The sequence below is a fragment of the Oncorhynchus nerka genome, linkage group LG2, assembly GCF_034236695.1.
Source record: "Oncorhynchus nerka isolate Pitt River linkage group LG2, Oner_Uvic_2.0, whole genome shotgun sequence".
NCBI classification, from domain to species: domain Eukaryota; kingdom Metazoa; phylum Chordata; class Actinopteri; order Salmoniformes; family Salmonidae; genus Oncorhynchus; species Oncorhynchus nerka.
In genome coordinates this window covers 79,847,274-79,908,443 of record NC_088397.1, presented here as the reverse complement: position 1 = coordinate 79,908,443, position 61,170 = coordinate 79,847,274, and the positions used below count along the sequence as shown (strand labels likewise).

The 61,170-nt window shown below is 42.7% G+C and overlaps 3 protein-coding genes, 1 long non-coding RNA gene and 2 pseudogenes across 12 annotated transcripts; 3 read left to right on the top strand and 3 right to left on the bottom strand.

The window, feature by feature from the left end:
- Positions 1-8,671: 8,671 nt before the first annotated feature.
- LOC135561493 (uncharacterized) lies at positions 8,672-11,209 on the bottom strand. Its single transcript, XR_010459516.1, has 2 exons — positions 11,144-11,209; positions 8,672-10,856 (listed from the first exon to the last, which is right to left on the bottom strand). It is a non-coding gene; the product is annotated as an uncharacterized LOC135561493 (long non-coding RNA).
- An 810-nt stretch (positions 11,210-12,019) lies between these two features.
- nudt2 (nudix (nucleoside diphosphate linked moiety X)-type motif 2) lies at positions 12,020-16,379 on the top strand. Of its 6 annotated transcripts, none has more exons than XM_029683504.2 (3): positions 12,020-12,099; positions 14,954-15,083; positions 15,606-16,379. In XM_029683504.2, exons 1-3 carry the CDS (start codon positions 12,091-12,093, stop codon positions 15,926-15,928), a joined length of 462 nt encoding a protein of 153 aa, XP_029539364.1. In that variant the 5' UTR covers positions 12,020-12,090; the 3' UTR covers positions 15,929-16,379. The 6 variants fall into 6 exon arrangements, with proteins under 6 accessions (XP_029539364.1, XP_029539354.1, XP_029539345.1 ...); XM_029683494.2 differs by having other exon boundaries at positions 12,076-12,099; positions 14,951-15,083; XM_029683485.2 differs by lacking the exon at positions 12,020-12,099 and adding an exon at positions 12,681-12,849.
- Positions 16,380-18,569: 2,190 nt separating this feature from the next.
- Positions 18,570-19,651, top strand: LOC115143287 (endonuclease domain-containing 1 protein-like; annotated as a pseudogene).
- Positions 19,652-19,955: 304 nt separating this feature from the next.
- On the bottom strand, positions 19,956-33,838 carry LOC115143248 (ubiquitin-conjugating enzyme E2 R2-like). 3 transcript variants are annotated; one of them, XM_029683455.2, is made up of 6 exons: positions 33,205-33,838; positions 32,352-32,541; positions 30,853-30,939; positions 30,655-30,752; positions 29,617-29,751; positions 19,956-23,158 (listed from the first exon to the last, which is right to left on the bottom strand). In XM_029683455.2, exons 2-6 carry the CDS (start codon positions 32,526-32,528, stop codon positions 22,867-22,869), a joined length of 789 nt encoding a protein of 262 aa, XP_029539315.1. In that variant the 5' UTR covers positions 32,529-32,541; positions 33,205-33,838; the 3' UTR covers positions 19,956-22,866. The 3 variants fall into 3 exon arrangements, with proteins under 3 accessions (XP_029539315.1, XP_029539307.1, XP_029539321.1); XM_029683447.2 differs by having other exon boundaries at positions 33,507-33,838; XM_029683461.2 differs by lacking the exon at positions 33,205-33,838 and adding an exon at positions 32,755-33,194.
- On the bottom strand, positions 22,251-22,404 carry LOC115146507 (U2 spliceosomal RNA; annotated as a pseudogene).
- An 8,910-nt stretch (positions 33,839-42,748) lies between the features above and the next one.
- Positions 42,749-60,177, top strand: LOC115143243 (ubiquitin-associated protein 1-like). Of its 2 annotated transcripts, none has more exons than XM_029683422.2 (7): positions 42,749-42,918; positions 49,705-49,745; positions 49,868-49,992; positions 50,233-51,009; positions 51,179-51,325; positions 52,253-52,354; positions 57,996-60,177. In XM_029683422.2, exons 2-7 carry the CDS (start codon positions 49,712-49,714, stop codon positions 58,134-58,136), a joined length of 1,326 nt encoding a protein of 441 aa, XP_029539282.2. In that variant the 5' UTR covers positions 42,749-42,918; positions 49,705-49,711; the 3' UTR covers positions 58,137-60,177. The 2 variants fall into 2 exon arrangements, with proteins under 2 accessions (XP_029539282.2, XP_029539292.2); XM_029683432.2 differs by lacking the exon at positions 42,749-42,918 and adding an exon at positions 43,747-43,771.
- Positions 60,178-61,170: the final 993 nt, after the last annotated feature.

Genomic DNA, 61,170 nt, shown 5'->3' with positions numbered 1-61,170 from the left:
ATTGTGTGAGGGTACAGGTTAGTCGAGGTAATTTGTACATGTAGATGGGGGTAAAGTAACTATGCATAGATAATAAACAGCAAGTAGCAGCAGTGTAATGTAAATAGTCTGGGTGGCCATTTGATTAATTGCTCAGCAGTCTAATGGATTGGGGGTAGCCATTCAGCCTATATGTAGCAGGGGTTGTTCGGTGAACCACACTCATGTGAAGAGTATCTTGCTTAAGTGAGACCTGAAGATTTGCCCTTGCACCTTAGCTCAGCGGGCTAACACTGTCCGAACCCTCGGTCACATTGGTGTTCTGACTTGGATGGATCTCTGCAAGGAACAAGAGGTCAACGCGGGGGGTGAAGTGTAATGCAAGTGTTTCAGCTTGCGCGATGAGTAGCCTTTAGCTTAGTAGGCTAACACAGTCTTCTGCATAGAAGAACAGGGTTCAAACAGAGTTAGTGAACTCAGACCTGCACTATGACTGACAAATCATGTTTTCTATTTTATATTCATGACTTCAAAAGAAACAGTCGCAAACTTTGCACTGGAATGCTTACCAAATGTGCCCTTGTCTGGAACCAAATAAAGCCTAAGAGCCTATTAACCTACCTTTCCATGACATGACTCTCCTAAAAAATAACATCTATAATTCAACATTGTTTGATTGTGCATGCCTACGTTTGTGAATTGCATTACCATATTATAATATTTAATTTCTTAGTTATTATTGTGCTCAGCTTTATGTTACCTTGGGCATTTGTCATGTCTTGATGCAATGCAATGCGTCACATAAGGGCTTGTGGCTCTATTCGCGTGCATCAGAGGTTACTGCAGATCAGCAGAAGAAAACAGGATCATTCACGCACGAGAGCATATTAATATGCCCCCCACACAAATTCCCGGACCACTGACTTCTGCTATTCAAAGGCCGATAGAGTACAACTAGGCTGATCACTCTCAACTCCAAGCATAATAATGCTCCTTTGTGGTGAGAAATTGGCTGGTAATATGTGGATTCGATTTTCAAAGGAACTATTTCCTTTTCTTTTAAATAGTACCAGATAGGGGTTCTTTGTCTTGTAACCATAGCGGAACTTCTTTGGGTGCTACAGTATATAGAACCCTTTTTTTAAGGTTCAATAAAGAACCATGCTCCCAAGGTTCTAAATGGAAACTGTATGGTGCTATTATAAATAACCCTTTCATAAGGTTCTAGAAAGAAACATTAAAAAAGGTTCTATGTAGCACCATAACAGGCTTTCACTATGGTTACAAACGTTTTGGGGATATACAGAACCCTTTCTTATGGTACTTTATATAACCTTTATGGAGAAGGGTTCTATAAATAACCTTTCTCAATCTCAAAGGTTCTTTGTAGATCCTTTTGAAGAACCATACAGGGTTTTTTATTCTGGACAGTCATATTATATTGTTAAAATTCCATAGGTGGTATTATTGTGTTAAGGTGAATGAAGTTAGCTACCTCTGGAACAGCTGGGGGTCCCTGAGGAGGTAATTGAGAACCACTGACTGATTTAGTCAACCGTTCACAATTGACACAATTCCATTCACTGGTCATAGTCATATATAATATGTCATGGCATAACACAACAGATTAGATCAACCGGAATGAGCTATGAGTAAACCACGCTCCAACACATTCTAATGAGCCACCTACCCTACATTTTAATTATCATAAAAAGTTTTTAAAACGCTTTGGTGAACTGCAAAGCACCATTGAAGAGCTCAGAGGGTTATTTGAGGCATTATGGTTCCACATTGAACCATCACCCTTCCCAAAGAAACCCAGATTTTTTTGTGTGTACTGTCACCTCTTTAGTTTGAATTTGAAATGGCATTGCATTATTCTATAGACTATAGCTTGGCATTGCACTATTCTATAGGCTATAGCCTGGCAGGGATATGGAACCCTGGTGTCTTAATCACATCATAGGGCCATTTATTTGGGCTTGAAACTACACTGAACTAAAATATACAGTACCAGTCAAAAGTTTGGACACACTTACTCATTCAAGGGTTTTTCTTTATCTTTACTATTTTCTACATTGTAGAATAATAGTGAATACATCAAAACTATGAAATAACACATATGGAATCATGTACTAACCAAAAAAGTATTAAACAAATCTAAATATATTCTTCAAAGTAGCCACCCTTTGCCTTGATGACAGCATTCTCTCAACCAGCTTCATAAGGTAGTCACCTGGAATGCATTTCAATTACCAGGTGTGCCTTGTTAAAAGTTATTGTGTGGAATTTCTTTCCTTATTAATGTGTTTCAGCCAATCAGTTATGTTTTGACAAGGTAGGGGCAATGAACATAAGACCTGTGGAGATCTGTCCTTTGCTCTGATGAGTCCAAATTTGAGATTTTTGGTTCCAACCGCCGTGTCTTTGTGTGACGCAGAGTAGGTGAACAGATGATCTCCACATGGCAGCATTTGCGCAAACTGAAAGCGTGAACCACTGCATTTAACAATGGAAAGGTGACTGGGAATATGGCCGAATACAAACAGTGTACTTATTCCCTCCGCTGTCCCCACATGTTTCAAGATGGTCACCATTGTTCCTGTACCCAAGAAGGCAAAGGTAACTGAACTAAATTACTATCGCCCTGTAGCACTCACTTCTGTCATCATGAAGTGCTTTGAGAGACTAGTCAAGGATCATATCACCTCCACCTTACCTTTCACCAGAGACCCACTTCAATTTGCTTACCGCCCCAATAGGTCCACAGACGATGCAATCGCCATCACACTGCACACTGCCCTATCCCATCTGGACAAGAGGAATACCTATGTAAGAATGCTGTTCATTGACCATAGCTCAGCATTCAACACCCTCCATGCTCATCATTAAGCTTGAGGCCCTGGGTCTCAACCCGCTCTGTGCGAGTGGGTCCTGGACTTCCTGACGGGCCGACCCCAGGTGATGAAGGTAGGAAACAACATCTCCACTTCACTGATCCTCAACACTGGGGCCCCACAAGGGTGCGTGCTCAGCCCCCTCCTGTACTCCCTGTTCCCCCATGACTGCGTGGCCATGCACTCCTCCAACTCAATCATCAAGTTTGCAGACGGCACAACAGTAGTAGGCTTGGGGGTGCTGGTGAGCAGCAACATGTGAAGGGCGAACAATATACTATTAATACTTGACCAACATCTCCCTCACCATGTTCATTTTGTAACATTTCATTTGGAATCGAACCCAATTTACTAATCTGGCTTTTTTTCTGACATTTTTGGCCTTTTAATCGTAAAATGTCGAGACAACAACGGCTGCTAGCCACAAAGGAGCAGGTCTCTGTTGAAGTCTCGGGCTCACCTGACACGGACTCTGATCCCCCCGACCTAGCCATGGTAATGGCGGCTATCATTAAATCTGAACAGACTGCTGACTAAGGTGGAGTCACTATTCACTGACATATCCACACAAATAGCTATTCTCGCCACCGAGGTCTACATAAAGATCGACTCTGTTAAGGAAGCGAGACGTGACATCCGTCTGAATAGCCTGAAAGATGGCGCAGGAACGTCTCGGCCTCGATTACACCCCCACCCTTGACCATACGCACAGAAGCATACAGTCCGCACTGAAGAATGGGGAGCTGTCCAGACCCATAGTAGTTAAATGCCACTATCTTCAGGAGAAGGAGGATGTCTTCCGTAAGCAGCGCAAGCGGCTCCATCACCCACGACGGTAATCAAGGCCAAAAAGATCATCAAGGACAACAACCACCCAAGCCACTGCCTGTTTACCCAGCTATTATTCAGAAATCAAGGTCAGTACAGGTGCAGAAAAGCTTGGACCGAGAGACTGAAAAACAGCTTCTATCTCGAAGCCATCAGACTGTTAAACAGCCATCACTAACACGGAGAAGCTGCTGCCTACATACAGACTTGAAATCATTGGCCACTTCATTTAATGGATCACTAGTCACTTCAATAATGCCACTTTAATAATGTTTACATATCTTGCATTACTCATCTCATATGTACACTACCATTCAAAAGTTTGGGGTCACTTAGAAATGTTATTTTTTATTGAAAGAAAAGCACATTAAGAAAAGATTAAGATGGGCAAAAGAACACAGACACTGGGCAGAGGAACTCTGTGTTCTTTTGCCCATCTCAATCTTTTATTTTTATTGAGAGATGGCTTTTTCTTTGCAACTCTGCCTAGAAGGCCAGCATCCCGGAGTCGCCTCTTCACTGTTGACGTCGAGACTGGTGTTTTGCGGGTACTATTTAATGAAGCTGCCAGTTGAGGACGTGTGAGGCGTCTGTTTCTCAAACCAGACACTCTAATGTACTTGACCTCTTGCTCAGTTGCAGGAATGTCCAACAGAGCTGTTGCCAGATAATTGAGGGGGGGGTTGAGGAGTATTTCTGTCTGTAATAAAGCCCTTTTGTGGTGAAAAACCTCATTCTGAATGGCTGGGCCTGACTCCGCAAGGGTTAGGCCTGGCTTCCCAGTGGGTGGGCCTATGCCCTCCCGGGCCCACCCACAGCTGCGCCCCTGCCCAGTCATGTGAAATCCATAGATTTCAATTGACTGATTTCCCTCTATGAACTGTAATTCAGTAAAATCTTTGAAATAGTTGCGTTTCTATTTTTGTTCAGTGTAGATTGCCAAAAAACATCCTTTATTTAAGCATGTAGCTGCCAGGAGGGCTGCAACAGCAGTTTACTAGCCCCAGGCACAAACATTCAGTAGCCTACCATGGACAGTGCCTTGATCAGTGCAAACTAAAATAACATCTCCATGACCATGCAACCATGGGTGGGGCTAGGGCTGTAGGAAGCTTGGCCTGCTGACAGACTCTGCCACGGATTTGCTATTGTTCCTATTCCCCTGACAAATTAAATTGTGAAATAAATAGGCTAAAAATCTATTGCAATACTGCTATTGGACTTTTTTTGGTAGACTCATCCCACTACTAAACATGAGTAGACCTACACATTGCGTAGGTCCACTAAGCTTACTGTCCACTATGACATCTAGATAGACATCATCTCTTTATATTATATGAGTTGTTTTTCTTCTTTTGGTGTTGAACACCCGGGACACACTCTAGACCGTAGGCGGAATGCGGCCTAGCCTGTCCATAGGAGGAAAACAAGCCATCAGCACTCATTTTACTATCTGAACCACAGGAGTCTTGTGCTAATCAGGCAGTGGAAGCCGCTGAGGGGAGGATGGCTCATAACATAGGCACATGCACACGCACACACGATAACATATGCACTATACACACACGTACACGTGGATTTTGTATTGTAGATATGTGGTAGTGGTAGAGTAGGGGCCTGAGGGCACACAGTGTGTTGTGAAATCTGTGAATGTATTGTAATGTTTTTAAAATTGTATAACTGCCTTCATTTTGCTGGACCCCAGGAAGAGTAGTGCTGCCTTGGCAGGAACTAATAGAGATCCTTAATACATATAAATAATAATGGACATTTGATAATGAAATACAAATAATAATTCACATTTGACTTGAAGCTCCTTCTCAAGTTGGATGAGTTAAGTCTACCCGGAAACACAGGAAGTTGGTGGCACCTTAATTGGGGAGGGCAGGCTCGTGAAATTGGCTGGAATTACATGCACTCAAACATATTCAGTTGGCCTTGCTGTTATGATTTATGTAGTCCTTGATGTCTTTATAGTTTTTTTGCATTGTTTTTTGTTTTCCTTTGTCTTTGTCTTTTATTGCATTTTGTTCATTTTGTTGGTTGTTGGTGCATTTGGGGGGGGTCTTGGGGGTGGGGAATGGAAAAATTGTTTAAAAATATATTTGGGGGGCTCGAAGGTTGAGAGGCAGCTCTTGAGGAACTGTATGGGGGATCTTGGAGGGCTGGCGGTTGGGAGCTTGGGCCGGTGGCTGATGGATCGCTGGTTCAGGTCCCCGTTTTTTGACCTTGTGGGAGATCTGTCGACGTGCCCTTGAGCAGGTCGTTGACCCTGGTTGTTTCGGTGTGTCACTCTGGATGGGAGTCTGTTAGATGACTAATGTGATGTAGTTGTTGAGCTGCTTCACTGCAAGTACATTATGTATATATATATGTTTTAAACATTCAATAAGAAATATTAAAATGTAAATAAGAAGATAATCCAATCACTATCTGACCACGGTTTGTTGAGTCTACACATGGTATTAAAATGAGTCTCTTATCCGTCCACTGTGTCCAGATTTCCTAGTCCATCCCTGTATGCAAACTATTTGACAGATATTCTCTCATAATAATATGAATATATTTATTTTAAAACAATGATTGATGCTGTCATGTATTGTCATATTATGTCTTGTTCCTGTTCTTTCTCTTCACTCCGTCTCCCCCTGCTGGTCGTATTAGGTTACCTTCTCTTCCTCTCCTTCCCCCAGCTGTTCCTCATCTTCTCTAACTACCTCGTTCACCCTTTTCCCACCTGTTCCCTTTTTCCCTCTGATTAGGTCTCTATTTCTCTCTCTGTTCCTGCTTCTGTCTTTGTCAGATTCTCGTTTGAGTTTCTCATGCCAGATCCAAACCATCGTCTCGTTTGCTTCACCCTTGTCCTGTCGGAATCTGCCTGTTCTTCTGATGCTACGTGTGATCAGGTACCTCTGTCCTCTACAACCCGCGCCTACCCAGAGAGACCAGCAGTCTGTCGCCGCTAACCCTGCTATTCTCCTCTGCTGCTAAGAAGGGGACTCTAACCCAGCTATTCTCCTCTGCTGCTAAGAAGGGGACTCTTCTGTAAATATCAGAAGGACTTTTTGTTTCATTTGTCGCCCTCTCTGCGGGTTGTCTATTTTGCCATTATTCTACATCTGAAGAGGATCTATGTCTTCCCTGTGTTTTGACATTAAAGGACTCTGTTTTTGTTAAACCGCTTTTGGGTCCTCACAAGTTCATAACAGATGCCATAAGTCAACGGTCACACCTGTTAATGATTTTCCATGGCGGTATAATGATGATTTAAATTATTTGACCATCTACAGTGGGGCAAAAAAGTATTTAGTCAGCCATCAATTGTGCAAGTTCTCCCACTTAAAAAGATGAGAGAGGCCTGTAAGTTTCATCATAGGTACACTTCAACTATGACAGACAAAATGAGGGAAAAAATCCAGAAAATCACATTGTAGGATTTTTTATGAATTTATTTGCAAATTATGGTGGAAAATAAGTGTTTGGTCACCTACAAACAAGCAAGATTTCTGGCTCTCACAGACCTGTAACTTCTTCTTTAAGAGGCTCCTCTGTCCTCCACTCGTTACCTGTATTAATAGTACCTGTTTGAACTTGTTATCAGTATAAAAGACACATGTCCACAACCTTAAACAGTCACATTCCAAACTCCACTATGGCCAAGACCAAAGAGCTGTCAAAGGACACCAGAAACAAAATTGTAGACCTGCACCAGGCTGGGAAGACTGAATCTGCAATAGGTAAGCAGCTTGGTTTGAAGAAATCAACTGTGGGAGCAATTATTAGGAAATGGAAGACATACAAAACCACTGATAATCTCCCTTGATCTGGGGCTCCACGCAAAATTTCACCCCGTGGGCTCAAAATGATCACAAGAACGGTGAGCAAAAATCCCAGAACCACACGGGGGGACCTAGTGAATGACCTGCAGAGAGCTGGGACCAAAGTAACAAAGCCTACCATCAGTAACACACTACGCCGCCAGGGACTCAAATCCTGCAGTGCCAGACGTGTCCCCCTGCTTAAGCCAGTACATGTCCAGGCCCGTCTGAAGTTTGCTAGAGAGCATTTGGATGATCCAGAAGAAGATTGGGAGAATGTCATATGGTCAGATGAAACCAAAATATAACTTTTTGGTGAAAACTCAACTCGTCGTGTTTGGAGGACAAAGAATGCTGAGTTGCAACCAAAGAACACCATACCTACTGTGAAGCACGGGGGTGGAAACATCATGCTTTGGGGCTGTTTTTCTGCAATGGGACCAGGACGACTGATCCGTGTAAAGGAAAGAATGAATGGGGCCATGTATCTTGAGATTTTGAGTGAAAATCTCCTTCCATCAGCAAGGGCATTGAAGATGAAACGTGGCTGGGTCTTTCAGCATGACAATGATCCCAAACACACCGCCCGGGCAACGAAGGAGTGGCTTCGTAAGAAGCATTTCAAGGTCCTGGAGTGGCCTAGCCAGTCTCCAAATCTCAACCCCATAGAAAATCTTTGGAGGGAGTTGAAAGTCCGTGTTGCCCAGCAACAGCCCCAAAACATCACTGCTCTAGAGATCTGCATGGAGGAATGGGCCAAAATACCAGCAACAGTGTGTGAAAACCTTGTGAAGACTTACAGAAAACGTTTGACCTCTGTCATTGCCAACAAAGGGTATATAACAAAGTATTGAGATAAACTTTTGTTATTGACCAAATACTTATTTTCCACCATAATTTGCAAATAAATTAATTAAAAATCCAACATTGTGATTTTCTGGATTTTTTTCTTCTCATTTTGTCTGTCATAGTTGAAGTGTACCTATGATGAAAATTACAGGCCTCTCTCATCTTTTTAAGTGGGAGAACTTGCACAATTAGTGGCTGACTAAATACTTTTTTGCCCCACTGTATATCTTTTTACACTTGTAAAATATCCAGATACAATGAGTCCCTGACTACCTCCAGAGGTAGACTGGAAGATCACAATTAGATCATTATGCGTCTTTTAATCGTCTACACGTCTGAAAATGTAAGCACAATCATAATGGGGACAAGATGAGGACAAAGGATGTATGTTAGCCCATGTATAGGGGGTTAATGACAAAGGAGTTGGTAATGGCAAGACGCACAAACAGATCTGGTACTCAGGCACATGTTACTCTACGGTAGCAGTGGAAGTCCAGAGCGTAGAATGTCTCTTGGTGACAGAGCACAAGTATGTCCCGCTTGGCTTTTATCAGGTCCTCCTTCTTGCCCACAAAGTGCAAACCTGTTGCAGGCTCTTGTCTTTCTTCCCTCTCCTCCATGGATATGCTGATATTCCAAACACTGCTTACATATTGTAGAATAACATGGGAGATTTTTAGCATAGCTTTCAACTGTCCTAACAGAGTTTAAACAAAGTTCAATATTTCATGGTGAGTATATAAACACTAACAAAATGCTTTGGCCTAAAAGGCAGATGCAATACATAAAGTATTTGATTTCTCACATCTTCAAAACATGAATTACAAAGTGATGACTTTGTGACTAATATGTTGTGTCTGTGAGTATGTCCATATAATTTAAGTGACAGTGTAGAAAATCTCTCATGGATACTTGATGGAATCTGACCCTTAAGTATTTGATGTATTACAGAGCGGAATAATGAGTATATTCAAGTTCAAGTTGAGTAATTTCTGAGAGTACATAAATAGTAAGAGCAGCAGGAGTCTGTGCCACATGTCCAACACCCTCTGGCAAAACCATGCCATGTAGTAAGCTGCATATTTCATGTTGCAAAAATATGAATCGCCTAATGCATTCTAAATAATATAGGCCTATTTATAGTGTCTTCAGAATGTATTAACACCCCTTGACTTTTTCCACATTTTGTTGTGAATTTAAAATGTATTAAATTGAGATTTTGTGTCACTGATCTACACACAATACCGCATAATGTCAAAGTGGAATTATGTTTTTAGAAGTGTTTACAAATTAATTAAAAATTAAAAGCTGAATAAGTATTCTACTTAATAGAATAAGTATTCTACCCTTATGTTATGGTAAGTCTTGATAAGTTCAGAAGTAAAAACGTGCTTAACAAGTCACATAATAGGTTGTATGGACTCACTCTGTGTGCACTAATAGTGTTTAACATGATTTTAAAATGACTTCCCCATCTCTGTAGTCCACACATACAATTATCTGTAAGGTCCCTCAGTTGAGCAATGAATTTCAAGCACAGATTCCACTACAAAGACCAGTGAGGTTTTCAATGGTTCGCAAAGAAGGGCACCTATTTGTAGATGCTTAAAAAAAACAGACATTGAATATCCTTTTGAGCATGGTGCAGTTATTAATTACACTTTGGATGGTGTATCAGTACACCCTGTCACTACAAAGATACAGGCATCCTTCCTAACTCAGTTGCCGGAGAGGAAGGAAACCCCTCAGGGATTTCACCGTGAGGCCAATGGTGATTGGTATGCTTGTCATCGGCAAGGACTAGGGAGTTTTTTAGGATAAAAAGAAACAGAATAGAGCTAAGCACAGGCAAAATCCTTCCTTACAAAAAAGTCCTACAGAAATCTTGCAGGATTGTATTCCTGAAGGACTACCGGCATGATTCCTACAGGATCCTGCAGGGATTGTCCAATAGGAAAGTGGCTCCAAAAATCCTGTGCGATATCCTGCAGGACTTCTTATTCTTGCAGTATATATATTCTGCAGGATTCCTGTAGGACTTTTTTGTAAGGGCTAGAGGAAAACTTGGTTCAGTCCTTACAAAAATACTGTGCGATATCAAATCAAATCGATTTATATAGCCCTTCGTACATCAGCTGATATCTCAAAGTGCTGTACAGAAACCCAGCCTAAAACCCCAAACAGCAAGCAATGCAGGTGTAGAAGCACAGTGGCTAGGAAAAACTCCCTAGAAAGGCCAAAACCTAGGAAGAAACCTAGAGAGGAACCAGGCTATGTGGGGTGGCCAGTCCTCTTCTGGCTGTGCCGGGTGGAGATTATAACAGAACATGGCCAAGATGTTCAAATGTTCATAAATTACTAGCATGGTCCAATAATAATAAGGCAGAACAGTTGAAACTGGAGCAGCAGCACGGCCAGGTGGACTGGGGACAGCAAGGAGTCATCATGTCAGGTTGTCCTGAGGCATGGTCCTAGGGCTCAGGTCCTCCGAGAGAGAGAAAGAAAGAATTAGAGAGAGCACACTTAAATTCACACAGGACACCAAATAGGACAGGAGAAGTACTCCAGATATAACAAACTGACCCTAGCCCCCCGACACATAAACTACTGCAGCATAAATACTGGAGGCTGAGACAGGAGGGGTCAGGAGACACTGTGGCCCCATCCAAGGACACCCCCGGACAGGGCCAAACAGGAAGGATATAACCCCACCCACTTTGCCAAAGCACAGCCCCCACACCACTAGAGGGATATCTTCAACCACCAACTTACCATCCTGAGACGAGACAAGGCTGAGTATAGCCCACAAAGATCTCTGCCACGGCACAACCCGGGGGGTGCCAACCCAGACAGGATGACCACATCAGTGAATCAACCCACTCAGGTGACACACCCCCTCCAGGGACAGTATGAGAGAGCCCCAGTAAGCCAGTGACTCAGCCCCTGTAATAGGAGAAGAGATGAGAAGAGATGAGAAGAGATGAGTCTTCAGTAAAGACTTAAAGGCCTAGTTACAGTTTTGACTTAAATCAGCTTTACAATGTATGGCCAGGCTTGAAAATGGCTGTCTAGCAATGATCAACAATGAACTTGACAGAGATGGAATCATTTTGTTAAAAACAATGGACAAATATTGTACAATCTAGGTTACCCAGAAAGACTCACAGCTGTAATCGCTGCCAAAGGTGATTCTATTTTACATAAATAAAAAATGTAATATATATATTTATTCCACTTTGACTACAGAGTATTTTGTGATTGCTGACAACAAAAAATGCTATTAAATCCAAGTTAAGGGGTGTGAATACTTTCTGAAGTATTCAGGCCCATAATCATTTGACCCATAGAAGATGCATTTTATTTTTAAAACAAGATTGTTTAAATTTAAAAAACGACCCCTCCTCCTCTCCCCCCTTACTCTCTACTCCATTTTCTCTTTAATAAAGTAAAAACACATTTCCATTTTTTAAAATTTTATTATGTCATATAGTGTTTTCTTTTTACCTTGGTAGCAGCTTGTTCTCCTCTCTTACTGAAGTTGTAATGAACTCATTTTAGATGCACCCAGTGGCCTGGTCTAATAAGGAGGTACCCTGTCGTTATCTTGTCCCACCAGCCCATTTCCGTTGGTCATATCTACCCATCTCACTCTCCCAAGTGGGCACGTTGTTTTAAAAAAATCTCTAACACAAGGTGGATATTCGCACAGAGAGACTAGAATGTTTGATGTAAGACCATTTTTTGAATACATCGAATGTTATCACTATTATTTAGTACATTGATTAATTGTTATCAGTCATTGCATGAATTCCGTGATAGCCTGCTAAATATTTCATAATACAAATAACATCTTAGCTATCACAATGTTATCTTTGAGATATGCGCTGTCATTTTTGTTGTTGTTAATTAAGTTTATTTATTATTTTTTTATCCAACGAAATGATAACATGCCCTTTTTCCTCGAAAATACTGTAATGAAACAGACAGGGAGCAGGTCTCGAACCCTCGACTTTCTAGCCCGAGGTCCGGCACGCTATCGACTGTGCCACAAAAGCATGCTCGAGCGGCAGCGTCGATTTCCGCGCTTATAAACCCAGGGTCGTTACAATACGTAATGTCACGATTCCAAAGCTATGCGATATTACAACGAACAAGTTGATCATCTCACATCTCTGAAAATATTTGTAATGTTGTGCTTCTTGTTCACAAAATGAATGCTAATGTTTGGTTTTTGAGCTAGCGCCCAATAGACTACCATTCACGCCTTGAAGGAATGCTCCCCTTGTCCCCAAATCGCCCAAAATGCAACGCGCGGCCCATTGTGTACGCTGCCCATGCGTCGTCAATGTGCGTTTAATAGTAATCAATGCAGTTTTCCATTTCCTCAAAAGTATCTTTGGACATTCAGCCTATTTCCACGCTATCCTCGAGTTGGGACATCCCTGCCCCCTTTGAAGTTCCCATTTAATTTGGTTAAGGTAAGAGGTGTAGAGGTAGGAGCGTCCCAGGAATAGCACGACCTATTCAGCCAATGGGAACGCGAAATTAGAATAAGGAAAGCTACGTTCAAGAGTGTCTGAAATCGAGAAATGTTCATCAACACCCGCGCTTCTTACAAGTATTTCTGATGTAACTTGAGTAATCTCACAGTAAGTTAGTGTAGTGAATGATATAACTTATTTCAGAAACATGGTAGACTAATGTGAGACCAAGCTAGCGAGCAATAGGCTAAATTCAATTTTCCCAGCGACAAGAGAACATGTCATGCTAACGCTAGTTTTCCGCATTCAGTGTTAACAGATTACGGTTATGGCGAGACGATGTGGAATTATTGTCTTGCGTTGTCTGTTTATTTGGGGGCATTTCTAAAATCCTGTAAATTTAGTTATATAGCTTGCTGCATTTTAGAGAGGCTACTGTATGTACAGTAACCACGAACTCATAGGCTAGTTTCAGTAGCCAATGATTCAACAACACAGTCTTTCAAATCAATGTGCGCTCTACTAGGCCTAGTACAGCCTGCCTTAATTGTTAAATAACAATCATTGGAGTGTCATGAAGTAAGTCATCATGGAGTTAATGTTTGAGTGATCATAAATGCATTTGTGAATGTACAGTGCATTCGGAAAGTATTCAGACCCCTTCACTTTTTCCTCATTTTGTTACGTTACAGCCATATTCTAAAATGCATTTAATTATTGTTTTTCCTCATCAATCTACACACAATACCCAATAATAACAGGTTTTTAGAAATTTTAGCAAATGTATTAAAAATAACAAAATAAATACCTTATTTACATAAGTATTCAGACCCTTTGCTATGAGACTCTAAATTGAGCTCAGGTGCATCCTGTTTCCAATGATCATCCTTGATATTTCTACAACTTGATTGTAGTCCACCTGTGGCAAGGCACACACCTGTCTATATAAGGTCCCACAGTTGACAGTGCATGTCAAAGCGAAAACCAAGCCATGAGGTCGAAGGAATTGCCCGTAGAGCACTGAGACAGGATTGTGTCCAGGCACAGATCTGGGGTAGGGTACCAAAAAAATGTCTGCAGTGGCCTCCACCAAGACTCTTCCGAGAGCTGGCCACCCGGCCAAACTGAGCAATCAGGGGAGAAGGGCTTTGGTCAGGGAGGTGACCAAGAACCCGATGGTCACTCTGACAGAGCTCCAGAGTCTCTGTGGAGATGGGAGAACCTTCCAGAAGGACAACCATCTCTGCAGCACTTCACCAATCAGGCCTTTATGGTAGTGTGGCCAGACAGAAGCCACTCCTCAGTAAAAAGCACATGACTTCCCACTTGGAGTTTGCCAACAGGCACCGAAAGGACTCAGACCATGAGAAACAAGATTCTCTGGTCTGACAAAACCAATATTGAACTCTTTGGCCTGAATGCCAAGCATCACATCTGGAGAAAACCAGGCACTGCTCGTCACCTGGGCAATACAATCCCTACGGTGAAGCATGGTGGTGGTGGTCTCCCAGGGACTAGTCAGGATCGAGGGAAAGATGAACGGAGCAAAGTACAGCGAGGTCCTTGATGAAAACCTGTTCTATGAGTGTTCAGGACCTCAGACTGGGGTGAAGGTTCTCCTTCCAACAGGACAACGACCCTAAGCACACAGCCAAGACAATGTAGGAGCGGCTTCGGGCCAAGTCTCGGAATGACCTTGAGTGGCCAAGCCAGAGCCCGGACTTGAACTTGATGGAACATCTCTGGAGAGACCTGAAAATAGCTGTGCAGCGACGCTCCCCATCCAACCTGACCGCTTGAGAGGATCTGCAGAGAAAAATGGGACGACCTTCCCAACTACAGGTGTGCCAAGCTTGTAGCGTCATACCCAAGAAGACTTGAGGCTGTAATCGCTGCCAAAGGTGCTTCAACAAAGTACTGAAAGACAAAAGTATTTTTTTTTATACATTTGCAAACATTTCTAAAAACCTGTTTTTTCTTTGTCATTAGGGGTATTGTGTGTAGATTAATGAGGGGGGAAAAAACAATTTAATCCATTTTAGAATAGGGCTGTAAAAATGTGGGAAAAGTGAAGGTCTTCACTATTTCTGTGCTTCAGCAGGTGATGGCCTTGCGTGCGTGTGGATTCATTGTGTTTCGTCGGCTGGCACAGTCTTCACCTCCCCCTGACAACATTGAGTACCTCCTCCTACAGACTTCATATGGCAAGCACCACTGGACCCCACCCAAAGGTATGGTGCATATCAGTGGCATATTAGTGTTCATACCCTTTCGGCCTGTTATAAATAACAGGCATAATATCACTCTTATGGGGGTCATAAGGGTCTATTGACAGCAGGCTACATATTTTAGTAGCTAACACTTTACTTGAGGTGTAGCCTACTGTCAATCGTCCCCTTGTGGGTTTTATAAGTATGACATTACATTACGCCTGTTAAAACAGACCTGGAGTATGAAAATCAACATGCCATTCATGGCATCTGACCCATGTCATGTTTTGTGACACATGTTCTCTAATGTGCAGAATAAGGTGTAGAATACATGCTCTATTCTAGCTTGCACTATCTTTGGTCCCATACCAAATCGTGAAACACACAAATACCTTTTGTTATGTCATTAGGGCACACTGTAGCAAAACATTTTGCAACAGAAAACAAAAAGGTTCTGATTGATCAAGGCCAGGAAGTCCCTCCCTGTTTGTCTGTTTTCTTTTGTTTGGTGCATAATGAACACAACCCTGTGCTGTTCTCTAGGCCACGTGGACCCTGGGGAGGATGATCTCACCACCGCTCTGAGGGAGACGCAGGAAGAAGCAGGGCTGCGTGAGGAGCATCTGCAGGTGGTGGATGGCTTTCTCCAGGAGCTGCGCTACGAGGTGAGAGGGCGGCCCAAGACGGTTCTGTACTGGCTCGCGGAGCTGAGGGACCCCAAGATGGCTGTCACGTTGTCGAAGGAGCACCAGGACTACCGCTGGGCCAAGCTGGAGGAGGCCTGCTCCCTGGCCCAGCATAAAGACCTACAGGACAGCCTGAGGGCAGCACAGCAACACCTAGACACAGAGCAAGGGAAACATTAAGACACTACTACACACAATGTTGTGCTAGGAATTGTGAAGAGCAAGCTGCAAAAGCAAGTATCTAGCTTTAAAAAACGTGTTTGTAACCTCGTCCCCAGGCTATTGGGCACAGATGCGTGAGACTAGTGTCTGTGGGACTGCACAGCCTTGATAATTAATGGAACAGAAAGTGTGAATCTAAAGTGAGTTATAATTCCTAATTCTATGGTGGTAATTTGGTCCGAGCAAGTCATTGAACCCCTGTGTCACATACTTATACCCCCAAGGAACTGCCACCAAACTAAGGGTCAGAAAAGGATAACCTCTGTACTTTATTGACTACCCCTGTGCTTGGGAATCAGTGGCCAAATCATTCAATAGACACAATAAGTGTTTTATGTGTTAACATTGTGTGATGACCAATAACCTTTTTGTCTTGCACTTTAAACAAGATTAAAAACCATCCCTTAAATATGGACCTTTCAATATGCAACTTCAGAATTGACTAACCGATCTTTCACCTTTACTCCTGAGATATTTATGGAAAATATACAGTACTATGATTTATGATCACAATGAGTGGGCAAATCTATACACAACTATGTGATAGTTAATTGGACAAGGCAACTACTGCTGAGAATTGCACACTCACCTATAATGTACTGCGATCCTGCAACACATCACCACCAGGGGGAGACAAAAACAAGTTGAATTTCACAGGAGGTGCACCAATTCATTCTCCGGTCAGCCAGGGCACAATTCCACCAGTGGCTCATTTCATGCTTGAGAAACCAGATGGGAGGTACTTTTGACAATAATGAATTTAGATCAATATTTCAGGTCAAATGAGCAGCCCAACATCCAATGGGAACTCATTCAGGAAAAGCCCCAGAGCATTCACCCAATTCAAGTCCTCAGACCTACCAGTTCCAATGGCGTCCTAAACAAGTTCCCGTGAATGCAAAAGGATATGGTTAAATTCACCTGAAGTAAATTCTGTTAAACTGTGTGTCCTTTTAAAGTTGCAGTAAACTCATTGTGGCATTTGATCTTTTCCAACACCAGAACCTTCATTCTTCTTTACATAATCGCATAGCCTAGCAGCTCATTAAAATTTCATTAGGAGAAGGAAACAGAGAGAGAGAGAGCTTGAGACCGGGACTGGCTATGTGTCCAACTAATGTTGCCTAACAATGATTGAACCAGGAATGAAAATAATTCTTAATTTCCCCCTTTTCCAAGTCCAAAGATTGAAACCTGAACACATTTTTTCACTTTCACATTTTTTTTTTTTCAGTGCAAGGGAAACAAAGAAACATCTGATCCTCAGGTGAGAGAGAATATGATTTTGGCTAATGAAAGGAGAAAGGATGTCCAAGTGAACAAAAAATAACTACTGTAGAAAAAATGTTTTGTCCACTGACTTTGCTGATTGAGCTTTAAATTAAGATTTTAGTTACAGAAAAATGCTTTGACGGATTACCATGTGAGGGGAGGGTTAAATTTCGACTCAGGAATCCGTTTTTTGCCAACCCATCCTACTTCAGGGTTCATGCAGCGTCAGGTCAGGATACCCTTCAACCCTCTGTGAAGAACTAAGTAATATCCTGACTGCATAATCGTAGAAAAGGGCTACATACTCTGAACTATGCAGATGTAAGAGTGCATTTTGTGCTGCCTGAACAGGGATCGAACTAGTAACCTATACAACACCACTTGTAAAATCAAAGCCAACCATTTTAGGCAACAGAGCAAGAGATAATCCGGTCACTTTCGATCTCATGGTGAAGGTCACTGATTTACTCCAGCCAACATGCTACTGGTGAGTTCAAATCAAATCCACTTTCACATCCACTACACAGACTGTTTTGTTCTAACCAATATTATTCTTATAAAGTTCATGTTTAACTCAGGTTGGCAGAAATCCACATCCAAGGAACTGCAATGAGGTAGGAGTGAAGACAGCCTGTCTCATAGATTAGACATAACAAAGTAAATGTAAATCCAGGAAACTCAAATTACTATATGTTTGGTATGGTTACACAATACAGATGGTTGGGGCAAAAACTTAAGGAGCTACTTTGTGACTACTTAGCATGTTAACTAACCCTTCCCCTAAACCTACCCTTAGCCTAGATAACATTAGCCATCTAGCCAGAATTCATAACATATTGTACGTTTTGCAAATTTGTAACATAAAAAGGAATGTGTGATGGAGATCCACAAATTAATACACGCCATTCAAAGCATAACATATACTCAATGGAGTGTCTCTGCTTTACATACAGAAAATAAAATTCTTTGAGACCAGGTTGGTGAAGAATATTTATCGCATGGGGCTTTCCCTTATTCACCTGATGCAAATTAATCAAAACTTCCTCCAGCCTTGCAATCTCAAGGATCCTGTTGAAAACCTATTTAATGCAGCCAGTCAAGACTCGTCTCTAGTCTACTCCACAAACTGGTATCAGCATCTTAACTTTTATCTCAGTGGAATAGTCTTCATGCAGGTGATGAGGGTGTTTATGCCAACGCATCTCTCTGCTCTTCTCTCTCCTCCCTCCTGTGATCTCATGTGGTGGAGAGGTTGTGACGTTTCAGAGTGCCAAGGATTCTTCATGGAGGAGACTTCAAAAATCTCAGGTATTTTGGTTGATGGGAACGTCCAGGACCAGAACCGCTTCATGCCTCTACGACACAAAAAAACACCCCTGTGTTCTCAGCCTACACCTTCACTGGTGCTACAAAAGGCAGACCAAATGTAACATGGATGATAGAACCTCAGCTTGAAGGGGGAAACGAGACAATGAGTCTGGAGTCAAAATGTGTAAATTACACACATCAGGCTGTGAACAAGGACTATAGGAACTCACTGAACACAACAGGGGTGAACAGAGGTCACCTGTTCCCAAATTTGCACGCGTCTGGCAATGATACCAATATTTCCACCTTCACCCTGACCAACAGTGTTCCTCAGGTAGAGTCCAACAGTGGGAGCTGGTGTCGTATGGAGTGCAAAGTCAAAGGCTTTTGGATAACTGCAATGATAACACAATAAGACAAAAGGCTTTGTGGTGACTGGAGTGGTACCCAGTAATGGCACTGTGAACTACACTCTGAACAGAGTGAACATCCCATCTCTCCTGTGGACAGCCTGTTGTTTCAACAGCAAGGTGGGACAGACTGGACAGTGGATGGCCGAAGTACACGAGTCTGAACGAAAGGGAGGAACCCCCAAAAAAACTTGCACCCGAAAACCCTGGTAGAGCTGCATGACATGATGAACTCATTCTATCCAGGAGGTGTCCGGCTGTTTCCAGAGCACTGTCCGAGAGACTTTACGTCTGAGGACAGGGGACTTAAAAACCTTGAAGATTGTATCTCTCCGCCTCCCTCTCCTCCCACCACTACCAGCATTGTTACTACTGCTCACTCTTGCGGAGATCTGTGGTTCAAAGGGCCTGCCCTTTGTGGGTCCTGGTGATGTGGTGTGCATTGTAAGCATGGGGACCACATTTGACCTGTGCTTGAGTTAAGTTGATCAACCTCATTCAGAAAATATTTCAATATGGGGGGGGGTCTAAATGTATATTCCGATACACCAACACCAGTGAAATGTTTCTTGGGATTGAATAGTTAATATGCTTGGACTCACCTGATCTATCATGGCAATGGCATTTTTTAAATGCCACAAATTGTATCACTACATTATGAATATCATTAAAGTAATGAATCTACATTTAAGTGTGCAGTTTTGTGGTAAATCCAGTGAGAAACGTGGGCATTTGGATACTTCCAACCTGTTCATCTCAGATCATTGTTTACCATGTAGTGGAACCCCTGCGTTCACCTATACAATTGTGTTGGACCAGATATTATAGTTCAAGGAAGAAATATGCACTTACACTCTTTAAACTTCCTGCTTTTCAAAATGATTTGTTCTTTCATTTCTTAAAGTATGTCAAAGTACAGCAGCTGCTTTCTAAGAAACAGAAATGAGTTCAATACCAACTGGTACCATTGACAACACTGCAGACAATTCTGTCAATTCAACATTTTTAGAATATAAATTTAATAGGTGACATTTGCATCCTCACAACACGATAGGAAGAGATAATTAAATGAAAAACTACAAAACAAAGGAGGACTGCATCATCCATATCACTGGCTGTGGAAACAGTGAAGTAGTTTGTCCAAACGTGACCGTTTTCAGCCACAGGGGGAAAAGCTCCTCAAACACTGGTACACACACTTCGCAATAGTGAGATTTTGACAGCCTAGCATGTGGTCCTTCTAAACGAGTGTCATTTTGATCTAGGATTCAGGACCAGGTAAACGCTGTTCCAACTGCCTGCTCCACGTCAACACAGAAGGCAAAAGTCAGTGAGAATAAGAACGCTGGGTCTCAATACTCAATGGCTTCCTTCCTAGTGGAAATGTATCCATTCCTTTCACCTATCAGTGATCATGAAGAAAAAGGGGGCGAAGAGAGGAAGCCATTTAAAGAGTATTGAGACATGGTTCGTCCCGGTCGTTGACATCATATCCCTGAAAGTCCAGTGGCTGAGGAGAAGAACAATCTATTTGTGATCCATCAGTCAACTATTTTTTTGACATGAAGCCAGCCCCAGTGAGGGCATAAGTTCAACAGAGCAAAGGAGGAGAAAAGTTTATTTTGATTCTGTTAGTCTTCCTCAGACTGATTTGTCAAGTCTCTCCCTTATAGTTGTTCAAAACAGGACATATTTCACACATATCCGTAACTGACTGATGGTTGTGGCGTTACTGGAAGTGGTCATGAAACATTTCCTTGGCATAGAATCCAGGCCAGCACCTCCTTGTGAATGCGAGGTGTAACAGGTTCTGTGTTCCATTGAATGGGGTCATGGTAAAACACACACGCACAGAAACGTGAAAACTGCAGGCCTAATGAGCACAGATGATAGGTTGACTTGTCTGTGATGTCACCTCACTTACACAACCCAAGTATTTGCAGCAGAGTTCCAAGAAGCATCATTTTTTTCCACCCAAAAAATGCAATTGTGCTCCATGTGTAACTCTGAATCACCAATGCAGCATGTGCTCAGTCACGAATTAGCAAAATCTACTTTCCTGGCTGATACATGTTGTTGATGACTAAATGTGCTCTTTCAGCTATATACGTGCTAACTAACATAAACAATGGCTAATGCCTTTTGGCATGTGTAAATAGTTGATTAAAATACAGAATACCACTTATTCAATTTCACTTTCCATTTTGACCACCTGACTGGCTCGCATAGAATTCCAGGAGTTTGCGCCAATTCCAAGAAAGCATATCAAGAACGACAAAGAACCTGGTCTGGTTTAGTTTTGTGAAGCATGGCCAACGGAACAGGGCAACACAGAAATAACAAAGAGAAGGAAACCCTGAATGGAGGTGAAAAATGTAGGAGACATGGGGATCGATAGTGCTGTTGGAGATTTGAAGTTCCCTCTGTAAACACAACCACAAAAAAGAAAAAAATAATCTAAACAATACCAAGCTCAAGCTGAGGAGCAGTTTGAGTGAGCCCTCTCCAGGGATGTAGTAGTAAAGACATAAGGTGGGTAAACGCTGAATGAGTGCCAACAACACTTTTCACAACATATAGAGGTGCGTAGATGGCGTTAAGGTGCGTTTATTCTCCACTACATCCCTGGTTCTCTCCCAGTGAGAGTCTATGGAGGCCCTGCGGCAGGGAAAGGATGGATGGAAAGAGTGAAGGAGGATGTAACTCTCCTGTGGTTCTGTGCCCGAGACGGCATATCCTCTCAGTATCTTATAAAGGCTCAGTCATAACGTTTTGCTACAGAAAACAAAAATTAGCATTTCTTACTGGACAATTGAAGATGGTAGTCCATCCCTGTTTCCGTCCATTTTGGTACCTAATGAAGACCCCCCCCAGTTCTACAGGGATCAGAGTTCAGAGGTGAAACAGGAAGTGTGGGTTGAAGGTGGAGTCGGTCAGGGCAGAGTTTGTGTTGTGTTGCTGGCTGACAAAGCAGTGAGGGTGATGAGACAGAAAGAGGGAAACATTGACAGAGCAAGACAGCATGCCACACAAAACCGAGATTCAGCCAGTAAGACAGACTGAGAGAAAGCGCCAGACAGCCAGACGTACAACACAAAATGAAAGATTAACATGGTATGAAGGGGCCAAGAGTGGACCCCAAAAAATTAAGATTTAAGCCCAGAACATTCTTCTAGCAAATACATCTAGTGACATGACAAAAAGCACAGTTGTTGGACATAAACAAAAGCAACCGCACCCAATGCTGTAAAGCAACACAAACACCACATTTCATTTAGCAGCATCTTTCTTGTGTGTGCTCCGTTACCAGAGAAACTGCAATACCGGGTGGTTCCGTAGAGCAGACAGATTAAGCCCATTTTCCAGTTCTAAAATTTTGTTCAGATTTTAAATTGACAATAACAGATACTACAATTGATCTTAGCCTAAAGGCAGAGATTATCTGCACATTTTGCAACAAACTAGCTCCCCTGGGGTTTGGATGTTTGTTTTTGTTTATGTTCAACAACTATCTTCTTTCCATCAAGCTATCAGACCAGGGAGGCAGGCTTTGACTATATGACCATTGAGTAAGGAAACCAAAAGCATGCGTTAAAGTCACATTTCAAAAGGAGAAATTAAAACATTTCTGACTCCATCTGTGCTAAAAATATAATTTTAACTACACAAATTATATTTCGCTGAGATATTCAATATTTGTCATTGTTGTACGCGCCTTTAATTGGAATCCACTCAAATTGAGGTGTCCTATTTGTCCAGTTATTACTTGACTATCAATGTACCAGACGAAGTACATGTGTTATTCTTAGGGGATGTTCTAAGCTTAACAGGATCAGAAGGGAGGCTAGGATTGGACGTAGCAGGGTGTAAGGCGTCAATTTAGGGCGTCCATCATCATCATCATCATCAAGAGTCCTCGTTCCCAGAATCCTCCTGGTCGTCGTCATAGCAGCGAGTAGAGACGCCTCCTCCTTCACTTGTCCCACCTGCCTCTCCTCCTGACTCCATGTCATTATCTTCATCCTCTTCATCCTCTTCTTCCTCCTCCTCCATGTCATCGTCGTAGAGGTCGTCGTAGAGTAGGTCTGAGCTGCTGTCCTGGGAGGGAACCCGGGTCTGGACGCAGTACTCTGCCAGCGTGGTGGGTACCTTGACACCATCGCGCTCCGCCTCCGCCACTGTGGACACCACCTGCTTCCTGTGGGAGGGGAAGAGAAGTCATAAAGGTCTCACTCACTGTGTGTGTGTGTGTGTAGGGCTGTCCCCGGCAAAAAAAAAAATTGGTCAACCGAGAGTCATCCTGTTCTTTCGACCAATCGTTTGGTCAAAACATTTAAACTTATTGACAGACACCCTGTGTTTGAATAAAACCAACTATACACACTGAGCTTGTCTGATGCTTTAAGCACACTGTTTGATTAAATAATTAAGACACAAATGGCTCAAGAAAGAGTCCAATGGTCACACTGTGTTAAAAAAATGTTTTACAGTGAGAACCTGTGTGACTGACACAAGTTGTCGCGCTCTCCTCCCTAATGCAGCAAAAAGGCAGCACAGCAAGTGTGCATTGCGCAGTCCGTGCTGAAACTGCAACATCATTACAGCCATTTAGTTGATTACTTTAACTGAAAAAAAGTTATTACCGAAATCCCTAATTTGTTTATAAACAACATTCCCTAAACGCTTGCTCTCTTTACATGCAACATGTAAGCATTGCATGCATGTGACCAATAGGGCCTGACCCTATAGCCTATCATGATCACATTAATCAATTGTTTATAAAAAAACTCAGAACAGTAATACGTGAAAATGTAAAGGATGTGAAAAAGAACACCGAAACAGGCAAATGTTTACTGGTTGCTCAGGAGGGAAAGGGGAAATCAGATCGGTGGAAAATATTCAGTATTGTTGTAATTGTCATTTACAAATAGGTTAAAAAAAATAATAATAATTTTTTTTTAAATTAAAAAATCTGCCGATTAATCGGTATCGGTGTTGAGAAATCATAAAATCGGTCAACCTCGATTATGATTTTTCAACACCGATAACCAATTATTGGTGGACCAAAAAAAGCCGATTACATATTTAAACCAAATTGAACATGTTCAACAATACTGAATGAACACTTATTTTAACTTAATATAATACAGCAATAAAAATCCATTTAGCCTCAAATAAATAATGAAACATCTTCAATTTGGTTTAAATAATGCAAAAACAAAGTGTTGGAGAAGAAAGTAAAAGTGCAATATGTGAAATGTAAAAAGCTAACGCTCAGAACATGGGAACATATGAAAGCTGGTGGTTCCTTTTAACATGAGACTTCAATATTCCAAGGTAAGAGGTTTTAGGTTGTAGTTAATATAGTATTTATAGGACTATTTCTCTCTATACCATTTGTATTTCATATACCTTTGTCTATTGGATGTTCTTATTAGGCACTTTAGTATTGCCAGTGTAACAGTATAGCTTCCGTACCTCTCCTCGCTCCTACCTGGGCTCGAACCAGGAACACATCGACAGCCGCCACCCTCGAAGCAGGGTTACCCATGCAGAGCAAGGGGAACAACTCCTCCCAGTCTCAGAGCGAGTGACGTTTGAAACGCTATTAGCGCGCACCCCGCTAACTAGCTAGCCATTTCACATTGGTTACACCAACCTAATCTCGGGAGTTGATAGGCTTGAAGTCATAAACAGCTCAATGCTTGAAGCACAGCAAAGAGCTGCTGGCAAAACGCACAAAAGTGCTCTTTGAATGAATGCTTACGAGCCTGCTGGTGCCTACCATCGCTCAGTCAGATTGCTCTATCAAATCATTGACTTAATTATAACATAATAACAAACAGAAATACGAGCCTTTGGTCATTAATATGGTCGAATCCGGAAACTATCATTTCGAAAACAAAATGTTTATTATTTCAGTGAAATACGGAACCGTTTCGTATTTTATCTAACGGGTGGCATCCCTAAGTCTAAATATTGCTGTTACATTGTACAACCTTCAGTGTTGTCATAATTACATTTACATTACATTTAAGTCATTTAGCAGACGCTCTTATCCAGAGCGACTTACAAATTGGTGCGTTCACCTTATGACATCCAGTGGAACAGCCACTTTACAATAGTGCATCTAAATCTTTTAAGGGGGGGGGGGGGTGAGAAGGATTACTTTATCCTATCCTAGGTATTCCTTAAAGAGGTGGGGTTTCAGGTGTCTCCGGAAGGTGGTGATTGACTCCGCTGTCCTGGCGTCGTGAGGGAGTTTGTTCCACCATTGGGGGGCCAGAGCAGCGAACAGTTTTGACTGGGCTGAGCGGGAACTGTACTTCCTCAGTGGTAGGGAGGCGAGCAGGCCAGAGGTGGATGAACGCAGTGCCCTTGTTTGGGTGTAGGGCCTGATCAGAGCCTGGAGGTACTGAGGTGCCGTTCCCCTCACAGCTCCGTAGGCAAGCACCATGGTCTTGTAGCGGATGCGAGCTTCAACTGGAAGCCAGTGGAGAGAGCGGAGGAGCGGGGTGACGTGAGAGAACTTGGGAAGGTTGAACACCAGACGGGCTGCGTAAAATTACGTAAAAGTATGTCATATTAGTTCGCAACGAGCCAGGCGGCCCAAACTGTTGCATATACCCTGACTCTGCGTGCAATGAACGCAAGAGAAGTGACAATTTCACCTGGTTAATATTGCCTGCTAACCTGGATTTCTTTTAGCTAAATATGCAGGTTTAAATATATATACTTGTGTATTGATTTTAAGAAAGGCATTGGTGTTTATGGTTAGGTACAGTCGTGCAAAGATTTTGCGAAAAAAGCACATGCACTTTTGTTAAATCATCCCCCGTTTGGCGAAGTTGGCTGTCTTTGTTAGGAAGAAATAGTCTTCACACAGTTCGCAACGAGCCAGGCCGCCCAAACTGCTGCATATACCCTGACCCTGTTGCAAGAGAAGTGACACAATTTACCTAGTTAAAAGAAATTCATGTTAGCAGGCAATATTAACTAAATATGCAGGTTTAAAAATATATACTTGTGTATTGATTTTAAGAAAGGCATTGATGTTTATGGTTAGATACACGTTGGAGCAATGACAGTCCTTTTTCACGAATGCGCACCGCATTGATTATATGCAACGCAGGACACGCTAGATATACTAGTAATATCATCAACCATGTGTAGTTAACTAGTGATTATGATTGATTGTTTTTTATAAGATAAGTTTAATGCTAGCTAGCAACCTCCCTTGGCTTCTTACTGGATTCGCGTAACAGGCAGGCTCCTCGTGGAGTGCAATGAGAGGCAGGTGGTTAGAGCGTTGGACTAGTTAATTAACTGTAAGGTTGCAAGATTGAATCCCCGAGCTGACAAGGTAAAAATCTGTCGTTCTGCCCCTGAACAAGGCAGTTAAACCCACCGTTCCTAGGCTGTCATTGAAAATAAGAATGTGTTCTTAACTGACTTGCCTAGTTAAATAACGGTGTAAACATTTTTTTTTTAAACAATCTGCCAAATTAAAAAATCTTTTTAAAAAATCTGCCAAATCGGTGTCCAAAAATACCAATATGCGATTGTAATGAAAACGGCCCTAATTAATCAGCCATTCCGATTACTCGGTCAACCTCATGCATGTATGTATGTATATATTGCTCAAAAAAATAAAGGGAACACTAAAATAACACATCCTAGATCTGAATGAATGAAATATTCTTATTAAATACTTTTTTCTTGACATAGTTGAATGTGCTGACAACAAAATCACACAAATCAAAAATAAAATTTATCAACCCATGGAGGTCTGGATTTGGAGTCACTCAAAATTAAAGTGAAAAACCACACTACAGGCTGATCCAACTTTGATGTAATGTCCTTAAAACAAGTCAAAAATTAGGCTCAGTAGTGTGTGTGGCCTCCACGTGCCTGTATGACCTCCCTACAACGCCTGGGCATGCTCCTGATGAGGTGGCGGATGGTCTCCTGAGGGATCTCCTCCCAAACCCGGACTAAAGCATCCGCCAACTCCTGGACAGTCTGTGGTGCAACGTGGCGTTGGTGGATGGAGCGAGACATGATGTCCCAGATGTGCTCAATTGGATTCAGGTCTGGGGAACGGGCGGGCCAGTCCATAGCATCAATGCCTTCCTCTTGCAGGAACTGCTGACACACTCCAGCCACATGAGGTCTAGCATTGTCTTGCATTAGGAACCCAGGGCCTACCTCACCAGCATATGGTCTCACAAGGGGTCTGAAGATCTCATCTTGGTACCTAATGGCAGTCAGGCTACCTCTGGCGAGCACATGGAGGGCTGTGCGGGCCCCCCAAAGAAATGCCACCCCACACCATGACTGACCCACCACCAAACCAGTCATGCTGGAGGATGTTGCAGGCAGCAGAACGTTCTCCACGGCGTCTCCAGACTCTCACGTCTGTCATATGTGCTCAGTGTGAACCTGCTTTCATCTGTAAAGAGCACAGGGTGCCAGTGGCGAATTTGCCAATCTTGGTGTTCTCTGGCAAATGCCAAAACGTCCTGCACGGTGTTGGGCTGTAAGCACAACCCCCACCTGTGGACGTCGGGCCTTCATACCACCCTCATGGAGTCTGTTTCTGACCGTTTGAGCAGACACATGCACATTTGTGGCCTGCTGGAGGTCATTTTGCAGGGCTCTGGCAGTGCTCCTCCTGCTCCTCCTTGCACAAAGGCGGAGGTAGCGGTCCTGCTGCTGGGTTGTTGCCCTCCTACGGCCTCCTCCACGTCTCCTGGTGTACTGGCCTGTCTCCTGGTAGCGCCTCCATGCTCTGGACACTACGCTGACAGACACAGCAAACCTTCTTCCCACAGCTCGCATTGATGTACCATCCTGGATGAGCTGCACTACCTGAGCCACGTGTGTGGGTTGTAGACTCCGTCTCATGCTACAACTAGAGTGAAAGCACCGCCAGCATTCAAAAGTGACCAAAACATCAGCCAGGAAGCATAGGAACTGAGAAGTGGTCTGTGGTCACCACCTGCAGAACCACTCCTTTATTGGGCGTGTCTTGCTAATTGCCTATAATTTCCACCTGTTGTCTATTCCATTTGCACAACAGCATGTGAAATGTATTGTCAATCAGTGTTGCTTCCTAAGTGGATAGTTTAATTTCACAGAAGTGTGATTGACTTGGAATTACATTGTGTTGTTTAAGTGTTCCCTTTATTTCTTTGAGCAGTGTATATAGCCTTTATTACAGCATACTAATTATTCAAAGCTCCCTTTATTTGATTTCAAAACTAAAATGATTGATTGCATTTCAAAACATGAATGTCTCGTATGCTGTGTGATGACATGAACAAATTAATAATTGATTCGCCGATACAGTAGCCTATATTTTGAATTATAGGCCTAAGTAAATTACAGTATTAAGACTAAACAGGATGCGTTCTTAGGCCTAAGGCTCGATGGTGGTTATACAAGGCTGCTATACTACGCCTACTAATGATAATGACATTACTTATTATTATAATGATGATCATAATAATTGTAATAATAACAATAAGGAGATCAAGAAAAAGGAGAGTATAGGAGCGAGACCTGGGTGCATATTATGTGTGACAAATAGGTGCTGTTAAATTACAATATTATTGTTCTGCCTGTTTGGAACAGTATAAACAGTAAATAAATAAGTAATACCTGTCTGTTCTAACAAAAACTAATTGTAAAGCCTTTATTACAGCATAGCAAGGATTAAAAACAGCCGAATCTGTGAAATTGCTTCATGGAATATTTTGCATGAGGCTTGGTGCTCACGGAATAAGTAGGCTACTAAACGGGGCGGCAGGTAGCCTAGTGGTTCGAGTGTTGGACTAGTAACCGAAAGGTTGCAAGCTCGAATCCCCGAGCTGACAAGGTGAAAATCTGTGGTTCTGCCCCTGAACAAGGCAGTTAACCCACTGTGCCCATCATTGTAATTAAGAATTTGTTCTTAACTGACTTGCCTAGTTAAATAAAGGTTTTTAAAAATGTATGAAATAAATAACACTCAAACAGGCAACAGAAGCAGGATCTGTCTTACTTATCTAGACATACATATGGATGATTTATAAAGCCAGGCTATTGATTATAGACCTAATTAAGTTGGGGTTTCTTCTTCTCTCCTCAATTTTCTTAGACATTTAGGATGAGGAAAAGGCTGTTTACTTGTCCCTGCTGCGGCAGCTGCCTCCGCTGCATTGTTCTCAATCCCAATATGATGGTTAACTTTGTTATTATGCACGTTGCAACATAGGGAAAGGCTCCAATTCTACAGGGAACTGAAGATTATGTTTCAGAACAGCAGACAGCGACCGTATCCAACGCGGGAGAAAGGGCATTTGTTATAAAATAATATTTGATTTATTAGTGTTTCACCAACATTTTTACATAATATAGCCATATACAATTTCCACTCTAAGACGTGATATGATGGACTGTGCCATCCCCACAGCCTCCACAATGGGTTAATCCACTGAGACAGGCGTCTTGTGCACCATGAAAGAAAATGAAATATTGGTCGACCAACAGCCTATCGATCAAACAATCAACCAGTAGACTAAATGAGGTCAGCCCTAGTGTATGGGTAAGCCAACTTGATTGTTGTGAAAAAGGTACTCAATGGTTGGGTTAGTGTGCATATGTTCTTCCTACCTGATAATCTCTGCGTACTCCTTGTCCTTGCCCTTGCTGTCTCTCCACTTGCGGAACATAACTGAGGCATCCACGTTGGCCGGGGAGAAGGTGTTGGGCTCATTCAGCAGAGAGATCACACTCAGCAAGATGGTCCTGTACACACACACACACGTCACTAATATGACTATGTCCTCTAAAACATACCCATTACCTGAACATTACCTTAAAGTACACAGTTTACCTTAGCTTACCTTTAAGTAATGTGGCCTTCATTTTCCTTGAGTAGGTGAGTTATCTGACCTGACTTCCTCTGTGAGAGCAGTGTTACCTCACCATCCCCCAGTGTTGCTCCATTTGATGCTACTTCCTCTGGGTGGTTGGTTTTAACACACACTCAGAACTTTCAACCTGCCCTGGGGGTTGAGGAATTGTCCCACGAAGGGTAATGTGGTCTCTGACACTTTTACTGCTGTTAGGGACTGTGTCTATTCCTATGCTCTGCATTTTAAACATTTGACACATATTTGAGCAGTTATGATGACACACCATATTGCATTTTTGTCTCCCCCAAGTAGCCAGTAAGTTGTGAAGTCAATGGCTCTTTCTGCCGATGTAATCCAGTGTCACTTGTATCAACTTATATTGTAAATGTTGATTGTCTTTTTGTGGAAAACTGCTAAAAATTGGTAAAAGTCTAATCAAATATTATTTGTCACATGCGCCGAATACAACTGGTATAGACTTTAGCGTGAAATGCTTGCTTATGAGTTCTTCCCAATGATGCAGAGTTTAAAAATAAAATAGTAACACAAAAACACAAGAATGGAACTATACACAGGGAGCACCAATGAAGTGACCAACCTAGATCAAATACATCTAATAAATAAATTCAAATAGATAAACACACTTTGGTTTTATAGCTTGACCCGCATGCAAGGTGGGGGGGACTTTTTACTTTTAAGACTATTCCATTGGTTCAGTTGTTCCATTGAGCTAAATTAAGCAAACCTCAAGTATTTATACATGTTGAACCAGGTTTGGAGCTAGGTGAGGTACCTGACATTCTGAGTGGGGTTCCACCTCTCTGAGGGGAGCTCCCCGCTCTGGGGGTCGTCGACGGGAGGGTGAAGGATGGAGATACACACGTCGCCGTTCTGTTGGAACACGACCTGTCAACTTCTGGATGGAGAAAATTCTTCAAATATGTTTGAATTCATATACATTGGGAATACATTAACTGGGCTTAACTCTTACCTCATAGATGTTGGGATGCCACATCTTTGTTAAAAAACGGAAGGTCGGAGGAGAGTAGGGGTAGTCAATGGGGAACTTGATGTGAGACTGATAGAGAGACACAGAAATTGCCATCAGCTTCAAACATTTAATTGACAGCCAAATAACCCTGACAATTACAGTTAGATTTTAGAATTCGGCATGAGAATGATCCTGGTTTGTAGGTCATTTTAGTGTGTATTGGATGCCACGTGTGTGTGTCTGCATGTGTACATGTACAGGAGTATGTGCATGCACGTGTGTGACTAAATGTACTTCTCTATCGCTACCTCCCACGATATGAATTGTGCCAATTCAGCAAAATCCAATCACACAGTGCTTGTTATATATGCAACATTCCAGGCCTGTGCCATCAACACGCTACCATACCCATTAAATTTGACACAAATATACTGCCTCTCTCCACTGTGTGTAATCCACTATATAAATGAATCCACTATCAAAATGAAACCAAAGAGAAGTGTGAGAACATTATGTCCAGCAGCCCCAGCCCTTTGGGGAGCACTGCTCTGCTTCCAGATAGCATTAGCACCATTTCAAAACATGCCCTGTGTAGACATGTTGAGGTCAGTGTGAACTTCACCTTTGACACTCTTCACTACACTCCCCTTTTGGATCAGTTCCCTCTACGGCACCTATATTTTAAAATTCTAAACCTATAACAGGTGCAAACAGTAGCTTACTTGTTATAGGCATACCTCTGCCTCAACCACTAGCTGAAAACCTAGTCTACAAATCCAGAAAAAGTTGGAATGTGATAATGACATTTGATGATTCTGATTCTAACTGGATTTATGGTGGAGAAGGCATCATATAAAAGCATATTTTTGTTATCTGTAAGACAGTTTATCTGGTCCGATAGCCAGACGAAAACATATGTGGTTGCCAAAAAAACATTTACACAACCAGTATACAACCTGACCATGAGATCACTCACAAAATTTGTTATAATGATCATTGCATCTCTGTCAATGCAATCAGTTTTGCCTTCTTGGAAGAGTTTGCATGCCCTGGGCTGGATGTGAACTCTCACACCAAACTGATATGCTAATGTGGAGGACTAGCCACACTGAATAAGTTATACAGGGAAAAATGAGAAGAGCCTCATCATGCCCTTCTCTCTCTACCTCTATGCTGAGATGCCATTTATATCCGTCCACAGCTAAAAATAGGAGTCTGGAGCATAACGATAACACTGCAAGGGGGAAAGAGGACGGGTGGGTAGGGGGGGTGAGGATGAGCCCGGGGAGGAAGGGGGTGAGAGGCCGGGTAGGAAGGGGGTGAGAGGCTGGATAGGAAAGGAGAGAGTGGGAGAATGGAAGACTGAAATTGTGACAGGGAGTGAGAAAGGAGGGAGAAACACCTGAACACGTCATACACGCACAAACATGCTACACAACTATGTGTTGTGCATCCAATGAATGACCCCTCCCTTCCCCATCCCTCCACAGTTGCCTCACCTTAAAGTAGCCTCCCTCATACAGTGTGTTAGGGGGGCCAAAGATGGCCACCTCCCAGTTGTAAAGGTCTGACTCCTCCACCAGGCCGATGCGGAAGCCCTCCACCGGCTGATCCTGCAGGGACTTGAGTTCCATCATCAGGGCCTTCTGGGAGCTGGGCGTCGAATGGTGGGCCATGGCTATCCCACTTCTGACACAAAGAGAGGGAGAGTGGTAAATTAGGTGAAAGGAGAGAGGCGAAAGGGATGTTCAGGTAACTTTAAGTGTACAACACTCAAATGTCAGAATTTCCTCCTTGTGGGTTGGCTAATTGAATTACGTTTTAATAATGCCACAACCAAATCAAACAATGCCAAGTTCACGTGTTAGTCGGAACTAGGAAAATCGTAAATGTCAGACTTACTGAGTGGTTCTAGTTATACACGTGCTGCGTTCAACCAGTTAGCAAGTCAGAAATGTTCCTAGTTCAGACAAGAAAATCAACACGGCACAATAACTGGGCCTTGTTGGCTTACTGGCTACAATAAATACATAGGCCTGTAACAATATTATACATGCATATACGGGAGGGGGTTAAGCTGGAAACTCCCGGGACCTAATGAGCAATATAAACAAACAATAGTTTAACTTCGAAAAGATTTATGAGTTAGGCTATTAAGGAAAAGTTGCATGCGTTTGAGTACAGAGGGGGCAAAGACGAGACTAGCAAACGGCAACATCATATGTAATCATTAGTTACGAACTCAAAGCAGGACAAGCTCTGTCTGTATTCGTGTAGCAAAGCCTGGCGTTGACTGCAACGATTAGGCCTTTGACAACTCATACGGATTCAAGTTAATGACACACGAATTACCTCTATCCACTCAGCGTTTGTACTATATTGTACCGTTTCAATGGGATAAAGCAATACGTTTCTTTTGTTGCTAACTGCTGAAGCAAGCACAGTCAAATCAATGGCACATATCAAGTTGTTGACAGTGTTCTATCAAGCTAGGCGACAGGAACACAGTGAAATAATGTTGTCCTCGCGTGGTATTTTTCTTCTTTGTGCCACTCTTTGAACTTGGCGTGTGGGTAAACACCAACGTTAGAACACTATTTTAGCCATTAATGGATCAAAAACTCTAGCGACGATTTGATCTCGCTGACATTTACCCAGTCTCGCCTGGTTAACGTTAGCCCCCGTTTGGACAGGCAGGCGCTCAGCTGACTCCCTGCTTGTTTGTTTATCTGCTCTTTTCTGGCAGCTCGAACTTCTCCACACGTCAGCTCAACCCCCACCAAGTAACTTGAAAAAAGAAACGGCCTTCTCTCTCCACAACATTTCCTCCACCGCCACGTCAAGAGGTCTGTAATTTATCGCGCTAACTTTTCGTGGAAAAGGCAAGTCCGTCGAAGCTTTGCACTTACGAACTACACTGAATTTGATCGATTTCTATTTTCACCCTATCGATGCTTCCGGCTATCATTGCGCGTGTCTGTCTCTCCACTACGTACTTGCGTAGATAGACTCACGTCGGACATGCGCGGTCCTCTCAGATGTGCAATTTTTTTATTGTCTGATAGGTTTTGTAATGCAATGACAGTTTACATAATTTAACGTAGTTTAGGCCTATAATTTTTGTATGTATAATTTACAGATAGAGTTGAGACTATGGACTGTCAATAGTGACATCAAAATATGGTGAATTGGAACCCATGCACAGATTCTAATCTAGGGCATGGTTACCCACACTTGGTCCTGGGGCCTCCACTGGGTGTACGTTTTGTTTTTTTGCCCTAGCACTACACAGCTGATTCAAATAACCAACTCATCATCAAGCTTTGATTATTTAAATCAGCTGTGTAGTGCCTGGGCCAACACCCAAACTTGCACCCAGGGGGCCCCAGGACCAAGTTTGGGAAACCCTGATCTAGGGTATATAACCCTCAATGATAATTGGTCTGTGTAAGCCTACTCATTGTCAAACTCGGAGTGTGGTGTCAGGAAAATAACCTCACACTCAACGTCAACAAAACTAAGGAGATGATTGTGGACTTCAGGAAACAGCAGAGGGAACACCCCCCTATCCACATCGATGGAACGGTAGTGGAGGGGGTAGCAAGTTTTAAGTTCCTCGGCATACACATCACAGACATTTACATCATTTACATTTAAGTCATTTAGCAGACGCTCTTATCCAGAGCGACTTACAAATTGGTGCGTTCACCTTAAGACATCCAGTGGAACAGCCACTTTACAATAGTGCATCTAAATCTTTTAAGGGGGGTGAGAAGGATTACTTTATCCTATCCTAGGTATTCCTGAAAGAGGTGGGGTTTCAGGTGTCCCTGGAAGGTGGTGATTGACTCCGCTGTCCTGGCGTCGTGAGGAGTTTGTTCCACCATTGGGGGCCAGAGCAGCGAACAGTTTTGACTGGGCTGAGCGGGAACTGTACTTCCTCAGTGGTAGGGAGGCGAGCAGGCCAGAGGTGGATGAACGCAGTGCCCTTGTTTGGGTGTAGGGCCTGATCAGAGCCTGGAGGTACTGAGGTGCCGTTCCCCTCACAGCTCCGTAGGCAAGCACCATGGTCTTGTAGCGGATGCGAGCTTCAACTGGAAGCCAGTGGAGAGAGCGGAGGAGCGGGGTGACGTGAGAGAACTTGGGAAGGTTGAACACCAGACGGGCTGCGGCGTTCTGGATGAGTTGTAGGAGTTTAATGGCACAGGCAGGGAGCCCAGCCAACAGCGAGTTGCAGTAATCCAGACGGGAGATGACAAGTGCCTGGATTAGGACCTGCGCTGCTTCCTGTGTGAGGCAGGGTCGTACTCTGCGGATGTTGTAGAGCATGAACCTACAAGAACGGGCCACCGCCTTGATGTTAGTTGAGAACGACAGGGTGTTGTCCAGGATCACGCCAAGGTTCTTAGCGCTCTGGGAGGAGGACACAATGGAGTTGTCAACCGTGATGGCGAGATCATGGAACGGGCAGTCCTTCCCCGGGAGGAAGAGCAGCTCCGTCTTGCCGAGGTTCAGCTTGAGGTGGTGATCCGTCATCCACACTGATATGTCTGCCAGACATGCAGAGATGCGATTCGCCACCTGGTCATCAGAAGGGGAAAGGAGAAGATTAATTGTGTGTCGTCTGCATAGCAATGATAGGAGAGACCATGTGAGGTTATGACAGAGCCAAGTGACTTGGTGTATAGCGAGAATAGGAGAGGGCCTAGAACAGAGCCCTGGGGGACGCCAGTGGTGAGAGCGCGTGGTGAGGAGACAGATTCTCGCCACGCCACCTGGTAGGAGCGACCTGTCAGGTAGGACGCAATCCAAGCGTGGGCCGCGCCGGAGATGCCCAACTCGGAGAGGGTGGAGAGGAGGATCTGATGGTTCACAGTATCGAAGGCAGCCGATAGGTCTAGAAGGATGAGAGCAGAGGAGAGAGAGTTAGCTTTAGCAGTGCGGAGGGCCTCCGTGATACAGAGAAGAGCAGTCTCAGTTGAATGACTAGTCTTGAAACCTGACTGATTTGGATCAATAAGGTCATTCTGAGAGAGATAGCGGGAGAGCTGGCCAAGGACGGCACGTTCAAGAGTTTTGGAGAGAAAAGAAAGAAGGGATACTGGTCTGTAGTTGTTGACATCGGAGGGATCGAGTGTAGGTTTTTTCAGAAGGGGTGCAACTCTCGCTCTCTTGAAGACAGAAGGGACGTAGCCAGCGGTCAGGGATGAGTTGATGAGCGAGGTGAGGTAAGGGAGAAGGTCTCCGGAAATGGTCTGGAGAAGAGAGGAGGGGATAGGGTCAAGCGGGCAGGTTGTTGGGCGGCCGGCCGTCACAAGACGCGAGATTTCATCTGGAGAGAGAGGGAGAAAGAGGTCAGAGCACAGGGTAGGGCAGTGTGAGCAGAACCAGCGGTGTCGTTTGACTTAGCAAACGAGGATCGGATGTCGTCGACCTTCTTTTCAAAATGGTTGACGAAGTCATCTGCAGAGAGGAGGAGGGGGGAGGGGGAGGAGGATTCAGGAGGGAGGAGAAGGTGGCAAAGAGCTTCCTAGGGTTAGAGGCAGATGCTTGGAATTTAGAGTGGTAGAAAGTGGCTTTAGCAGCAGAGACAGAAGAGGAAAATGTAGAGAGGAGGGAGTGAAAGGATGCCAGGTCCGCAGGGAGGCGAGTTTTCCTCCATTTCCGCTCGGCTGCCCGGAGCCCTGTTCTGTGAGCTCGCAATGAGTCGTCGAGCCACGGAGCAGGAGGGGAGGACCGAGCCGGCCTGGAGGATAGGGGACATAGAGAGTCAAGGGATGCAGAAAGGGAGGAGAGGAAGGTTGAGGAGGCAGAATCAGGAGATAGGTTGGAGAAGGTTTGAGCAGAGGGAAGAGATGATAGGATGGAAGAGGAGAGAGTAGCGGGGGAGAGAGAGCGAAGATTGGGACGGCGCGATACCATCCGAGTAGGGGCAGTGTGGGAAGTGTTGGATGAGAGCAAGAGGGAAAAGGATACAAGGTAGTGGTCGGAGACTTGGAGGGGAGTTGCAGTGAGGTTAGTGGAAGAACAGCATCTAGTAAAGATGAGGTCGAGCGTATTGCCTGCCTTGTGAGTAGAGGGGGAAGGTGAGAGGGTGAGGTCAAAAGAGGAGAGGAGTGGAAAGAAGGAGGCAGAGAGGAATGAGTCAAAGGTAGACGTGGGGAGGTTAAAGTCGCCCAGAACTGTGATTCAGACAAATGAACAGACAAACTGAATTGGTCCACCCACACAGACAGCATCGTGAAGAAGGCGCAGCAGCGCCTCTTCAACCTCAGGAGGATGAAGAAATTCGGCTTGTCACCAAAAGCACTCACAAACTTCTACAGATGCACAATCGAGAGCATCCTGGCAGGCTGTATCACCGCCTGGTACGGCAACTGCTCCGCCCACAACCGTAAGGCTCAGGGTAGTGGGTAGTGAGGTCTGCACAACGCATCACCGGGGGCAAACTACCTGCCCTCCAGGACACCTACACCACCCGATGTTACAGGAAGACCATAAAGATCACCAAGGACAACAACCACCCGAGCAACTGCCTGTTCACCCCGCTATCATCCAGAAGGCGAGGTCAGTACAGGTGCATCAAAGCTGGGACAGAGAGACTGAAAAACAGCTTTTATCTCAAGGCCATCAGACTGTTAAACAGCCACCACTAACATTGAGTGGCTGCTGCCAGCACACTGACTCAACTCCAGCCACTTTAATAATGGGAATTGATGGGAAATGATGTAAAATATATCACTAGCCACTTTAAACAATGCTACCTAATATAATGTTTACATACCCTACATTATTCATCTCATATGTATACGTATATACTGTACTCTATATCATCTACTGCATCTTTATGTAATACATGTATCACTAGCCACTTTAACTATGCCACTTTGTTTACATACTCATCTCATATGTATACACTGTACTCGATACCATCTACTGTATCTTGCCTATGCCGCTCTTTACCATCACTCATTCATATATCTTTATGTACATATTCTTTATCCCCTTACACTTGTGTGTATAAGACAGTAGTTTTGGAATTGTTAGTTAGATTACTTGTTGGTTACTACTGCATTGTCGGAACTAGAAGCACAAGCATTTCGCTACACTTGCATTAACATCTGCTAACCATGTGTATGTGACAAATATAATTTGATTTGATTTGATTTGAAAACATGTTTTTAGAAATGTTTGCAAATTTATGGAAAAATTAAATACAGGAATATTGAATTTACATAAGTATTAATGTCCCTGAGTCAATACTTTGTAGAAGCACCTTTAGGTAGCAATTACATCTGTGAGTCTTTCTGAGTCTGTAAGAGCTTTCCACACCTGGATTGTGCAACATTTCCTTTGTTATTTTCAACATTCAAATTGGTTGTTGATCATTGCTAGACAAGCATTTTCAGGTCTTCCCATAGATTTTCAAGTAGATTTAAGTCAAATCTCGGCCACTCAGGAACATTCACTGTCTTTTTGGTAGGCAACTCCAGTGAAGATTTGGCCTTGTGTTTTAGGTTATTGTCCTGCTGAAAAGTTTTTATCTCCCAGTGTCTTGTGGAAAGCAGACTGAACCAGGTTTTCCTCCAGGATTTTGCCTGTGCTTAGCTCCCTTCTGTTTATTTTTTATCCTGAACAATTCCTCAGTCCTTAACGATTACAAGCATACCCATAACATGATGCAGCCTCCACTATGCTTGAAAATATGGAGAGTGGTACTCAGTAATGTGTTGGATTGGATTTGCCCCAAACATAACACTTTGTATTCAGGACAAAAAGTTAATTGCTTTGTGACAATTTTTGCAATATTACTTCAGTGCCTTGTTTCAAACAGGATGCATGTTTTGAAATATTCGTATTATGTACAAGCTTCCTTCTTTTCACTCTGTCAATTAGGTTAGTATTGTGGAGTAACTACAATGCTGTTCATCCATCCTCAGTTTTCCCCTATCACAGCCATTAAAGTGTGTATCAGTTTTAGTCACCATTGGTCTTATGATGAAATCCTCGCCGTCAACTGAGTTAGGAAGGACACATGTATCTTTGTAGTGACTGGGTGTATTGATACACCATCCAAAGTGTAATTAATAACTTCACTATGCGCAAAGGGATATTCAATGTCTGCTTTATTGTTCTTTTTTTTACCCATCTACCAATAGGTGCCCTTCTTTACGAAGCATTGGAAAACCTTACTGGTGTTTGTGGTTGAGTTTGTGTTTGAAATTCACAGCTCGACTGAGGGACCATACAGATAATAGTGTTTTTTGACAAATCAAATCAAATGTTATTTGTCACATGCGCCAAATACAACAGGTGTAGTAGACCTTACAGTGAAATGCTTACTTACAAGCCATTAACCAACAATGCAAGAAAAATACATCTTGAATAAAAAATAAAGATTTATTTAAAGAGCAGCAGTAAAATAACAGTACAGGGGGTACCGGTACATAGTCAGTGTGTGGTGGCACAGGTTAGTTGAGGTGATTGAGGTAATATGTACATATAAGTAGAGTTAAAGTGACTATGCATAGATAATAAACAGAGAGTATTGGCGCTCCGGTACCGCTTGCCGTGCGGTAGCAGAGAGAACAGTCTATGACTTGGGTGGCTGGAGTCTTTGATGATTTTTAGGGCCTTCCTCTGACACCGCCTGGTATACAGGTCCTGGATGGCAGGAAGCTTGGCCCCGGTGATGTACTGGGTCGGACGCACTACCCTCTGTAGTGCCTTACAGTCGAAGGCCAAGCAGTTGCCATACCAGGCAGTGATGGTAGTGATGCAACCACAGACACATCAATGAGAATGGGGGCATCATTTAAAAATCATGTTAAACACCATAAATGCACACGGAGTGAGTCCATGCAACTTATTATACAACTTATTATGTGACTTGTTAATCACCTTTTTAATCGTGATCATATTTAGGCTCACCATAACAAAGGGTTTGAATACTTATTGACTCAAGACATGTCAGCTTTTCATGTTTAATTAATTAATTAAAAAACATAAATCAACTTTGATACAATGGGGTGTGTAGGCCATTGAATTAAAAAAAACATTTAATCTATTTCAAATTCAAGCTGTAACACAACAAAATGTGAAAAAAGTAAAGAGGTGTGAACACTTTCTGAAGTACATTCATAAAGTATTCAGACCCCTTCACTATTTCCACATTTTGTTATTTTACAGCCTTATTCTAAAATGTATTTAAAAAAAATCCTCATCAATCTACAAACAATACCACATAATAACAAAGTGAAAACATTTTAAAAAAAGTTTTACATAAGTATTTAGATCCTTCGCTATGAGACTCTAAATTGAGCTCAGGTGCATCCTTTTTTCCATTGATCATCCTTGAAATGTTTCTACAACGTCATTGGGGTCCACCTGTCGTAAATTCAATTGATTGGACATGATTTGGAAAGGCACACACCTGCTTATATAAGGTCCCACAGTTGACAGTGCATGTCAAAGCAAAAACCAAACCATGATGTTGAAGGGATTGTCCGTAGAGCTCCGAGACAGGATTGTGTCGAGGCACAGATCTGGGAAAGGGTGCCAAAAAATATCTGCAGCATTGAAGGTCCCCAAGAACACAATTGCCTCCATCATTCTTAAATGGAAGAAGTTTGGAACCACCTAGACTCTTCCTAGAGCTGGCTACCCCACCAATCTGAGCAATTGGGGGAGAAGGGCCTTGGTCAGGGAGGTGACCAAGAACCCGATGGTCACTCTGACAGAGCACCAGATATTCCACTGTAGAGATAGGAGAACCTTCCAGAAGGACAACCATCTCTGCAGCACTCCACCAATCAGACCTTTATGGTAGAATGGCCAGATGGAAGCCACTCCTCAGTAAAAGTCACATGACATCCCGCTTGGAGTTTGCCAAAAGGCACCTCATGACTCTCAGACCATGAGAAACAAGATTCTCTGGTCTGATGAAACCAGGATTGAAGTCTTTGGACTGAATGCCAAGCGTCACGTCTGAAACATGGCATGATCACTAGAGTGAATCATGGTGGCGGCAGCATAATGCAGTGGGGATGTTTTTCAGCAGCAGGGAGACTAGTCACGATTGAGGGAAAGATGAACGGAGCAAAGTACAGAGAGATCCTTGATGAAAACCTGCTCCAGCCAAGACAACGTAGGAGTGTATTTGGATCAAGTCTCTGAATGTCCTTGAGTGGCCCAGCCAGAGTCCGGACTTGAACCTGATCAAACATCTCTGGAGAGACCTGAAAATAACTGTGCAGCAAAGCTCTCCATCCAACCTGAAAGAGCTTGAGAGGATCTGCAGAGAAGAATGGGAGAAACTCCCCAAATACAGGTGTGAGAAGCATGTAGCGTCATACCCAAGAAGACTCGAGGCTGTAATCACTGCCAAACGTGCTTCAACAAAGTACTGAGTAAAGGGCCTGAATACCTATGTGAATGTGAAATTTGCATTTTTTATTTTTAATAATTTTGCAAACATTTCTCAAAAATGTTTTTGCTTTGTCTTTATATGGTATTGTGTGTAGATTGGTGAGGGGAAAAAACAATGTAATACATTTTAGAATAAGGCTGTAACGTAACAATATGGAAAAAGTCAAGGGTTCTGAATACTTCACGAGTGCACTGTATATGGCTCTGAAGCATGCTACACAAATTAATGGGAAGGATAGACAATCCAAAATGATGATAATCTAGATCTCTCAATCATTAGGTATTGAGGCATTTTCCTAAACTGGATCTTTGCATCATAAAGGCTACTGTGGTACAGTACACTTGCATTTGACTGTTGATGACGATGACATCACTATTGATTTGATAATGTCAGTTCTGATGTTATCCTTGATCAATGCATTGGAAGGAATATAAGTGTGTGGCTGATCTTAGTTTCATTCAAGGCACAATCTGGGATATTACCTGCTGTTCAATTGTCATTTCAATTAGCATATCATATTGTAGGGAACTTAGACTAACACCCAGCCATCTCGTCAAGAGACTCAGGATTGAGTTGGGCTACCCCCCGAATTCGTTATGTTGGTGTGGGGACATGTTTTTAGAATGAAGGGTGTTGAGTAGTGACCTTGGTACAACACCTTACCTGGACCTATTTGTGTAATGCATAAGGTGTTGGACTAACAGTCACATGGACTTGGGTTTGGATTTGAGAGTGGTTACATTTACCCAGCACCATCCCTTAACTTTATACCAAACCAAACCTTAGGATTGTGGCTTTAAAGAGATTTGTAGCCGTGAGCAGATGAAGCTTTAGTGCTATTTTGTTCTGAAAAGTCTTCATGCATAATGCTGCAGTATCTCATGGTGATACGCTTTTGGGCAATATCATACCAACATTGGAAACCAAGCTCGTCACTGTTTTATGAAAATTATCAATAAACTCAACGACATTGGCATGGTTATGGTTGTCAAGGGAACACTAACCATGTTTCCATGTAAACACTTGATTGACTAGCCATCATGATCTCCTGATCCCTATTCAGTTCAGACAATATTCGAGGGGATTAAATAATGAATGAATCCAGAGTAGGGTGACAAAAATCTTATAAAGAAAATGTCTGGGAACATCTCTTCAGTGTTGCCAAAGGATGATAGACAAAATAAATACTATACATTACACTAGCATGTGCCATTGTTTTATGTTTTTTAAATTACATGTTGTGTTTTCTGAGAGAAATTACATTCGTTGTCCAATTTCTGTTATGGTTGTGTCCAAAAGTGTATAATTTTCCATTTTTTTACGTAAAAAAAGATTACAAAAACGTACACAAGAAACTATTATGTGCAATTCAATGTGATGAGAGAATGCTGTGAATAAAATTACATTGCACCCTGTATGTTTATTTATCTACACTTGTGTCGTCATCAAGTGAAAACGTGACTTCAAACAGGAACCATAGGAAGGAAGGCGAATAAATCAAGATGGCGTTCCACTATGAAGCATGAAAGAGATTTCGATTCCAATAACATTTATTTTAACATAAAGTTTGAAGAAGGTGTCTTTGCTTTGAGGTGTACGTACGTTTTTGGAGAAGCAAGACGGAGCAGATAATACGGGTAAGGGGGTTAATGGAAGATGTTATCTCAGTTTTCTTTCAGGGGCGGTGGCGGAGAGGGAGTGAACTAGCCAGCACTGTCTAGTGCAGGCCACCAAACTAACATTAGCTAGCTAACGTTATCTAAAATGTCCACATCGGATATTCTTTATTTCTGCTTGTCTTCCTAGCTAGCTATGTTCCAGACTTTCAGTTAAGGTTTACGTTAACTTGTGGGTTATTTTGTGTCAGCTATCAAGCTAACGTTAGCTGGTCATGAAAAAGTTAGTTAGCTCATTTGTAGCTAACGTATTAACGTTAAGCTGACTAAATTACCGTCCTATGCTATGTTAGCCTGCTATCTTTCTCCTCTTGAATTATCGTAATCTAACAGTTACTCGCCAATTGTTTTCCAAGGATAAATCACTCAAAATACCAGCTAACTATGTAGATGGTCACAAGCTGAGACAACCGAGCTAGCAGTCTAAAGTCAGTAAGGGGTACTTTTATAGCCACTCTGACAGCTAGAAAAGTACACCCTAATGACTGTCATAGTTAGTTACGTTTTCGAGTACGTTCATTACACATCACATGTATTTCATTAATGAATTACTTAACTAGTTACTGGAATGTTACTTCATAAAAAGTTGTCGCTACTCTTGCTACCTCTGGATGAGTCATGCAAGTATGACTCGTTCAATGTTTCCAAGATGAGATTACAGTTGGCTAGCTATAGCTGCTTGAAAATGTCACGTGTTTTTGTTGATTATGGTTTGAGTAAAGTGGACTAAAATATGTTGCTACGGACGGGTGGCCATTGCATCGACTGTCACTGCATCGACATTCCGACTGATCGAGCTGTATTTTGCTCCGTGGTACGCTAATAAGTCCACCCATTACTTTTTAAATGTATTTTTTATTTAACCTTTATTTACATTTTACAAGTGCGACCTGGTCAAGATAAAGTAAAGCATTGCGACACAAACAACAACAGAGTTACACATGAAATTAACAAGTTTACAGTCAATATCACAATCGGGGGAAAAAAGTATATATACAAGTGTGTGCAAATGGCGTGAGGAGGTAAGGCAATGAATAGGCCATAGTAGCGAAGTAATTACAATTTAGCAAATTAACACTGGAGTGATAGATGAGCAGATGGTGATGTGCATGTATAAATACTGGTGTGCAAAAGAGCAGAAAAGTAAATAAAAACAATATGAGGATGAGGCAGGTAGATTGGATGGACTATTTACAGATGGGCTATGTACAGCTGCAGCGATCGGTTAGCTGCTCAGATAGCTGATGTTTAAAGTTGGTGAGGGAAATATAAGTCTCCAGCTTCAGCGATTTTTGCAATTCGTTCCCGTCATTGGCAGCAGAGAACTGGAAGGAAATGTGGCCAAATGAGGTGTTGGCTTTGGGGATGACCAGTGAGATATACATGCTGGAGTTCATGCTACGGGTGGGTGTTATCGTGACCAGTGAGCTAAGGCGGCGCTTTTACTTAGCATAGACTTATCGATAACCTGGAGCCAGTGGGTCTGGCGACGAATATGTAGCGAGGGCCAGCCGACGAGAGCATATACAGGTCGCAGTGGTGGGTGGTATATGGGGCTTTGGTGACAAAATGGATGGCCCTGTGATAGACTGCATCCAGTTTGCTGAGTAGAGTATTGGAAGCTATTTTGTAAATGACATCGCTGAAGTCGAGGATCGGTAGGATAGTCAGTTTTACGAGGTTATGTTTGGTGGCGTGAGTGAAGAAGGCTTTGTTGCGAAATAGAAAGCCGATTTGATTTTGGATTGGAGATGTTTAATATGAGTCTGGAAGGAGAGTTTACAGTCTAGCCAGACACCTAGGTATTTGTAGTTGTCCACATATTCAGTCAGAACCGTCCAGAGTAGTGATGCTTGTCGGGCTGGCTGATGCAGGCAGCAAACGGTTGAAAAATGCATGCATTTGGTTTTACTAGCGTTTAAGAGCAGTTGGAGGCCATGGAAGGAGAGTTGTGTGGCATTGAAGCTCGTTTGGAGGTTAGTTAGCACAGTGTCCAGGGAAGGGCCAGAAGTATACAGAAGGGTGTCGTCTGCGTAGAGGTGGATCAGGGAATCACCCGCAGCAAGAGCGATATCTTTGATATATATGCAGAGAAACGAGTCGGCCCAAAAATGGAACCCTGTGGTACCTCTCCATAGAGACTGCCAGAGGTCCGGACAACAGGCCCTCCGATTTGACACACTGAACTCTGAGAAGTAGTTGGTGAACCAGGCAAGGCTGTCATTAGAGAAAACAAGGCTGTTGAGTCTGCTGATAAGAATACGGTAATTAACAGAGTTGAAAGCCTTGGCCAGGTCGATGAAGACAGCTGCACAGTACTGTCTTTTATCGATGGCGATTATGATATCGTTTAGTACCTTGAGCGTGTCTGAAGTGCACCAGCTCGAAAACCGGATTGCATAGCAGAGAAGGTGCGGTGGGATTCGAAATGGGCAGTGATCTGTTCATTAACTTGGCTTTCGAAGACTTTAGAAAGTTAGGGCAGGATGGATATAGGTTTATAACAGTTTGGGTCTAGAGTGTCACCCCCATTGAAGAGGGGGATGACCGCGGCAGCTTTCCAATCTTTAGGGATCTCAGACGACTTGCCTAAAAAGTGTTGTGATCCCGAAGTATGATCTGCTTCTGGGGGGGCCGTCTTCCATAACAGTAAACAGTGTTTTAAAAATGTGTGCAGTCTGGTTTTCTTAATATAAGGAATTTGTGTACCTTTTACTTTTCCCACCATTGTATGTTTTAAACCACCTGCTTTTAGACTTTTACTCAAGTAGAATTTTACTGGGTGACTTAAACTTTTAATTTAGTAATTTTAGTGCACTGAGTGGTGCAGTGGTCTAAGGCACCACAGTGCTAGAGGCATCACTACACACCTGGGTTTGATCCCGGGCTGTATTACCACTGGCCGGTATCGGGAGTCCCATAGAGCGGCGCACAATTGGGCAAGCATTGTCTGGGTTAGGGGAGGGTTTGGCTGGGGTATTCTGTCATTGTAAATTAGAATTGGTTCTTAATGGACTTGCCTAGTTAAATTTTAAAAAATACATGTATGGGGTACTAGTACAGAGTGGATTTTTCCTGGGGTATGAGGAAATTGGGTGAAATATTTACATTTACAGTGCCTTCAGAAAGTATTCACACACCTTGACTTTTTCCACATTTCTTTGTTACAAATTGGTATTAATGTATTTAATTGTTATTCTTTTTCATCAATCTACACACTTCTCTGTCAGTGGAAGAAATATTAATATTTGTATAACATCTATTGAAAAAAAATTGTATTAGGTAAGTGTCCAAACCTGTGAGTGTTAGAATTACCTTTCTCAGTGATTACAGCTGTGGGTCTTTCTGGGTAAGTCGCTAAGAGCTTCCCGCATCTGGATTGTGCAACATTTGCCAATTTTATTTGGATTCTTTTCAAAATTCTTCAAGGTCTGACAAATTTGATGTTGATCATTGCTAGACAATCATTTTCAGATTTTCAAGCTGATTAATATGAGCTAACTTTTAAAAATAAATTAATTTAACCAAGAACAAATTCTTATTTACAATGATGGCCTACCAGGGAACAGTGGTTTAACTGCCTTGTTAACACCCGGGTTAACTGCTTGTCAGCTCGGGGATTCGAGCTGGCCCAACGCTCTAACCACTAGGCTACCTGCCACCCCAGGTGACTAGGCCACTCGAACATTCACTGTCTTGGAAAGCAACTCATGTAGATTTGGCCTTGTGTTTTAGGTTGTCCTGCTGAAAGGTGAATTCATATCAGTGTCTAGTGGAAAGCAGACTGATCCCGGTTTCCACTAGGATTTTGCCTGTGCTTAGCTTCATTCTGTTTTTTTTATTTTTATCATGAACAATTCCCCAGTCCATAACGATTACATGCATACCCATAATATGATAGACTGTTCTCTCTGCTACCACAAGGCAAACGGTACTGGAGCACTAAGTACTGGACCAAAAGTCTCCTGAACAGCTTCTACCCCCAAGTCATAAGACTGCTAAATTATTAGCCAAATATGTTACATGACCAAATGTATGTGGACACGTGATTGTCGAACATCTCATTCCAAAATCATGGGCATTAACGTGGAGTTGGTCCTCCCCTTTGCTGCTATAACAGCCTCAACTCTTCTGGGTAGGCTTTCTACTAGATGTTGGAACATTGCTACGGGGACTTGCTTCCTTTCAGCCACGAGCATTAGTGAGGTCGGTAACTGATGTTGGGCAATTAGGTCTGGCTCGCAGTCGGTGTTCCAATTCATCCCAAAGGTGTTTGATAGGGTTGAGGTCAGGGCTTTGTGCAGGCTAATCAAGTTCTTCCACACCGATCTCGACAAACCATTTCTGTGTGGAACTCACTTTGTGCACAGGGGCATTGTCATTCTGAAACAGGAAAGGGCCTTCCCCGAACTGTTGCCACAAAGTTGGAAGCACAGAATTGTCTAGAATGTCATTGTATGCTGTAGCATTAAGATTTCCCTTCACTGGTACTAAGGGGTCTAGCCCGAACCATGAGAAACGGCACCAGACCATTATTCCTCATCCACCAAACTTTACAGTTGGCACGGCATTGGGACTGGTAGCATTCTCCTGGCATCAGCCAAACCTAGATTTGTCTGTCGGATGGTGAAGCGTGATTCATCACTCCCAAGAACGCGTTTTCTCTGCTCCAGAATATAATGGTGGCGAGCTTTACACCACTCCAGCCGATGCTTGGCATTGTTCATGGTGCTCTTAGGCTTGTGTGTGGCTGCTCAGCCATAGACACCCAATTTTTGAAGCTCCCGATGAACTGTTCTTGTGCTGACATTGCTTCCAGAGGCAATTTGGAACTCTGTAGTGAGTGTTGCAACCGAGGACTGATTTTTGCATGCTACAGCACTTGGCTATCCCGTTCTGTGAGTTTGTGTGGCCTACCACTTCACGCTGAGGTGTTGTTGCTACTGTTCTGTGAGCTTGTTTCCACTTCACAATAACAGCACTTACAGTTGACAGGGGCAGCTTTAGCAGGGCAGAAATTTGTCAGACTTGTTGGAAAGGTGGCATCCTAAGACTGCACCACATTGAAAGTCACTGAGCTCTTCAGTAAGGCCATTCTACTGCCCATGTTTTTCTATGGAGATTGCATGGCTGTGTGCTACATTTTTATACACTAGTCAGCCACAGTTGAAATATCAGAATCCACTCATTTGATTAAGTGTCCACATAGTTTTGTGTGTATAGATAGTCCAGGTAGCTACATTCTACTGTCTGCATCGACTCCTTTTTGACTCTGCACACATAATGGACGACATACACAATGCACACTAGTCACATACAATACAATACAAACATGCTTTTCTTTCAAAAACAAGGACATTTCTAAGTAACCACAAACTTTTGAACGGTAGTGTATAATCTGTTTTTGCTTTGTCATTATGGGGTATTGTGTGTAGATTGAGGGGATAAAAAATTTAAAAAAGTAAACATTTTAGAATAAAGCTGAAATGTAACAATGTCTAAAAAATTCTAAATAAAGTCAAGGGGTCTGTACTTCCAAATGCTCTGCATAATGGTGGATATGGTGTTGATGTTTTGTCTTGTTTCAGGGTGTTTTCACACTTGGTCCCTTTAAACCAATTTTTGTGTACTCAGTGCAGTTCTTTTTTTTGTGCAGTGTGAACTCCCCAAATGAACTCAGACCCTTCAAAATATCCCCCAAACTGTAACCATCTCGTGAGGTGGTCGGAGTTTGGTTCTCTTGAATTCAGTGGTCTGGTTCTCCTTTTTTGAAGACAATTTTAACGCAAAGCTCCCCAGGTTTACATGTCATTATTCCCGCACCACACACTAGACTACTACAACACATTCCAAAATGTCTTTGTTCAGATTGTTTGCATTATGTGTTCAATAGGCTGAGAGCTTCATAAGCTGTAGGGTTTGAATAGTGTGAGAAGACTACATGTTTGGTGAGAAACAGATTTTGTACTCTATTTTAGCTCTTAACGGGGTCGTAGCCTACCTTGGGTGTACAAATGTTTTTTTCAATTACAGCGTTGATTGAATAATTGCGGATTAAATAATCAAATGTATTTAAAGCCCTTTTTACATCAGCCGATGTCACAATACAGAAACCCAGCCTAAAACGCCAAAAAACCAAGCAATGCAGATGTAGAAGCACAGTGGCTAGGAAAAACTACCTGGAAATGCAGGAACCTAGGAAGAAACCAGGTTATGAGGGGTGGCCAGTCCTCTTCTGGCTGTGCTGTATGGAGATTATAACAGAACATGGCCAAGATGTTCATAGATGACCAGCAGGGTATTATAATAATAGTGGTAGTTATTCTGTTACCAATCAAATGCAAATATTAATAGCATCTTCTGATTGCAATTCTGTCTCATATTTTAACTAAATGCTGTCAATGTATTAGCGTACAAAATGTATAGCTAGCTGTCCAATAACGCTTTCTGATTGAATGGCTTGTCCTACACATTGTAAAAACCCAGAAGCATGTTGGAAAGGGATATTGGTTCCTTTCTTAACATAGCAATGTGAATGCAAAGAGGACCACAAAATAGTTGAAGTGAACTGGCAAAAGAGTTGAGTCCTCATTCAAAGGCAAGGGCAGTGTGAATACAAAGAGAACTGACTTCTTTTGCTCTTTGTTTTTACCCCAGAGTTCACTTTAAATAGGACTGTGTGAAAACACCCTCACTGCTTCCTCTAAGGCATCTCTCGTTCATTCAAGAGCCCTTTGTGTTTTACAGACTCTAAATGGCTGCGAGGAAGTCTGATACCCACAACAATGGTGAGTGTGTCTTTCGGCCTCTTCCTCTGTTCTCCATCTGCTCATTTTGTTTTAAAATATTCCTGCATTTGCATCATGGTGTCATTTTTCATTTAGGCCATTCATTCATCCTGTTTTTTCAGGACCCATCAGCTACCTTGATGACGTTCCATTTAAAATCAACGATAAGTTCCGCTGCCCTGCCAAAGTGGGTCTTCCTGTTGGCTTCTGCCTGCCCGACTGTCTCTCTGTGCTTGCAGACCTGCAGGTAAGCCTTCTGATTTATGTCACTGTTGCATCAAGCGTTTCAATGATGGGATGCTTGTTAATTTTTATCGCTTCCCTGTAATATTAGTCTGTATTAGGGGGGCACCTCTGTAAATGTTGAAAATAAGATCTCATGACTCAACCAGATTCACCCGGGTTGATTAGTCTCCATTCCTTTAGTCCTTTGTCTGCTGCTCCGCTCTAACTAGTCATGCTGGTTGTCTATCTTTGGGCACTGCAGTATGACTTCTCCCTAGAGAGGAGGAGTGTGCGCTGGGGGGCGGAGCTGGCCGAGGCCAGGGCGGCAGAGGCTCGAGCTGCAGAGGTGGCCAGGGTGGAGTTTGAGAGCAGGGAGCACTCACCCCCCGCACAAGACCCTGACGGGGGATTGGCCGGCGGGGGCAAGAGGCCTCGCCCCGCCGAGGAGCAAGATGCTCTCCCGCCCGCATTGAATCCGCTGATGGCCGCACTGCGCCTCAACGCCATCCTCACCCCGCTGCCCGCGCCCGCCAGGCAGACCGCTCCCAGCATCCCGGAGCCCCAGTACCTTAACCTGGCTGACTTTGAGCGCGAGGAGGACCCCTTCGACAAGCTGGAGCTGAAAACGCTGGACGATAGGGAGGAGCTGCGCAACATCCTCCAGAGCCAGCCCCAGCAGCAGTCTGTATCCCCACCTGGGGAACCCCAGCCCGAGCTGGCATCGCGAGGCAGCACGCCTCCACCCCAACTCCCCGCCACCAGCCTTCCGGCAAAAACGGCCTTTTCCCTCAACGGGCTGGTGGCGCAACTGGACATGGACAGAGCTGGGAGTCTGGCCCAGGGACGGACAATGGACCCAGACCGGCCCTGCAACATCCGCTCGCTGACCTTCCCCAAGCTGTCGGACCAAGGGGACTTGTTATTTGACTCCTACTCTCCAGCCCCTGTACCACCTAGCCTATCCACCGGCAGCCCACCGGCACCCCAGCAGAAGACAGAGGAGCCACCCAGGCACACCCAAAATGGGGCACCAAAGCAGGTAAGCTTACACAAAGAAGGTGAAGTGGGCTTTGCTTCGTTTCAATGACTAAATGTATTGCTTAATTATTTCAAACTTCTGAAAAGCTTAGAGGTTTTGTGGACCAGAGGAAGATGCTTTTTTTGGACTCTTATACAGATGTGATGCTATAAAAACTCTCTCTGCAAAGATAAATGCAGGTCCTCTCCCGTGCGGCGCGGCACTGCTCAACCTGTCTCCCAGTGGGCGGCAATGTGTGGAGACCATCGTGTCCATGGGGTACTCCTACGAGGGGGTCCTGCGGGCCATGCAGAGGCGAGGCAAGAATGTGGAGCAGGTACGCCCCTCTGCTCTCCCTCCCGATCACAGCACCTTAGGCCCATTTTCTCTACACAGATCTGTTACAAAGAAATGTTCTATTTGATTCTGTGCTGTCATTCACTCACTGCCCATTGCGCCCAGAGAATTTTCTGTGTCATGGTTGACTGTGAAGTCATCAGGTGTCTACGTTATGTGATTGTCTGTCTTCACAAAAAAGTCCACCAGGCAACAAGTTGAGGATGGTTTTGTGAATAAATGAATTGTGTTTACGCAGTATTTTCTTTGGTCTCAAAACACACCATCCATCACCTTTGTTTGATGCCTCAACACTATGATGGCATTGCAGTGATTGATTACAGTAGTACTGTAGGAGACACTCGTTAGGGGCTAGTTAACTCCCGAGTGGCGCAGTGGTCTAAGGCACTGCATCTCAGTGCAAGATGCGAATCCAGGCTGTATCACATCTGGCTGTGATTGGGTGTCCCATAGGGCATCGCACAATTGGCCCATCGTCATCCGGGTTTGGCTGGGGCAGGCCATCATTGTAAATAAGAATTTGTTCTTAACTGACTTACCTAGTTAAATAAAGGTTACAAAAAAACATTTGAATAAACATTAGCTAACAATGGAATGACACAGTGGTAGTTGATACGTTTGACAGCTTGCTTCCAAAATGAAAGTGTCCTCAAGCATCACGCAAGTACAATATTTTATCATGTGAATTTAGCTATCCCTCTAATCAACAATGAATATTCATGTATTTCTATTAAATGCCAACATTAGCTATTTCATAAATTCACCTCCAAGAATTTGGTCACCATCATATTTGCAGTCATAATTATCTTGCTCTCAGCTTGTAAAACCACCTAGCAAATAGACAGTCTGGACTTGCACATGAAGCCATCACCAAAAGATCAACAATGTCTGTCATCCTGTGACCCAGGTGCTGGAGTACCTGTTTACTCATACGCGTCTTTGTGAGCGAGGATTTGAGCCCAGTGCCGTAGAGGAGGGCTTAGAGATGTACCAGTGCTCTGAAGAGAAGGTGAGTCCACCCACAGTCTCTACCGTCACATACACTAATATGCACGTTTATACAGATTAACTCAGCATGCAGAACCAAAGACCGTTAGGATGACTAGCCAGCCAACTCCATTATCTCTGTTTCAATACACAAATGTTGAGTGGCCTAAGGTAAGGTTCACTTCCAGTTTTCCCTGAACTTAGATACACCAAGCATGTTCCGTTCTCATCCCTCCACCTTCTCAAATGTGTGGTGGCCTAGGGAAATCCTTCACATCGGGATATTGACTATTTCTGAAAATTGCAAACTGTCCCAAATCCAGATATATTTCTGACCCTGAGGACAAAATAACAAAGAATTACAACTGCATTCTAAGATACCGTTATTTAAAAAGAAATCCATTAACAATTGAGAGAAGAACACCAACACTGATTTGTTTCAAAATATTTATTTTCACTATTTATTCTGAACAAAAATAGACACAACATTTCAAGTGTTGGTTTGTTTTTTTATGAGCTGAAGTAAAATATCCCTGAATTTTTCCATACACACAAAGCTAATTTCTCTCAAATGTTGTGCAGAAATGTATTTACATCCATGCCAGTGAACATGAATTACTTTGGCAAGATAATCCATCCACCTGACAGGTGTGGCATATCAAGAAGCTAATTAAACAGCATGATCATTACACAGGTGCATCTTGTGCTGGGGGACAAAAGGCCACTCTAAAATTTGCAGTTTTGTCACACAACACCATGCCACATGTGCAATTGTCATGCTCACTGTATGAATGTCCACCAGAGCTGTTCCAGATAATTTAATGTTAGTTTCTCGACCATAGGAGAAACGTTGTTTTTAGAGAATTTAGCAGTACATCCAACCGGCCTCACAATTGCAGACCACGTAACTACGCCAGCCCAGGACCTTTGCATCCGCAGTTGTTTGAAAAAGTACAGTGGTCATACTTCAAAGTAAAGATACCTTCATAGAAAATTACTCAAGTAAAAGTCTAAAAGTATTGTTTTAAATATACTTAAGTATTAAAAGTAAGTGTAAATCATTTAAAATTCCTTATATTAAGCAAACCAGACCGGCACTATATATATATATAATATATACACACACACACTGGGGAGAACAAGTATTTGATACACTGCTGATTTTGCAGATTTTCCTACTTACGAAGCATGTAGAGGTCTAATTTTTAACATAGGTACACTTCAACTGTGACTGACGGAATCTAAAACAAAAATCCAGAAAATCACATTGTATGATTTTTAAGTAATTAATTTCCATTTTATTGCATGACATACGTATTTGATACACCAGAAAAGAAGAACTTAATATTTGGTACAGAAACCTTTATTTGCAATTAGAGAGAATACGTTTCCTGTCGTTCTTGACCAGGTTTGCACACACTGCAGCAGGGATTTTGGCCCGCTCCCCCATACAGACCTTCTCCAGATCCTTCAGGTTTCGGGGCTGTTGCTGGGCAGTACGGACTTTCAGCTCCCTCCAAAGATTTTCTATTGGGTTCAGGTCTGGAGACTGGCTAGGCCACTCCAGGACCTTGAGATGCTTCTTACGGAGCCACTCCTTAGTTTCCCTGACTGTGTGTTTCGGGTCGTTGTCATGCTGGAAGACCCAGCCACGACCCATCTTCAATGCCTTTACTGAGGGAAGGAGGTTGTTGGCCAAGATCTCGCGATACATGGCCCCATCCATCCTCCCCTCAATACGGTGCAGTCGTCCTGTCCCCTTTACAGAAAAGCATCCCCAAAGAAGTATGTTTCCACCTCCATGCTTCACGGTTGGGATGGTGTTCTTGGGGTTGTACTCATACTTCTTCCTCCAAACACGGCGAGTGGAGTTTAGACCAAAAGGCTTTATTTTTGTCTCATCAGACCACATGACCTTTTCCCATTCCTCCTCTGGATCATCCAGATGGTCATTGGCAAACTTCAGACAGGCCTGGACATGCGCTGGCTTGAGCAAGGGGACCTTGCGTGCGCTGCAGGATTTTGATCCATGACGGCGTAGTGTGTTACTAATGGTTTTCTGAGACTGTGGTCCCAGCTCTCTTCAGGTCATTCACCAGGTCCTGCCGTGTAGTTCTGGGCTGATCCCTCACCTTCCTCATGAGCATTGATGCCCCACGAGGTGAGATCTTGCATGGAGCACCAGACCGAGGGTGATTGACCGTCATCTTGAACATCTTCCATTTTCTAATAATTGCTCCAACAGTTGTTACCTTCTCACCAAGCTGCTTGCCTATTGTCCTGTAGCCCATCCCAGCCTTGTGCAGGTCTACAATTTTATCCCTGATGTCCTTACACAGCTCTCTGGTCTTGGCCATTGTGGAGAGGTTGGAGTCTGTTTGATTGAGTGTGTGGACAGGTGTCTTTTATTACAGGTAACGAGTTCAAACAGGTGCAGTTAATACAGGTAATGAGTGGAGAACAGGAGGGCTTCTTAAAGAAAAACTAACAGGTCCTGTGAGAGCCGGAAATCTTACTGGTTGGTAGGTGATCAAATACTTATGTCATGCAATAAAATGCAAATTAATTACTTAAAAATCATACAATGTGATTTTCTGGATTTTTGTTTTAGATTCCGTCTCTCACAGTTGAAGTGTACCTATGATAAAAAATTACAGGCCTCTACATGCTTTGTAAGTAGGAAACACTGCCGATTTTGCAGGTTATCAAATACTTGTTCTCCCCAGTGTGTGTGTGTGTGTATATGTGTATATGTATGTATGTATATATATATATATATATTATATATATTTAACACCAATAGCCAGTGGCCCCCTCCAACATTCAGACATATTTTTACAAACAAAGCATGTGTTTAGTGACTCTGCCAGATCAGAGTTGGTTTGGAATTGGACCCTTTTACATTCAAAATGTAATAATTTTGGGTGTCAGGGAAAATATATGGAGTAAAATGTACATAATAAAAATTTAAAAAAATAAAAGTACATTAAGTTAGTTGTCAAAAATATAAATAGTAATGTACAGATACCCCCCCCAAAAAACTTAAGTAGTACTTTCAAGTATATTTACTTAAGTACATTACACCACTGCACATCCAGCTTCTTCACGTGCGGGATCGATTGAGACCAGTCACTTGGACAGCTGATGAAACTGAGGAGTATTTCTGCCTGTAATAAAGCCCTTTTGTGGTGGAAAGACTCATTTTGATTTGCTGGGCATGGCTCCCAGTGGGTGGGCCTATGCCCACCCATGGCTGCCCTCTAGCCCAGTCATGTGAAATCCATAAATTCCTTAACTAACTCAGTAAAATCGTTGAAATTGTTACATGCTGCATTTTATTTACACAAGTGTAAAGGAATTAATAAGAATATGTACATAAAAAAATATGAATGCGATGGCCGAACGGCGTATACAAGATGCAGTAGATGCTATAGAGTACACTATATACATATGAGATGAGTAATGTATGTAAACATTATATAAAGTGGCATTGTTTAAAGTGGCTAGTGATACATTTATTACCTACATTTTTTCATTGTTAAAGTGGCTAGAGATGAGTCAGTATGTTGGCAGCAGCCACGCAATGTTAGTAATGGCTATTTAAGTCTGATGGCCTTGATAGCTGTATTTATTTCGGTCCCCGCTTTGCACACCCATCTGATGACTAAGTGTGAACATGTTTTTAGAAATGTTAACAAATTTATTAAATCACAAATTTCAAATTTTCGTAAGTATTCACACCCATGAGTCAATACATGGTAGAATCCCCTTTCTCTCTAAGAGCATTGCACACCTGGATTGTACAATATTTGCCCATTTCTAACTCTGCCACTCGGGAACGTTTACTGTCTTGGTAAGCAACTTGTGTAGATTTGGCCATGAATTTTAGGTTATTGTCCTGCCGAAAGGTGAATTAATCTCCCTGTGCTTGGTGGAAAGCAGACTGAACCAGGTTTTCATCTAGGATTTTGCCTGTGCTTAGCTCCATTCTGTTTATTTATTTTTTTATCTTAAACTCCCCAGTCCAAAGCATACCCATAACATGATGCAGCTACCACTATGCTTGAAAATATGGAGAGTGGAACTCAGTAATGTTATATTTGACATAGCATTTTGTGTTCAGTACAAAATGTTTTTGCAGTATTACTTAATTGCAAACAGAATGCATGTTTTGGAATATATTATTCTGTACAGGCTTCCTTTTCACTCTGTCATTTCGGTTAGAATTGTAGAGTAACTACAATGTTGTTGATCCATCCTTAGTTTTCTCCTATCACAGGCATTAAACTCTAACTGTTTTAAAGTTGCCATTGGCCTCATGGTGAAATCCCTGAGTTGTTTCCTTACTCTCCGGCAATTGAGTTAGGAAGGACGCCTGTATCTTTGTAGTGACTGGGTGTATTGCTACACCATCCAAAAGTGTCATTAATAACTTCAAGTAATCTAACGGGTACTGGAAAGTGTTGCTGACGTCTCCATGGCGAGGAGGAACAATCTTGTCTGCTGAGATATTACATTTTTGTTTTTCATACATGCAAAGTAAAAACAAAAATACCACAAGACAATTGCACAAAGCATAAATATAACAGTAGAGGCAAATAAAATAGTACAGTACTAGTGTGTAAAAGCAGATAGGGACTGGGTAGTGCATGTAACTACGACCTGGTGTTGTTTAAGGCCCAGATGGCAGTGGGTAAGAAGGATTGAATTCATATTGATATTCATTCATTTGACACTCTCTGACAAACACACAAACAACTAGGTTGTCATTCTTACCTTAGCTAAGTGCTCCATGGTGAAGACCACCTTGTATCCAGTGCTGACAACCAGATCTTTGAGCCTGCCCATGATTTTATCAGTCTTATTTATTTGGGTCCATATTAAAGTAAATTGTCATGGAGACCATGTTGAAACCACTCAAAGTAATCCTTGATTAGCGTTTATTCAGAGCTCAAAGTAATGACAACTAACTACCTAATCAAACAAAACATCACTATTTATCTGAGAAGTCAGTCATCAATCATCGATTGAAGCTAAGTTGAAAGCGGAAAGACTGCGTGCGTTTCTTACTACTAGGCTGAATGGAGCCCAATCCCATATTGCACTCATTCACACCGCCTCAAAGATTTAAAGCATTGGATTGGTGTAGCTGTGTTGGTAGGCAGTGAAGGCAAGTGGCTAGGGCTAGCATGAGATGTGATGCGGCTCAAAATGACATGGCTAACGAATGACAGCAAGATGCCTCTCGCTTCCAACCAGTTTAGGATAGGGCATCGGTTGCATTGCTACCTATTTTATTTTTGAACTGCAGAAATTGCTGCAATACTGTTAATATATTTGTATCACTTTTCATGTCATTTTGGCCCGCTGATAGGCCTACCAACTGATCAAGCAACATTAGAAGGTGTGAAACTCATGAACGTTAGCTCCTGCGTAAGGCCACTTGAAGACAAAATGAAAAATAAATAACGACTTTATACTACTACGTTACTAACCAGATAGCTAATTATTGTCTAAACCAGCCTAATATCATTGATCTGTTCAGGTTCTCATAGATCACCTTGCAAATGTTTGTAAAAAAAAAAAAAAAAAAATCTAGTTAAATTAAACAATACGTAACAAGAATTCCCAATTACAATGTATGTTTTTCATGATTTCTTCAGGCCTTAGAGTTCCTGTCGCTGATGACGCGGTTCGGCGAGATGGGCTTTGAAAGGGACACCATCAAGGAGGTGCTACTGGTGCACAACAATGACCAGGAAAAGGCTCTGGAGGACCTCATGTCCCGTGCCGCAGCCAGCTGAGCCCCCCCTTCAACCATCCTCCCACCCCACACACACACACACGCACAACCCCCATGTTTCAACAGTGTTGCAGCACAGAGGGGTGAACTCCGACCCAACGCAGCTCATGACTTCCACTCATGATCCCACTCTGTTCCACTCTCACACAGTGACTCTAAGCGAGCAAACCCGTACACTTCCATAGTCTATTCTTCTGTTCTTAGAGTGTGGGGGGGTAAATGGAAGAATATGAGGAGCACCTGCGAGTTGAGGTGGTTGGTTTGTGCTGACCACACCAGGGAAACTTGCCAGTTTTTTTCTTTTACATTTCCTAGCATGTCAATCGACGTGTGTGCACCGTGATGGTTGGAAAGGTGGCATGAACTTCCCAAAGGAGCATAGAGGAGGAGACCCAATGCTGCACAGCACTTTGGTGAGTGTGTCTGACTCTGTGGATGGGGACAATGGGCCCCGAACTAGGAGGAACCACTAGCCAGGCTCTACTTTCTACAGATGCACAGTTAACACTCCCAGCTAACTAAGCTGCCATCTTCCGCTGCCCAACATAGGCCTACAAAATAGTAGAGTGGAGGGGACGCCAAGTGGCCCATGTGTGACTAACTGACCGACTGACGCCAGAACCTAAAAACACAACTGGCATCGTCGCAGAACAGAGAACGGAGTTCAAGAAGTGCCCCCTCTGTTCCCGCGACTGGCGTTCCCCGATCTTCCTAATCTTTTCTCTGCTGTCGTTTTGCTTGTTAATTTGTCAGTTTGTTCAAAAGGACACGCATTGTTATTGTTTCCCGAGTCCTTGTATAGAGATTCTTTCTTTGCTTTCTGTTTTAGGAACTGCATTAACAAACCTTAAAAGTAATAATAACATAACTGCTACTACTGCCCGTTGGCTTGTCCTGCACTGGAACAGACTGCAAGACCAGTGGAGAAGAGGTGGTCAAATTATTTTGCAGGAAATATGTCCAAACACATACACTCACTGGCACAGAGAAGTGTGACAAACTGCAGACACACACACACCTCGCCAACATAGATATTGACTTATTTAAAATTACACTGACATTTTAGTAATAAAGAGATGAAATATGATCTAAAATGAGAACCTTGTATGAGAAGCAAGCACTAGGATGCAAGTGGTGCTTTGAAATGGTCCCTTTTGGTTTTTATTCAGACTGGACAGACAGCTGAGCAAAAATAATTGTTTTTGCAACCTAAACTTTTGTGCAATATGTTTTATGATGTGTGACTGACTGGCATATTTTTGGGACCCAGTAAACCTTGGGTCTAAGCAGTGAGCAACTCCCAAAATGACAGATTGCCTTTGCTGGAGACACACTCACTGGAGGAGGAAATCTATAAAAAAAACATTTGATTTATTTGTCTGCTGTCATTTACTCCCCTCATTACTGAAGATCAGGCTCTGCTATGAACTATGATTGTGATCTTTGTAACACATTCATGCTGACCTGAAAGTGTTTGCCTCTTTGCTTGGTGTCATGCATAGGAATCGGACTGGCAAATCTTCCAAGAACGGGTCAGAAGATCAAACAGCTTGTCAGTTAAATTATTAACCAAATTCATTAAGGTGATTTATTTGATTTTATAATTGTATTTCATATAGCTATGTTTTCACCTTGCATCAACCCTTTTTTATTGACCTGTGTGTATGAGTCTACAGGTGATTTTGAAGTGCCATGATGCTCTCCATTTCATGTGTGAATCTTGTGTGCAGAAAGCACACAAGATGCCAAGCCACATGGAACATGGTGATGGTTGAGGGAAAATAAAATGCTGGCCTGCTTTCTGTATTGTGGACATTATTGGGTCTAATCTTAACTTGAGATCTTGGTTTTGTGTACAAGCCTCGGAGTCAGTGAGAGACTTGAAGTGTGGGTCTGATATGACATCTGGATTTTGATGTCTTAATTATAAAAATAAGGAGTTGTGTTCCTGGTAGCCCCTGAAATGTGATTTAAAAAATGTCAGTTTACTCCTGAATCATTTGGCAATTCTTCAATGTGATTAAATGTACACATTTTTTCAATGGTGTGGCTGTTACTATTTATAAGGTGTATGGGTTGTTTTGTCCATGGTTATTGGAAAACTATGAATTTGTTAGTACTCAAGCAGATTAGAAATTATCAATATTTCATAGATTGGGGTGTTTCTCACTTCGTGTGTACAGCAGCACAATGGTGAAGAGACAACAATGCAAAGAGATGATTGTTCCCTGAGCATTATGGGTAATGGCAAAAAACTTTCAACTGGTTCCATTTTGAACATGCCAGAGTGTAAAATTACTTTTTGTGTTCACAGAGATCTCTAAGCTGTATAGGTGAAAGCAATATGGTTACAGCTAGACTTTGCCTATTGAGCAGCTGAGTCGAGTAATAACCATACTGCTTACAACTAAGTAACCAGTCTTCTAGGACCTGTGAACACCACAAGTACTGTAGCCTGGTCTCAGATCTGTTTTTGTTATATTGCCAACTCCAATGCTGTCATTGTCAAGCCAAACATTAGGCATGATAATGAGTGACGATGAGTTTGTTTGACAGCACCGACAGACTGGGACTCAGGAAACACCAAAGAGAACTAGACTTAAATGGAACTAAGCTGAACGTGGGCTAAAAGCCATGGCATGACAATGTAGGCCATGACCTATATTTTGTATTTCCTGTGTGCTTCCTTAATATACTTTGTTTATTTTACTATTCCTGATCTTGACACTGTTGGGAATATAGACTTTGGTGATCAGACTAGATTATGTATTTTATTTGCAGGTCGTGACCAGTTGCTCAACTGTTCCAAAGCAGCAGAGGTTGCCTCAGACTGATCACCTTTCCCAACCCTGACCCCTGTATGGTCTAGTCACTATTCTCTTGTGTAACGTAGCCTAATGTTGGACTAAAGGAGCCTAACATGACTCCTTATAGTCCAAGGACCTTACATGTTCTGTTTAAAGACGAAATGGCTCTGGAAGCCAAAGCATCCAAATACTCCCTCTAAACATGAATCGATTCTCAATTGCGGTACT

Coding starts and splice junctions, on each gene's coding strand:
- nudt2 (XM_029683475.2), top strand. CDS start 12,706: ATGCGTCGTCAATGTGCGTTTAATAGTAATCAATGCAGTTTTCCATTT. Junction 12,850..14,950: donor TCCCATTTAATTTGGTTAAG/GTAAGAGGTGTA, acceptor TCTGTGCTTCAG/CAGGTGATGGCCTTGCGTGC. Junction 15,084..15,605: donor CCACTGGACCCCACCCAAAG/GTATGGTGCATA, acceptor GCTGTTCTCTAG/GCCACGTGGACCCTGGGGAG.
- LOC115143248 (XM_029683455.2), bottom strand. CDS start 32,528: ATGGCCCACCATTCGACGCCCAGCTCCCAGAAGGCCCTGATGATGGAA. Junction 29,752..30,654: donor AACCCCACTCAGAATGTCAG/GTACCTCACCTA, acceptor GTGTGTGTACAG/GACCATCTTGCTGAGTGTGA. Junction 23,159..29,616: donor GAGTACGCAGAGATTATCAG/GTAGGAAGAACA, acceptor CCCCTCCCACAG/GAAGCAGGTGGTGTCCACAG.
- LOC115143243 (XM_029683422.2), top strand. CDS start 49,712: ATGGCTGCGAGGAAGTCTGATACCCACAACAATG. Junction 49,746..49,867: donor GTCTGATACCCACAACAATG/GTGAGTGTGTCT, acceptor CTGTTTTTTCAG/GACCCATCAGCTACCTTGAT. Junction 51,326..52,252: donor GAGGCAAGAATGTGGAGCAG/GTACGCCCCTCT, acceptor CCTGTGACCCAG/GTGCTGGAGTACCTGTTTAC.